The sequence below is a fragment of the Humulus lupulus genome, chromosome 2 (genome assembly GCF_963169125.1).
Source record: "Humulus lupulus chromosome 2, drHumLupu1.1, whole genome shotgun sequence".
NCBI classification, from domain to species: domain Eukaryota; kingdom Viridiplantae; phylum Streptophyta; class Magnoliopsida; order Rosales; family Cannabaceae; genus Humulus; species Humulus lupulus.
The window spans coordinates 49,799,483-49,871,571 of record NC_084794.1 but is presented as its reverse complement, the minus strand read 5'-3'; the positions used below and the strand labels follow the sequence as shown (position 1 = coordinate 49,871,571).

Below are 72,089 nucleotides of genomic sequence, written 5' to 3'. Positions count from 1 at the left end.
CTGTTTCATAGACAGATTCTTATCCCCCCAAACATATACATATTTATGAATATAAATAAATCACCCCCTAAAAATATCTTAACCACACAAAAGAGCTATTATAGTTTGACCCTGAATAATAAGAGAAAGAAGTTCAAGTTAAACCAAAGAACTGCAAGTACCAACAGAATAAAGGGCCCTTAACCCACTAATCATTAAGATCTATTTCGTAATAATGATTGAACAATTAACAAATAAACTAAATGGAACAAGCAATTTCCCTGCCCTTCATTTTCTTAGACTCTTAGTATCAATATTCTGCAATGCATAGACCTCTACCAGCAATAGCTTTTCTCCGGCTATAATGTTACATGTTGTCGAATTAATATTATTAGCATAGAAAAGGGTGAAAATTAACAGATTATTGAAAGTGACAAAGAGAATAACCAGGTTAACAAGACATATATCATATATCAAATTACCTCTCTCCCTTTCTTCTCGACCCTTTCTCCACAAATTAACCAACCCTCAAACTTCAACCTAGCTCTAAGCTTCAAACCCAGCCTTGTTTCCAGCCTCGCATCGTCGACCACACCACATCCCCATCGCCAGCGATGCGTTGTTGAGCATGTCGAGCCTCTGCATCGCCAAGTCCCCAGAAGCCTTCGTCAGTACACCTGTATGAGAAAGGGGTCTGTGAGAGGAAGGAAAAAAGAGACGAGAGTTATGAGAGAGTGCGACTGACGGAATTGGGAGAATGAGGGAATTTTTTTCATCTGATGTGAGAGAAAAAATTGAGAGAGAATGAGAATCTCCTGGTAGATGGAGGTAGTGGGTGAGAAATTAGGCTGTTTCGAGGCCCAGTTGAAGATGCGAAGCACGGAGGACTCATCATTCCGGCGATGAAGGGTGTCAAGAAGCTGCTTGGCGGTGAAGTCAGGAGGGAGGGGTTGATGTTGAGACTGAGAAGAAGAGATTGAATTGGGATTGAAGTTGGAGTTTAAGTTGAAGGAGTCGTGGTTGAGAGAGTGAGGAAGAGACTAAGGACAACACCTGAGAGAGAGGCCAAAAAAAATATAACTTTTAATGATATAGGCGGGCTCCCAAAAAATATTACCGCCTTTTTTTTTTCTTTTACCACATATACATACCATAATACTTTTTCAGAACTATTATATTATTATGTTATGAAAATGGGTATTTGGTGTACTGTGTATGCAAATTTAGTTTTTTTAAATTATTATATATTAACTGTTAAAATTTAAGGAGTGTATCAATGCGTAATGTATTACCTCGTTCACAATCAGCTGAGATATCTGATGGTCCACGTGGAGGATCGCATCCTCCATCATCACCCCCGTGAGATCGAGCAATAACATCAGCCATATCTGTCAAATTAAATCGATATTAAAATTACATTTATACTAAACATAATAACTATAATAATCAATTATTTTTAAAAATAATTACTTCAACATATTATAAAATTACCACTTAATCATCACTATAATAATCTTCACTATCACCATCGGTTTCTATGTGTTCATCTTCCTCTTCATCATCTTCTTCTTTATATTGAACTTCCTCCTCCTCCTCTTCATCTTCCCATTCCTCCCCCTCCTCTTCCTCCTCAATTGCAACATTATCCATCTCAACAAATTATAATGGAGCTCCCGTACGTTAAAAGCTGATTTGTGGCAACGGACCAAGATCAATGAATAATTGGAAATTAGAGGAACTAGAGTCATGCATAACATCTACTTCTACATCCTATGCTTGTTCTTCAACTACTGGGATGTCCCACACATTTCTGTGATGCACTACTTGGACGACTTTCCAGTGAGATTTATTTTTAAGGTCATCAATGTAGAAAACTTGGTTAGCCTGAGTTGCTAAGATATTTTTATCATCTTTGAAGGCCTCCGAAATGGTTTTAATACTCGTTATGTGTTTCTCAAACTTTAATCCTGAAGACCGATTAGTGTCAAATCATTTGCACTTAAATAATACAACAGAACAACCAGAAAGATATGACATCACTGAAACTTCTTCCAACTGGCCGTAATAAGTATTATTTTCAACTCCCGCTACAGAGACTCCATTATTTTGAGTTTTGTGATTCTTGTCCCTATCATAACACAAAAATCTAACTCCATTTACAACACACCCAGGGTACGAAGCAACGCGAGTTGAAGAACCGTTTGCTAAAGAGATTAATTCCTCATGTACTTCCAAGGAACCTGTTTGCTGAAGATGATAAATCTTATTATAAAACCAATTATGAAATTCATCTCTATGTAATTGGTCTAGGTTTTCAACACCCTGAGTCTGAAGAATTTCCATATGCTCTCTACAACAAACAAAAACAATCAATTTAAGAGTTACTAATAAGTGTTATAATAAACATGCAATGAAAGGATGAACTACTTTAATTACTTACTGAAGATATGACAAGATCTCATTGCAGTTATTTAGAATATATCAATCCACTATTTTTTTCAATTCTTCTTCCAAAATTGTCAAGGATTTCTTACCAATTGGACGACTCTGAGATCGAAAGACCAACATCTTTTTAAGCGATGGACCAACATCTACATTTTGGTCTGGACGATTGAACTTTGTTTCAACTAGTTTCAAGTACATGGAGCAAAATGTTAATCCCTCATCAACCACATATCCTTATGCGATTGACCCCTCTGGACGTGCTTTATTACAGACGTAATTCTTCAACTTTTTCATATACCTTTCAAAAGGATACATCCACCTCATGTGAACCGGTCCACCAAGTATTGCTTCTTCCGGTAAATGTATAAGTAGATGGACCATGATATCGAAAAAAGCAGGGGGGAAAATGTTTTCTAATGTTTTATGCTCTTTGAAGTTAATTATGTTGTTTTATGATATCTAACTCCAATATATTTGAGAGTAAATATTATTAAAATTATTTAAATTTGACATATTTTTTTCTAACTTCAAATATTAATTTGAATTTTAATTACAAAAAATAGTGAAAATTATAAATGTAAATTAATTATTTATTAAATTAAATTTTTTGCTTTTACTTTATTGAATAATTTAATTAATTTTCACACAATTTATAGGATTTGGTTAAAAGTTATTTAATTACTTTATCAATTTTTTTACTATACCTATTAAAATTTTTATTGAGTACTTTTACTAATATTCACAAAATCTCTAGAAATTTATAATTCTATGTAAAATTTGACAGCATAACGACTGTATTGTCATCTATCCCAAAATTTAAAAACCTGCAAATAACACATAAAAAATATTCAGTCCCAGAACGTACACAGAGCAATACAAATACATTGTAAACGATTATATAATTTAAAATTATTAGTCTAAATTTGATTAATTATTCAATTTTTTAATCAAAATATCATAATTCTACTAAAAATTAACAGCAACAAATCATCAATATTCATAAAATCTGATTTTTTACTACTAACATAACCAAAAAAAATTAACAACAACAGCATACTAACATTAGCACCCAAAAATTCCAAATTAACACTCAAATATTTAATATGTTTACTAATATGTTTAATATATAATTTTTACCAAAAGAACAAAGAATCTATTTTAATAGAAAAAAAATACTAATTAACCATCTAACAATTTTCTAATTCCTAATACCATTTTTACTAATAAACATTTTTAAAATATAATCATAAAAGCATTCACCCTAATATAATAACATATTTTTATTTAAACTAATATCAATTCATTTATATAAAAAACAAAAAATATGTAAAAAAAAAAAACCTAAGATCTACACTTAAAAACACTTTTATATAGAGATATATATATACACATAAATCATTCAAAAATTGAAAAAAAAAATTAAACAAAACAGAAAAATTAAAAATAAACTACCTTTGAATCTTGAAAGATCAAGACTTCAAATCCCACTGGAGCTCAAGAAAATTCGCACCACCACCTTAAAAAAAACTCAACAAAATACCATTTTATAAATATATATACATATATATAAATGAAGAAATGTATTTTACCTTGAGAAATAGAGAGAAATCCCTTACCTTGTGAGAGTTTTGGACCTAAAAATGGGATTTTTGTGATGGAAATGGGGCTTTTTGCATGAGAGAGGTGGAGCACACCAACTGGGAGAGAAGGGTTTCTGGAAAAAATGAGGGTAAGGGAAGAAGAAGGGAACTGCATATTTTAAGATATGTATTGAACCTATACCGAGAACATGTTCTTGGTATAGAGACTTAACATTTTCCCAACCCGCGAAAAAGAACTGCGTATCTAAAAATACTATACCGAACACTAATTTTTGTAGTGACTCCTTCAATGACCCAACCTTTAACAATTAAGCTTGATGAAAAAACTTCACCATTTAGTCCGAACTCCTAACATTGTAATTGCTAATGGGCTTGAAGACTTCATCAACGACACCCACCCCTATCCACTGAAGTTTCTTGATGTAGAAAGAACTATTCTAAACCGAGATTTCTCAACTTAGAAAATGTATAATAGTCAATCACGAGTTGGATATATACATCTTTGATTGAAGGGCTGATGCACTACTACAAAAAAGGCTTTTTAGGGCTCACTTTGTTAGCCCTAAAAAAGTTTTTAGGACTCCCGGGGTGCGAGTCCACTATTTGAGAGCCTTAAAAACTGAGGTTTTTTAGGACTCGCGTTGTGAGCCCTAAAAGAATTTTTTAGGCTCGCATTGCGAGCCCTAAAAGAATTTTTTAGAGCTAAAAATGAGCCTCGAGCCGCACCACACCATTGTTGGCCGAAGGTCACACTCGAGCTTCGACGAAGACAATGACGGTGCCACCCCAGTGGCGGTGGTTAAGGAATCAACCCCTGGATTTTGAAGTAGAGGTCGAAGGGGACTCGAAAATGGTGGTTGTGAGACTCATCACCAACTGTGGCGGTTGTAATAAGGTTGACAATCCTTAGGTTTCTACGACACCGACAAGAACCTCTGGCGACATTTCAGCCCAATCTTCGTAGGGGTTTTGATCCCCTCGAGCTCACGAACTCGCCCATGCTACCCATCGGCCGAGACGGCATTGAAATCCCTGGAAAATTGCTTGGGAAGCCACGGTGGTAGCGGAGCTTCAGAGATCCCGTCGAGGTAGAGGATGGCGAGTGGGGAGGTGACGTTCTGGGGCTTTGGATTTTTGGGGCTCGGGATCATAGTGGTGCCGTGTGTCGCTGTTTGGTGGCCTGAGGTCGACTGTTTAGGACTGGGAGATGTAACGCCAAGGAGAAGGAGAGAGAGGGTGTTGATGGTGAAATCTCGTCAACTATCTAAGGTTAGAAAACTGAGTCTGTATTACAAAAGATATATTCAAGGAAGATGGAGAGAACTTGGAAGAGTAAATATGCAGAGCTACAATGGAGTACAAATTGTATATTTCCTAATAGCCTCAGCATACAATGAATTTTCCCACCCCTTAGTTTGAGAAGTTGAAGCGTATTTATAGACGAGCTCTAATGGCCCCTGATACAAGGTGGTCCTGGAGGACATGATCGTACATAGGTACACTATCAGGGTAGTGGTGCAGGATGTTGTGGTGTCGACTCTCGTACATGGTCGGGGGTCTTCAAGTAGTGCCTCCACTCTTCGTACGGGTCCGTATCTCCACTACTTGTCAGTCACAGATGTCAGGGTCATGCCTTTGTTCTTTTCAAGGTTTTACATACCGTGCTGGTACATGTGTTTCATGCCTAGTGGTCCCCCTAACCTAAGTATCTTCTCTAGGTTTCTTTATATTTTGGTAAGTGTCAAACCATACTTCTTTTCTCCCAGCCCTATTTCCAGGTATGAGGCCTGGAAATAGGCATGTACAAGGCTTAGGGATAGGTCTCACAAGGCGAGACCCTTGGTGCCTAGGCGAGTACCCATCCGTGGCTTGAGCATTCACGAGGCTCGGGGATGGGTCTCACAAGAAGAGACCCTTGGTGCCTAGGCGATTACCCATGTGGGACTTGGGCATTCACGAGCCTCAGGGATGGGTCTCACAAGGCCAGACCCTTGGTGCCTAGGCGAGTACCCAAGCGTGACTTGGGCATTCACAAGGCTTAGGGATGGGTCTCACAAGGCGAGACTCTGGGTGCCTAGGCGGGTGCTGGCGCGGGATGGCTGCAGGCGCGCGGTGGACAACCTCGCATAGCGAGGCCCTAGGAGGGTGTACGCACACGGTGGACAACCTCGCATGGTGAGGTCCTGGGATCCTCGGTAGGCACACGAGCACCGTGGGCAGCCTCTCATGGCGAGACCCTTTGTGCCTAGGCGCACACGCACGGTGGATAGCCTTGCATGGTGAGGTCCTTGGAGCCTCAGTAGGCGCACACACACGGTGGGCAGCCTCGCATAGTGAGGCCCTAGGAGCCTCGGCTGGCGCATGCGTATGGTGTGCATCCTCGCATAGCGAGGCCCTTGGAGCCTCTGCAGGCAACCGCGCACGGTGGGCAGCCTAACACAGCGAGGCCCTAGGTGCCTTGGTGGGTTGGGCAGCTTCGCATAGCGAGGCCCTCGGGTCTCTCCGGGCACTTTTGCTAAGGCCTCCTATAAGACATGGGTCTCGCATGGGGCAAGACATTGGGTTGCTTGGTTTTCCCGAGGCTAATGATGGTAAACCTCACTTTTTCTCTTGAGTGTTGACTATGGCTCTTGTCAATTTTGGCATTCACACTTGCCCCCCAGTCTATAAGGAGGTCTTTAGGCGTCCTTGTAGACTAATCATAGGGCTACACTTACTATGCTCTGGTGGTATTGCTGTGCGATTTCTTGTAGACCAAGTTTTTGGCAGTAAGAGGTTCCCTTTAAGACCCCTCTACTGAGTGTGATTCGAGTCTGTTGATGTACCTTGATCACTTGAAAGGATATGTTGACCCTTTGGGTTCTCGTTATCCTTTTATATATTTTTGTGCGCGCGTTTTATTTTGTGCGAGAAGCGTCCTTCTCGTCATTATGCATAGTACCATTTTTGCAAGCGTCTTCTTTGAGACCCTTTTTGCAAGTGTCTTCTTTGAGACCTTTTTTGCAATCGTCTTCCTTGGGACCCTTCTTACAAGTGTCTTCTTTGAGACCCTTTTCACAATCACCTTCTTTGAAACCCTTTTTGCAATTTTCAACTTGGTCATCGATTCCCCCATCACGACGTTCTCTTCTACATGGAATCTTTAGACGTATTGGTAGAAGGGTGACTGGAGGAAGGTTCACTTCCCTCAACATATGAGATTTTATGGCCCTCTTCCACACGTATGTACTTCTGTGCTCTTTCGAAGAAGTTATCTAAGTTTGTAACCTCTCTCTTGAGCTTGTTCCACCATAACTTGCTTCCCGAATGAACTCCGGCTGTAATAGCCATCTTGAGCTCCGCTTTAGTTGAACTTCCCGTCTCTGTGGCTTCCATATTGAACCTATGGACATAGCTCTTAAAACTTTCATTCTCGCCCTGTTTTACGTTAGCGAGGCTGGTAATTGGCATAACGTAATCACAGACTGCATGGTGTTGCTGAAGAAATTCATCTGAGAATTACTGCCATGACTTGATTGTTCCTGGCCTTAACCTCCTGAACCACTTGTACGCAACTCCTTTAAGTGTAACGACAGAGCAATGGCACTTTGCTCTGTTGTTGATCCCTCTTAACCTCATCAAGTTATCGAAGGAATCTAAATTATACTTTGGGTCTGTAGTACCCTCGTATGGAGTCATGCGAGGTTCTCTGAAATTGATGGGCATCTGCTCCGCCTGGATCTCCCTTGTGAAGGGTGAATCATGGTCAAATTCTTCGTCATCTCTGTGCCCCCCAAGTGTAGTGATAATCTTGCCTCGAGTGCTTTGCATTTTGATGTCTAGTTCCCTCTTCTTTTTGCTTGAGGAGTCTTGCGGGTTGTCAGACTGAACCCTTGCTTTGGTTGTGTCTCTCGGGGGAGTTGCGAGGGAAGTGGTTTTTACTTCTGACCTCTTCCCATTGGGCTTTTCTCTTAGGCCAGGGGGCACCTCTTTTGAGGTTACTTCGGCCTCGTCCTTACGACCATCGTCGCCCCTCCGCCTTTGCTCCTGGGGGTACTTCGTCGGCTTAGGTCCCTCATGGTACTTTGTCTGGGGAGTGTTGCTGGTGGAAAGTCGGGTTCTCCCATCGTCTAGGGGGACAGTGGTTTCCTTTCATTCACGCTCTTTCTCTTTACGCTTATGAAGGGGCTTGCTTGATTTTACTTGCAGAAGGTCGTTAAAAACCTCTTGCATGCATTTTGGTGTGGTTTCCAGCCTTTGATTCTTGTTGTGTAACTTGCGAATCTCATCCTCGTAGAAGCAGGTCTTTGAGCTGGAACTCACCGAGTGTACTCTGGGACTCTCGCCTGGCCTGTGAGTTGATGGACCTGGGTCTTGGTGGCCAGAGTGTGGTACCACCGGGGGCTGGGGATGTGGGTGCACTGGCGGCTCTGGATGACCTCTGTCGGGCCGGATAGCCGAGGATGTGCTTCCTTCCCCTCCCTTGGGGGAAGAGGTTCCTCTGGTCTTCCTCCATGTTTAGGCATATGAGGGTTTTTCGTGGAAGCCCTTCGTTCATCTCTGTCCCGGTGAACCTCATCATCTTGTAGTTGTTGTAAAAAATTTGAACGCATTAGCATCTTTCTTTGTTGGAAGTGATGAAATAATGTTGGCTTGATGCTTGTCGTTCCCACAGACGGGGCCAAACTGTTGACGGTGAAATCTCGTCAATGATCTAAGGTTAGAAAACTGAGACTGTATTGCAAAAGATATCTTCGAAGAAGATGGAGAGAACTTGGAAGAGTAAATATGCAGAATTACAATGGAGTAAAAATTGTATATTTCTTAATAGCCTCAGCATACAATGAATTTTCCCACCCCTTAGTTTGAGGAGTTAAAGCCTATTTATAGATGAACTCTAATGGCCCTCGATACAAGGTGGTCCTAGGGGACATGATCGTACATAGGTACACTGTCAGGGTAGTGGTGTAGGACGTTGTGGTGTCGACTCTGGTACATGGTTGGGGGCCCTCAGGTAGTGCCTCCACTCTTCGTACGGGTTCATACCTCCACTACTTGTTAGTCACAGATATCAAGGTCATGCCTTTGTTCTTTTCAAGGTTGTACATCCTGTGCTCGTACATGTGTTTCATGCCTAGTAGTCCCCCTTACCTAAGTATCTTCTCTAGGTTTCTTTATATTTTGGTAAGTTTCGAACCATACTTCTTTTCTCCCGGCCCTATTTCCAGGTATGAGGCCTGGAAATAGGGGATGGGTCTCACAAGGTGAGACCCTTAGTGCTTAAGCGAGTACCCATGAGTGGCTTGGGCATTCACGAGGCTCAGGGATGGGTCTCACAAGGAGAGACCCTTGGTACCTAGGGGAGTACCCATGCGTGACTTGGGCATTCACGAGGCTTGGGGATGGGTCTCACAAGGCCAGAACCATGGTACCTAGGCGAGTACCCATGCGTGACTTGGGCATTCATGAGGCTCGGGGATGGACCTCACAAGGTGAGACTCTTGGTGCCTTGGCGAGTACCCATGTGTGACTTGGGCATTCATGAGGCTCGGGGATGGGTCTCACAACGCAAGACCCTGGGTGCCTAGGTGGGTGTTAGCGGGAGATGGCTGCATGCGCGTGGTGGACAGCCTCACATAGCGAGGCCCTAGGAGCCTCGGCAGACGCATGTGCACGGTGGGCAGCCTCGCATGGCGAGGCCCTTGGAGCCTCGTCAGGTGAACACACACTGTAGGCAGCCTCGCATAGCGAGGCCCTAGGAGCCTCAACACGCACACGCGCACGGTGGGCAGCCTCACACAACGAGGCCCTAGGTGAATTGGCAGGCACACGCGCATGGTGGGCAGCCTTGCACAGCAAGGTCCTAGGTGCCTTAGTGGGTCGGGCAGCCTCACATAGCGAGGTCGTCGGGTCTCTCCGGGTACTTTCGCTAAGGTCTCCTATGAGAGATGGGTCTCGCGTGGGGCAAGCTTGGTTTGCCCAAGGCTAATGAGAGTAAACCTCACTTTTTCTCTTGAGTGTTGACTATGGCTCTGGTCAATTTTTTGCATTCACAGAGGGCAGGATGGATCGGGTAGAAAGAGAGGAGAGAGAGACCGTGTGATCCATTAGGGTTTCTAAATTTATTTTATTTATTTATTTATTAAATTATTAATAAAACTTTTGGTAAAAAAACTTATTCAAACTTTTAGGACACACATAAGTCTTTAGGGCTCTCACTGCGTGTCCTAAAATAAATTCATTAAGGACTCTCAATGAGTGTCCTAAAAAGTCCAGGAACTTTTGTTAAAAAAAATAATTCAAACTTTTAGGACACACATCAGCTTTTAGGGCTCACACTGCGTGTCCTGGAAAAAATTTAAGGACTCTCAATGAGTGTCCTAAAAAGTCTAGGAGCTGTTTTTAGGGCTCGCATTTAGGTGAGTGCCCTAAAAAAATGTCCTAAAAATATGTTTTTTTAGTAGTGATGACTCAAATTTTTGGCTATACTATTGCTATGGAAATATGTGTAGCTCTTGATCAAATATACTCCACTGCATCTTTTGCTTGCATCACGAAGCTTTATCCATCAATAAGGATGGTCTCACAACTTTATAGAACATCCAGAAGTTAAAAAGTATCACTAAAATATTCATACTTCTATTGGAAAGCTAGTTTCCTACAATGATCACATTATCTATTTTAATGGTGGCTTGGGAGAAGATTACAATTCTTTTGTCAATTCTATGCGGAACAGAGCCAATCGACCTTCCATTGAAGAGGTACACAACTTGTTTATCATCTATGTATATAGATTGAATAAGCAAAATGATGCAAATCAGTTGAACACACTTCAAGGCAACTTAGTGTGTCTATCCTTGTCCAAACACACATTACAACACTCCCAACCACTCTCTTTCAATCGTTTTAACCTTCAACCTCAACATCCTCACTCAAAGTTTTCTCCTCGTGAATCAAGCTTTATTGGGAAACCACCATCTTCAACTTAACACCCCACTGCCTCTCTCTATTACAATAATGGCATGTATACTAACAAGAAATAAGAATCACATGTGTTGTTATCATTTTCATTAATTTGTTTGCTTTTATTTAATAATAGGAATAGTAATGAGAATCACATGACTTTGGGAGAAAACAATGAGAATACTTCCCCTCTCATTTTCTTAAGTAATGTCATTACTAGTAGTCAATTTTTATTTATTTTGTATTATTAAAAACTAAAAGACATATTTACCCTAAAAAAATATTCTCTATAAAAAATATACATTTCTATAAAGGGAAATTTAGTCAAATTAAAACATTTCGATTACCTTTCCTGATTATGTAAACAAAATAAAATATTTATGATTCCCTTTCCAGCCAGTTTAGTAAAGAACATAATAAAATAATGATTCTAATTCTTCAATATTTTATTTTCATTCATTTCTCCTATTGATTTATTCCAATAACGATTATAGTTTGATAAACGTGCCATAAGTGGAAACATCCCCAAATAACAGTTCCGAATATTCCCAACCTCCCAAGCTTTGATGTTAAATCTACCAAAAGCATGGACACATTGTGAATATATGTTACCATAGAACAAATCTAAACTTTCAACCAGCACCACCACCTCCTCGATCATATACTGTTTTTTATGACTCAACCTTATGCTTCACCTGCTTTTCAAAATGCCTTGGCCTACACTACTACTTCTACCTCTATTGGTGATTCTTCTTGGGTCATGGACTCTGGAGCCATACATCACTTCACTCTTAAGATGGTCATGAAATCCAAATGGGGAATGAGCTTAGATCCATGGTGATGGGCAAGGGCAATGTGAATCTCTTCTTCATATCCAGAAAAAAAGTTCTACTTACAAATGTTTTGTATGTTCTGAATATGAGTAGAAATATTGTTAGTGGAAACTTGTTAAGAAATGTGGACATCAAAGTGTTGTTTGAGTCTGGTAAGATCATTTTGTCCAAGGGAAATTACTTTGTGGGAAGGGATATGTTTGTGATGGTATGATTAATTTGTGTAGCCAAGACTCAAAAATTGACAATAATTTTGCTACCTCTTCATGTTATATGCTTGGCTTAAATTATATTACTTTGTGACATAATAGATTTTCTCATATAAGAATTAGAACAATATTAAGAGTTATCAAATGTGGTGTAATTGTATGTGATAACGCCGAGCATGATAAATGTGAATTATGTGTTAAATGTAAAATGGTTAAGAGAACTTATTTTTGTGTTGAAAGAGAAGCTAAGTTGCTATATTTGATACATGGTAACTAATGTTAGACATATATACTTTATTACTTTTATTGATGATTGTTCTAGGTTCACATATGTTTACTTGGTTAAGAATAAGGATGAAACTTTTACCATGTTATTAAAATATTTAAAGCCTTGGTTGAAAATCAATTATTGGAAAAGAAAATCAAAATAATAAGAAGTGATAGAGGCGGTGAATACTTTTCAATTGAATTGAACTTATTTTGTGAAATGCATAGTATAATACATGATTGTACAACCCTTTATACACCCCAATAAAATGGTATAGTGGAGAGAAAGAATAGAACATTTGTAGAAATAATAAACACTTTGCTTTTACATGAAAGTTTGAGTTTTATATTATGGGGAGAACCCTTGCTATCTGCTTATCATATTCTAAATCGGATTCCTCTAAAGAAGAATCAATTTTCACCATTTGATATATGGAAAGAATAAATGTATAACCTAGGGTATTTCAAAGTGTGGGGGTGTCTTGATTTTTGCAAGAGCGCAAACCCTAAAAGGACCAAGTTGGGTCCTAGGGCGTTAAGGTGTATAGTCTATTAGACTTGGAGTCTAATATATCATAATTGGTGTTATACCCAGATTTCGAGCCACAAGAATTGTGACCTCGAAAGCTGGATTCATAATGAGTGAATTCGTAAAGTCTGGAGTATGTTCGAAGTCTAGACATCGAGCTTGCAAAGCTGAGACGACTTCGAAGATGGTGGCCTCGAAATCCCCACGAGCTCGATAGGTAGGCCCCGAGGTGCATCTGTTCTCAAGGGTGACCTCGGATCATGGGCTCCGAGCCTGATGCGCATAGGATCTCGGAGTCATGTGGCCTCGGGAGATGTTATTAGCTCAAAGTTGATAAGAGACCTGGGAGAATAAGGCCTTGGTGATATAGGATAATAACCCTGAATATCCTAATGAGTCATCTATAAGAGACGCGGTCTACATTTATTACTGTAAATCCCCTACAATTAGGGGATATTATTTGATTAGTTATACGCCCCCTTGTCTTCAGGGGACGTTTCCTTTTATATCGGATTATAGGCATTTAAGGCCATTTAATTTATTTGCATAAAAAGAGTAACTACCCGAAATATGTGGGAGAGTATTCTGCAATCTTCTCTATAAATAAAGAGGTCATGCACAATTGTAAAGGACCGAATTTTTGTAATCTGAAGGAAAAACTCTGGAGAATTCATCCTTGAAGGGTTCTTCAGAGATATTCTTAAATCTCAATAAGAAAGACTCGTGGACTAGGCAGATTTAACTGCTGAACCACGTAAAAAATCGTGTTTGTATTATCATATTTTTATTGGCCATTACTGATTATTGTTTACGTGCTCTTCTTTCATTGTTGGCGAAAAACGGCGTCAACAATTTGGTGGTTTCATTGAGAGCCTTAAGCATTCATTATTGAAAAAGTCATGGCCACTAATAATCAGAATACACCTGAAGAGAATTATCCAAGACGTCCTGGGAAACAACCAATGGAAAATCCAGATGTCGAAGAAAGTAGTGGATCCTCTGATTCTAGGGGACCACCTCCTCCACCAAGAGATGAGGATATGTACTACAATCCTGAGCGATATGTTCCTATAGTGGAACTCGAGAACCGACAACTGAAACAACAATTGGCGGAGGCCAACAAACGGAATGAGGAGTTGGCAAGGATAGCCGCAGAGGCGTAGGTGGCTCAGCCCCTGCCTCTACGTGAAAACCAAGCCCCTCCTCCAAGGGACGTACACGTTCCTCCCCGTAGACCCCGTGGGCATCCACGGAAAGATGCTGCCACGAGGAGGCCAGCTCAACCTCCGGCACCTGCAGAGACATCCGCTCCACCTAGGCCCCAGAGGAGTACTCGGGCTCGGGCCCCGGTTAATCCACCTGAGGAAGCGCCTGGGGGAACTAAGAACAACCGAGCCCCTGCAGAGGCTCGGACTCAAGCCCCTAGGAATGCACCACACGCAACCAACCCATCTCGGGCAAACTCCAGACCATCTAGGCCGCGGAATGGGTGGCAGCCACCATCGCCCATACGGTTCCCGCCATCACCAATGAGATATCCTTCGCCCCCTCGCAGGAATGCTCAACCAGTTCGAGATCAGGGCGAAAGGCGTGCGGGAGGGAGACAAGGAAACGAGGAAGCTTTCTAGGAGCGGAGAGGCGCCCCATCAGAAAGAAGTCAAACATCCCGGTCTCGCACGGTAGAAACGAGGCGGCATGGAAGAAATCCATCTCGAAATAACTATGCGACGAGCTTTACCAGCGATGACTCTGGAGATACCAGGTCGTTCAGCAAGCATGACCGAGGTCGTAAGAATACTAGAAGCCGCAGAAATCGCCCCAACCTGCGAGAACACCTGAATCAGAGTCAGGGTAATGTTAACCCGATAAATCCGGACCTGAGGGATCGCTTGAATAGGTGTAGAGATCCCTTACAGAGGTGCGAGCCTGGAATTGTGATCGATGACAACCGACTCCAGACAGTACCTCTTGCGGACCCAGTCTAGAAAAGAATTGATCAGCTTGAAAAGGCCTTTAGGCTTTTGAAAAACTAGCAAGAGAATGATCAATATGAAGACATTGACGAGGAGCTCGAGCCGTTTGTTCCCCATATTTCCAACACTCCATTTCGTCAAGGGTTTCGGATCCCTCACGTCCCAACGTTCGAAGGAAAGACCGACCCGTATAGTCATCTGAGCACGTTCAACACCATAATGAGAGCCAGTAACGTGGGCTACGAACTCAGATGCATGTTGTTCCCAGCATCATTGACAGGACCAGCCAAAAGCTGGTTCGAAAAATATAAGAGACACTCAATAACTTCTTGGGAGCAGCTGTCCAAAGACTTTAAGAAGCAGTTCAGAGCCATGATGGGGATCAGACCAGAGGCATCAACTCTAACTAACGTTCGACAACAACTAGACGAAACACTAAAAAGTTACCTAACAAGGTTTAATCTGGAAGTCGCCCGAGCTCAGAAGGTAGATGACAGTGGACACCTAATGGCTGTCCAAGCCGGCGTAATGCCAGGGAGTGCCCTCTGGGACGACATGCAAAGAAAACCGGTGAGGTCCATAACCGAGTTTAACAAACGAGCGCAGAGGTTTGTCAATGTAGAGGAAGCGAGGTCAACACTTAATGTGACTTCCCAGCCCGAAACTACAATGATAAACGTCAACTCTGCCTCAACCTCGGCAGACCCGGTAGCTGCAAAGATTGTGGTGGAAAACCCTTCCAAGAGGAAAAAGAACGAAGGGAGTAACCCCGAGGCCGAGGGAGGAAAGAAAAAGAAAGGGGAGAGATATTTCTCCGTGTATAGAGTATACACCGAGCTCAATGAGTCTCGGGAGAACATATACCTGACTAATGAAAACCAAGTCCCCTTTAGGCAGGACCCGATGAGAAATCAAAAGTCCAAGAGGGACTCCAGTAAGTATTGCCGATTTCACAGAGACACCGGGCATACAACCGATGAATGTCGACAACTGAAGGACGAGATCGAAGGATTAATCTCGAGAGGTTACTTTAGGCAATATGTCAAAAACCAGAGTACTAGTCAGGCGGTCGCGAGCCAGAGAGTAGCCGCGCCTCCGACCGCACAAAATAATAATTCCTGAGCTCAAGAAGAAGATAGGCCCCCACCGATAGATGGAGAGGATGTAATAACCATCTCGGGAGGGCCTCATCCCGTAAGAGTGGACAGGAATGCCCAAAAGAGATACGTTAACGAGGTAAAAAATGGGGATGGATCTCCTTATGAACCCGAACCTAGGGCTCCAAAAAGCCAGAGGATTGAAACACAACCAATAACTTTCACTGAGGAAGACGCGTCCCATGTTCAGTTTCCTCACCATGATCCGCTGGTCATCACTCTCCAGCTGGCCAATAAAAGGGTCCACGGAGTTCTCATAGACAATGGGAGCTCAGTTAACATCCTCTATAAAGCAACCCTCGAGAAGATGGGACTCTCCCTTCGTGACCTGAAAGAATGTGCAACTACTTTATACGGCTTTTTAGAAGAAGGAACCGCCTGCATAGGCTCCATCGAGCTCCCTGTAACCTTAGGAGACTATCTAGTCTCGACAACTAAGATGATGGAATTCGTGGTAGTGGATCTACCTTCAGCCTACAATGTTCTGCTCGGGAGACCCGCCCTGGTCGGGCTGGGGGTAGTCTCATCACTAAGGCATCTGGCCCTTAAGTTCCCGATCCCTAGCGGAGTCGGAACATTAAAGGGAGATCAATTAGTAGGGAGGGAATGTTACAGCATCTCCTTGAGAGGAAAGAAACAGATGAGCGCACAAGCGCTCGCCATCATTCAAAACAAAGACAGAACGGTCTTAGAGATTGACGAAGAGATCGATCCAAGGATTGAGGAGAAAGTTGACCTCAAACCCTTAGAGGAGCTCGAAGAAATTCAGCTCGAGGAAGCTGATTCCTCGAAAAAGGTGAACGTTAGAAAACACCTCCAAGATGAGACAAAATAGCAATTAATTTGCTTTTTGAAGAAAAACCAGGATGTCTTCGCGTGGTCGCACTCGGACATGGTGGGAATAAGTCCAAATATAGCAAGTCACGCACTGAATATAGATAAAAGCTTCCCTCCGAAGCAACAAAAGCGAAGACAGCTGGACGAAGACAGAAAAAAGGCACTAAAGGAGGAGGTTGACAGGTTAAAGGCAAACCGATTCATTAGGGATGCCTTTTACCCTGACTGGGTAGCCAATCCGATGTTGGTCCCAAAACCCAATGGGACATGGCGAACCTGTATTGACTACTCATATCTCAATAAAGCTTGCCCGAAAGACTATTTTCCGTTACCAAGGATTGATCAGCTCGTGGATGCCACGGCGGGGCATGGCCTGATGTCGTTCATGGATGCCTATTCTGGATACAACCAGATTCCCATGCATGCCCCCGACCAAGAACATACGAGCTTCATAACGGATAAGGGGCTATACTGCTACAATGTCATGCCATTCGGGCTCAAGAATGTTGGGGCCACATACCAGCGGCTCGTGAACATGATGTTTTCAGAACAAATAGGGAACAACATGGAAGTTTATGTTGATGACATGCTTGTCAAGTCTCAACTCAACAAGAACCATGTTGATGACCTCGAAGAGTGCTTCGACGTGCTCCAAAAGTATAACATGAAGCTAAATCCTCAGAAGTGCACTTTTGGGGTGTCTTCAGAAAAATTCCTGGGCTTTATCGTGAACTCTCATGGAATCGAGGCCAACCTTGACAAGATCCAGGCCCTAATTGACATGCCTTCGCCTCGAAGACACAAAGATGTCCAAAGTTTGACCGGACGGATGGCGGCCCTAAGCAGATTCATCTCGAAATCTACGAACCGTGGTCTTCCATTTTTCAACCTATTGAGGGGAGGCAAGAAATTTGAATGGATGGAGGAGTGCGAGCTGGCCTTTCAGGAGCTCAAAAAGCACCTTGCAGAACCCCCCATCTTGTCAAAACCTGTTACGGGAGAAGTACTGTACCTATACCTTTCCACCACCGAACACGCAATAAGCGCAGTACTCGTTCGAGAAGAAGAGAAGGTGCAAAGACCCGTTTACTACATCAGTAAAAGATTACTAGGGCCAGAGTCAAGATACCCCTTAATGGAGAAGCTGGCGCTTAGTCTAATTCATTTGTCCCGTAAGCTCTGCCCCTACTTTCAGGCGCATCCCATCCATGTGCTGACTGATCAACCACTTAGGCAAGTCTTGTCTAAACCAGAAGCTCCAGGTCGACTTCTTAAATGGGCAGTTGAGCTTGGACAATTTGAGATCACCTACCACACGAGGAAAACAATTAGGGCTCAGGCTTTGGCTGACTTGATAGTGGAATGTACTGGCATGGCCGACTACGAGGTGATAACCCCGGCCCACGAGCTGTGGAAACTTTACGTCGACGGCTCATCAAATGAAAATGGAGCGGGGGCGGGGGTCATTTTGGTTACCCCCGCAGGGAGTAGATTTCATTCTGCCTTAAGATTTGGCTTCAAAGCATCGAATAATGAGGCCGAATACGAGGCTTTACTCGTGGGACTTCGTATAGCAAAAGAGCTCAAGGCTAGAGCTATACATTGCTACAGTGACTCCCAGCTCGTGTTTAATCAAATCTTGGGAGAATACCAGGCTCGCGGTACGAGAATGGCAGCTTATTTGGAGAAGGCAAAATCCGCATTGGAGTGTTTCGAATTTTATGCAATCGACTAGGTTCCCCGAGAGCGGAACTCAAATGCAGATGCTTTAGCTCGGCTCGCCACATCCGCTGAAAATGAAGAACTGAACGTTGTGCCCATAGAACACCTATCGGCACCTAGCGTTAATGAGCCAGAGGAGGAAGATCTATGTATGATCGAAACAGAGCCTACCTGGATGACCCCAATAGTTGAATATCTCAAGAACGGAGTCCTTCCAAGAGATCGGAACCAGGCTCGAAAGTTGATGTATCAACTTCCCCGTTACACCATTTTGGACGGAAAGCTATATAGAAGGCGATATTCCATGCCGTTACTTCGGTGCGTAACCCCACCCGAAGCTAAAAAGATCATTGAAGAAATTCATGAAGGGTTCCGCGGAGATCACACCGGGGGGCATAGCCTATCCAAGAAGATCATACACCAAGGATATTTTTGGCCCACCATTAAGTCAAATTCTTTCGAATATGTAAAGAAATGCGACAAATGCCAGAGATTCGCCACGATTCCTCGAGCTCCACCATCCGAGCTGACCATGTTGACATCCCCATGGCTATTCGCGGTATGGGGAATCGACCTCATTGGCTCTCTCCCAACTGGCAAAGGTGGTGTAAAATATGTTGTGGTCGCAGTGGATTACTTCACAAAGTGGACGAAAGCTGAACCGTTGGCAATAATAACTTCCAAAAAAGTCCTTGACTTCGTGGTAAAGAACATTGTATGCCGATATGGGGTGCCGAGGAAGATTGTGTCCGAAAACGAGACCCAGTTCGATAGCGACTTGTTTACCAACTTTTGTGAAAAGAATGGAATAATAAAGATTTTTTCGTCAGTAGCTCATCCTCAGGCAAATGCCCAGGTCGAGGCTGCCAACAAAACTCTCAAGAGTTCATTAAGGAAAAAGTTGGAGGAAGCAAAGGGACGTTGGCCCGAAGAATTGCCCCAAGTCCTATGGGGTTATAGAACCACAGCTTGAACATCAACAGGGCATACCCCGTTCTCTCTAGCATATAGCTGTGAGGCAATGTTGCCCATCGAGGTCGAAATCCCAACGATCCGAACTCAGATTTACGATCAAAATTCAAACCACACTCAGCTCGAGGAAACCATAGACTTGATTGAAGAAAAGAGAGAAGAGGCTCAGCTGAGAAACGCTGCCTACCAGCAACGAACTACCAGGTATTTCAACAAGAGGGTTCGAGATCGAAAGTTCGGAATGGGAGATCTGGTGTTGAGACGTGTATTTTTGGCAACACGAAATCCGGCAGCTGGAGTGCTTGGGCCGAATTGGGAAGGACCGTACCAGATAGAGTCAATCATCTGGCCCGGTGTGTACAAACTTGCGAGATTGGATGGGAGCCTGGTATCACGAACATGGAATGGCGAACACCTTAGACCTTACTATCAGTAGTGTAGGAAAAGTGTTGCCTGTAACCATGATTTTCTATCTATATTAGTTTGTTTGCTTTTGAATTCCATCAAATAAAGATCTATTTCGTTCAATATGTTATCTCTTTTTATTTTTGCAATCTCTCTTAATTTAATAACCTATGGTTACACACATAGAATATTAAGGGGGCATCATTGGTATATATACCATCAGCTTAAAAAATAAAATAACATACACGAAAAACATAAAAGTATTTGGATATAACCAGATACGTGAGCTTAGATAGTTTGGACATAACCGAATTATCAAAAACAAAAGTGTGTGGATATAACCAGATACGCGAGCTTAGATAGTTTGGACATAACCGAACTATCAAAAACATAAAAGTGTTTGGATGTAACCAGATACACGAGCTTAAATAGTTTGGACAATCAAATTATCAAAAGAATAACGTTTGTATTTAACCAGATGTGCAAACTTAACAGGTTTGGAGCAAACCAGCCAAAACTAATCGACGATAAGTAGGAACCTAAACCTACTTCGAGATAAGCCGAGATCGAGGCTGGAATATCTTAAAGGAAAATAGTTTCAAACTCTTAACCTTGGAGTAAAAACCAAGGACGAGAAAAAATAACTAAGCAAAAAAGATATAACTAAACCATTCACATTACATACCATATAAGTACTTTCGGGTTCATGGTTAAAGTAATATCCGACCTTGATGAATAACGAGATCGGAAGCGAATAATTCGAGCAAGCGATGCATGAATGCATCGAGTCTCGAGCCTAAATCCAAACTATGTTTGTATGAATAAATAAACATAAAACTCATTCATATAAAATATGCAAAATATTTCGAGCCAAGAAGTGTAAAGCATATATAAGTTAATATAAAAAGAAATTGTATCAGCCCTGTGGGCATAAATTAAAGTAATTAAAAAATAAGGGGACGCAGCCCCAAGATAAGATTTCCCTGAGATCAGATTCAAGAAGGAGGAGTCTCCTTATCCGTCTCAGCGTCAGTAGCACCGGACCCCTCAGGACGAATAGCATGACTATCCTTCTGAGCTCCCTCGCAGGCGGCCTCCCGAGCAGCCTCTTCCGCCTCAAGACGAGCATTCCACTTATCAAGAAGCTTCGCCTTGAGATGGCCTAAGAAGCTGGTATCCAGGTCTTCGTTGTTGGCCCACATTCTGTACATGGCCGAATCAACCGCCTGGTCCTTCTTCTCCTTATACTTAGCAAGGAGACGAGCCTTTTCACCTTCAATAATATCAAAGGTGGCGGCCTTATCTTCTTCGAGCTTTTTGTTGGCCTCCTGGAGCCGAGCGATCTCCTTCTCAAGTTCCGCGTGCTTGGAATTCTCCTTCTCAAGCTCCTCGAGCCTAACTTTCAGCTTCCCAAGCTCGGATGCCTTGGCCTCAAGCTCCTTAGCTCCTGCCACAAGCTTTGCATTTGCTGCCTTTAGGTCATCACTTGCTTTGAGGTGGAGATCCTTCGCCTCCTGAGCATAAGACTTGCTTGAATGGATCTCATTGTTCAACTTATAGTTGAGCTGGGCAGTAAAAGCAAGAGACTGACAAAATAAGAAATCGTCATTAGCGTCAGGTCTGTGTGATTAAAACTAAGAAGTAGAAGAAAACTTACCGCGATAGCGAGCTCGATACTCTTCTCATAGAGGGCAGTGCAGTCTCGGGCATTGTTCAAGTATTGCCACTGAGGAGCTTCGAGACTGCTAAAGCTCTGGCCGATTCGAAACATAACATCCGAGCCCAGCGTAGACCCATGGGACCCACCTGCATTGTCAATTACATACTCCTCCATGTGGGTAGAAACTGACAGCTTCTGAGTTCGAGAAGCAGAAGGCTTTCTAGGAAGTGGACCGAGTGTCGGCTGAACCACTACAGGAAGTTGGGGCCCGGTCATGACAGAGGCATCGACCTGCGAAGACAGCGCCGTGATGGAACTGGTAATAGGCAGAGCTGGGGGAGGAGGTGTCTTCTTGGTCCTCTTGGGGACTTTGGCAGGCCAGTCCACCTTTCGCAACCCCGCCCTGGGACGCTTGCTCCTTTTGGCGCCACCACCTCGATGATGTTGTCGAGGTCGGAGTCCATGGCACCTGCACAGTTCCAATCGAAGTTAGACATCATGCTAATAAACTTGGAAAATAAAAAAGAAAAAACCAAGTAAAGAAAGACCTAACTGGAACTCTCCCCCGAACTAGAACTCGTGGACCATGAAATTCCCCCATCTTCAGAAGAGGCGGGGGGAGTACCTTCCCTATAGGTGGACGTCAACCTCGAAAGGTCCCTATAATCGTTTGTCCCATATTGGACGGCTATCCCGTCCCACACTTCATTCAGACTATACATGGAGTCATACTTCTCAAGCCAACTATCAAACCTATGAACTCGGCCATCTACCCAAGTCCAAATATAGAAGTGGTCCCTATCGTCTGGGCACAAGACTAGCCCATTGGGTTTGTATTTTAATAAGGCGGGGGACCATATTCTCGAGCTAAGGATGACTTTACCTTCTTCATCCGAGTCTGAGCTCGAGGCTTCATCATTAGCCTCATTCCCCGATGGCGGACTCCTTCAGCGAACTGGAGGTGGGGGCCTCACCTCTCTCCTCGGAGGGAGGATGCTTGTGGGCAAAGGCACCTGCTCCCAATGTTCATACTTTTTATTGGACCAGTCAAAGGTGGACTGGCCCTCTCCCAAAAGCTCGCAATCTCGGAGCTTATCCTCATGCAAAAGGTACAAGAGAGACCTCCTGCCATGAGGGAGTTGGAGCAGGGTCTCTCTATGCCCCTTCATCGCCTCGTCGGGAGTAGGATGCTGAAAATTGGCTGGAAAGTAAGACACATTTCAACTAAGTACGGATCTTACAGTTAAAATCCCGAGCACAGGGATAAAGAAGGTTGGAATACTTACGAATCCGCCTGAATGAGTAGCATCAAGACGGAGACAAGCCATCTGTCCAGAAGAAGGCTTTCTTGAAATCAGGTGGATGATTAAGGAGATCCTCAAATACCTTTTTCTCCTTGGGATAGCTCGAAAGGTAGTAAAATCCATCTCCTCCCCGAGCTCGGGAGGGATTGCTTTTCAGACAAAAGAGATATAAAATCTCCTGCGGCGAAGGCCTCTTCCACTTTAGCTCGTGGTATAGCGACCTCAGGGCAGATAGAACCCTGTAAGAATTGGTGTTGAGCTGGAACAGAGCCAACCCAACAAAATCCGTGAAGTCCTTGAAGAAAGACTTCAAAGGCAATAGCGCCCCTGCCTTCATGTGTTCCTGACTCCATGCCGCATACCTCAGCCTATTGTCAGGGTTCCCAGGGACGTAGCAGCTTCGTTCGTGAGTGGCCGAAGCTCGACACCTCAAGGAACTTGACAACCTGAGGCCATGGAGGGCCAGAATGTCAGTTATCTGACTTGTCGAGGTAACCGAGCTCCAATAGTGCTCGGCCTCGAAGATTTCTCTCCTCGGTTGCGAGGTAGAAGGCTCTCCCATAATAGCCTCTCGAAGGGTCCTCCTTTTCTTCTCTATGACCTTGTCAATTTGGCGGTGGTGATGAGCTCGAATATCCTCTTGTTCGCGTGCGAGATCGTACTCGCGAATTCGACGTTGATTCCGAGAAAACAGCGATTCCGGGCTCGGAGTTTTGGGCGAATAAGGGATTGCCAGCAACGACCCCCACCGTCTTTCCAGATTCTGTGACATCTAGCGAGAAAGAAAAAATGGTGAGGGCCATGCATGCAAGAATTATGGGCTTGACAGGACAAGCTCGGAGTGTAGGAACAAAATGAGCTCGATACTAAGATCCTTATTAAAGAGTCAGAATGTGTATTCCACGAGAAAAAGGAGGAGAGTGGACATTTTTTTTGAAAATCCCGAAAAGCAGGGGAAAGAGTGGCGGATAACCAGAAAAGGTAATCTTGGGTATCGTGCATTCTTCAAGGCCAAGGTTTTATACCTGATATCTTGGTGTACAAGAAATGTCTTTTAAAATTTTAAAACCCAGAAAAAAGAGATCTTGCTCAAACATCAAAAATGGGTATGGAACTAGTGATGTAAACCCAATATGGAGATGTAAACGTGGAAGCCTATCGGTCAAAAATTCCCTAACGTATCGTACTAAGAAAATAGACTAGTACATTCACAAAAATAACAAGAACAATATGAACAGAAACTGGCATAAGGGAAAGTAAAGATTGGACACTTACACAATAATGGCGATTGCAGAGAAATCGTTGACTGGAGGAGAGGCTGCAGATATGAGCTCACGGTCTCGAACAAACTGAAGGTCCTTTGTTTTTTCAGCTGAGAGAACATGCACAAGAAAGAAGTTCTCTGGGATGGTCTCTGGTTTCGTCCGTCTCTTTTGTTCCTGATGTGTGTAAAATGAGAGGAAGAAGAAGACCTTGTATATATAGAGGGAGAAAAGTGATAAAAAGGATTAATCTGAGCCATCGGCCAGAATCCTCATAAAATCCAACGGTCAGGGATCGATGACATGATGGTACCGTAAAGGTGGAAAACGAATGATCGTGGGCAGATTTCTAAGGTACTCGAGTACCATGAATGAGCAATACCCAACTGACGTGTGTCCATTCTTAAGTATGTGACAGTACGGTTCCCGAAGAAAGTAGTTCAAAAGTTTCTTTCTCTTAGGATTCGAACAAATACTTTTGAGGGGGCAAGATGTTATACCCAGATTTCGAGCCACGAGAATTGTGACCTCGAAAGCTGGATTCATAATGAGTGAATTCGTAAAGTCTGGAGTATGTTCGAAGTCTAGACATCGAGCCTGCAAAGCTGAGACGACTTCGAAGATGGTGGCCTCGAAATCCCCATGAGCTCCATAGGTAGGCCCCGAGGTGCATCTGTTCTCAAGGGTGACCTCGGATCATGGGCTCCGAGCCTGACGCGCGTACGATCTCGGAGTCATGTGGCCTCGGGAGATGTTATTAGCTCAAAATTTGATAAGAGACCTGGGAGAATAAGGCCTTGGTGATATAGGATAATAACCCTGAATATCCTAATGAGTCATCTAGAAGAGACGCAGTCTACATTTATTACTGTAAATCCCCTACAATCAGGGGATATTATTTGATTAGTTATACGCCCCCTGGTCTTCAGGGGACGTTTCCTTTTATATCGGATTATAGGCATTTAAGGCCATTTAATTTATTTGCATAAAAAGAGTAACTATCCAAAATATGTGGGAGAGTATTCTGCAATCTTCTCTATAAATAGAGAGGTCATGCACCATTGTAAAGGACCGAATTTTTGTAATCTGAAGGAAAAACTCTGGAGAATTCATCCTTGAAGGGTTCTTCAGAGATATTCTTAAATCTCAATAAGAAAGACTCGTGGACTAGGCATATTTAACTGCTGAACCACGTAAAAAATCGTGTTTGTATTATTATATTTTTATTGGCCATTACTGATTATTGTTTATGTGCTCTTCTTTCATTGTTGGCGAAAAACGGCGTCAATTGAATTAAGAAAAATTGAGTTTTTTGAGAACTTATTGTATAGTGACAACAAACCTCAAGAACCTATCTCATTGGAAATAACTCAATGAGAGTTACCTTCAAGGGTTGTAGATCAACCATTATTGCCTAGAAGAAGCCAAGGGCTTAAAGAGGTCAGATCACAAGACAAGTTCTCACAACTGGATATACTTTACTTAGTAGAAGATAATCATAAATGAGACACTTGGAAGTATCCAATGATACTTTAAGTAGAGGATGATATCAAAACCTTCCAAGAAGCTATGTCTTGAAGACACTCCGTATTTTGGAAGGAGGCAATAAATAATGAGATGGAATCAATTATATCTAACCACACTTGAGAAATTGTTGATCTACCACAAGGATCAAAACCAATATATTGTAAGTGGGTATTTCGAAGAAAATATCACACCAGGTTTAGACAAGAGGAAGACATGGATTATTTTGATACCTATAATGCATTGGTAGCAATGACAACTTCAATAAGAATTTTGTTTGCATTATCATCAATACACAACCTATATGTTCATCAAATGGGTGTCAAAACAACATTTCTAAATAATAGTTTTAACATTAAGCAAATTACATTAACTTATTTTCTAACTTAACAACCAAAATATAATTTTCTAACATTAATAGCAAAATCATTACATGCCTATATTATTCACCTATTTATCTAAACAAAATTATATTAGAAAAATTGGTGGGAATGAACTCTTTTCTTTTATGTGATTTCGTACTCTAACCTAGTTTTGATAATTTTTTGTAAAATGATCTCTACTTGAAAATTAGATTAGCTCTCTAAAATTTTCGATTGGCTCTCTAATTTTTTTGACCAACTGCGTGAATCAAATATACTAATACAATGGTCTGGTTGGTCACTGTGCTCCTCAGTGGTGGGGGTGATTGTGCCATGAGAGAAAAACAAAGCAACAGTGAGCAAGAGGAAGAAAGAAAAAACAAAGAAAAGAAAATTAAATATAGGGTGTATACTTTTTTGGACCGTGTGTTTTGTCCCATTACCTGTTTGGACCCTGTATTTTGTAAAATAGTTAAAATAGAACCATAAACTCAATTTTGATGAAGAAAAAATTGAATATAACAACACAAGTTTTAAACATAATGATTTTATTTTTGTTCTGAATTGTTAGTTTGTTTAATTATTTGTGATTTTAGTTGAGAAAAACATTAACCGAAATCGGGTTTAGGATTATATTTTAACCATTTTACAAAACATAGGATCCAAAAAGTAATTTATCAAAATAGAGATTCCAAACAGCTAATGAGACAAAACACGGAGTCCAAAAATATATAAGCCCTTAAATATACTAATACATATGAATATATATATATATATATACACTTGTCTAGTTCTCTGTAGTGGCCTTTTTTCTATTCGTCGTCCTTTGTGGTGGTGGGAATGAGGGACGAAAAGGGAAAGACAGAGAGAGATTGGGAGGAGTTGGAGAAGAGAAGAAATAGCCAAATGTATCATTAGCAGCCGCAGTTCAGTTTCGCCGCCAATAAGACCCTTATTATCATTGCCAATAGTGTCCCCTCAAAATGAATTTTTTTTCTGGTAATGTAATGAACATTGAAAAGAAAATTATTAAAATATTTTAAAGTCAATTCAATTATAAATGATTATCATGACATGGAAGAGAGAGACATTTTGTTTAATATTAAATTTTTAATAGTTGGCCCCTTGGTAAGATAGTCCTGGCTCCATGCCTGATTGAATACAAATAATTATCATATTCAGAAAAGAAGAAACAATAACGAACTATTCTATGAAAAATGAAAAAAGTACAGGGGGTGTTGGTTTGAATTTTCATTCAAATCACAAAAAAAAAATGAAACAAAATAAAATTTAATAAAAAAACACAATGTTTTTTATTTATGAAAATGATTTGTAGTATCAGATATCACTATAATAGTAAAGTACAAGGCAACTGGTAGAGTGATCACTCTTTATTTGTTGTAAACGCTCAATACATTTATTACTCTACAAATTTGATGCTTATAATATTATTTCATGAGATGGAAGCGATGCGGTAGTAGTTGTCTCATAACTTAATGGCGTAGCTCCGGAGGGCAGCTGCGTTTATAGGGCGTGCATCGTTTTGGTGGCTGCCGGTAGGCTGGTGGTGATGGTGGTGGTGTTGCTGGTGGTGATGGCGGTCTTCTATTTGGCTTTGGAGTAGTTGGATAACATGATCTTATGTAGCGTGTACAATTTGGAGTTATTAAGTACTTGTGCGGCGAATTCGGCAGCAGTGGCTTGTAAGAAACACCTTATTCACCATAAAATTATTAACTAAAATGTTAGCAAACCAAGTATGTACTTAATGTATCATTTTAACATACATATGTTTGAATAAGAAAACATATCTATATATATAACCTACCCAAAACGATAGAATGTTTATATGAATTTATGAATATGCATGGTCTCACCTTGAGGTAATTGTTGAGCTAGGGTTGAGGAGGGTAAGAAGAGAACGGTAGCCAAGAGAAAGCTAATCAATACAAGAGAAACCTTCTTCATCTTTATTAATTGGAGGTGTACTGGCCTTATTTAATTTTATTATTATATTGCAGTATACCTTCTTATTTTAAAAACTCCTTGCTTATTTATAGTCTTTTCAAGTGTCAAGTGTGTGGACCTGAGGATATACATAAACAATTGGTCTTACAATCTTATCCTCCTGAAATATTTAAAACATTGTTTTTTCTTATCCATATAATCAGTACGGGTTACGAAACTGTTTAATGTTGGATTAAAATCCTATTTTATGGGCATATGTACACTGTATAATGTTATTATAAAATGTGATATATTTTTAAATGACCAATTATGTTATAAATATCATAGAATATTAAAGTGTCATGTATTTAATATATATAAACAGGAAAATGAATTTTTAATTTTATAATGGCAAAATAAGAAATCACTAATTATAAATTAGGGTTTTGATCCCTTATATATATCATTTTTTTCTGTCTGTCATCCCATTAACAGAAAAGAAAAGAAAAACTATTTTCTCATAGAGACACATATTATATAGGAAGATCTAAACCCTCTGTGCAATCTCCAACAATGGCCTCAGGTTAGTGCTTCCGCTCTTGTGTTAATCTTCTTATTTAATTTAGCAAATGATCTATAGAATTATGATTTAGGATTTCTCATATATGCATTTATAGTGACATAATTTTGGATTATGTGTTGGAGATTATTATTTATTCATGTTATTTAAGTGTAATAGAAATTTTAACAAGTGGTACCAGAACAACCTTTGCTGAATTAATTGAAGATTTGATAATTTTTGTTTCAAGATTTTGGGGTTTTTTTAATTTTTTTTTTCTTTTTTATCTTCATCAATATCAATGCCGCTGCGCTGCGAGCTTTACATATTATCTATGTACATATCCATATATTTTGGATTGATATTATTCATGTATATGTGTTCTCGAATTTATTCTGGTTCTTATTTTCTTTTGCTTGATATAAATTGAATCCCGCATATATTTTTAAAGATTTATGCCTTTAGTTGATTTAAAATTGTTTGATTACCTAAGAAATTGAGCCCAGCCCAAATTTTCGTTTATGGCATATTTGTAATATTACAGATTTGTTTATATAGATTTAGTTTTTTTTTTAATAGATATATGATTTCTTTTGTCATTGATAAGTCTGTTCTGTATGAGCCATTAAAATATTAATTATATGATTCAATAGATGAGGTATTCATGTCATGGTATATATGGTACATGTAATAGGTACATGTAAGCTTTCTTATTAATATAGTTGACATGATTTTTTCTTACAAAATTATGAATTATCATATATACGACGGCATCAGGTATTCGTTTGCCTCTTATATACAGTTTATCATAGATAATAATACATTTTGTCATAGATATAATTTGTTTGATTTTTCTACAATTTTATATATTCATTATTATTATAATATATATTTTGGCTTAAACAATTAAAATCAAATTTTGGTGTTGGATTTTCTTAAGGATGTCTAATATTCTGAATAGATTAATTGAAACAATATGTTGCCAAAGTGATATTTTTTGTGTAAATTAATTTATTTAAAATATCAAGATGCTTGTGTGTTTGTAATTTATGCATATAATAACTGACCCAAAGGTAAGTGAATATTTTGTTGAATTTCATACACACCTGTGATAATAAATGTGTGACAATTATAAGGTATTTTGTGTGAACAATATGTGACAATTATAAGATTGACTTATTGTTTGACATAATTTATTGTCAATGTTTGATTGCTACAACAAGAGTATCGTTACAATTAATATTATTGTCCCAAAGACTTTAATATTAATGTTGTGCTTGGTATCTTGAGATGGGATTAACAAAATTTTGAATTTATTGTTTGATATGCATATTGATGTGAGATTGTTTTGTTCTATATTCAGTTAGTTCATCTTCTGCTGCCTCAATATCTGATAATATCAATTCTATTCCTATGGTTAATGGGACCAATTTCAAGGACTCGAAAATTAACTTACTTATAATTTTCGGATGATTTAGACCATGCATTAAGGGATGAACAACCTGCACCTCTCACTAAGGAAAGGACCCGTGATGAGAAAACGGATTTTGAGAGGTGGGATCATTCAAATCGCATGAGTTTAATGATTATGAAACCCAACATCCCAGAAGCCTTTTGGGGCACATAATCCGAAGGGATTACTAAGGCCGAGAATTTCCTTGAACAAATTGAGGAACGTTTTGCTAAAAACGATAAGGTTGAAATAACAACACTTCTAGGTTCTTTGATGACCATGAAGTATAAGGGTCAAGGAAATGTAAGGAATTTCATTATGGAAATGCATCATATTGTCTCAAGGCTTAAGACACTTAAGATTGAGCTTTCTGATGATGTGCTTGTGCTTATGGTTTTGTTAACTCTTCCTGCATAGTTTAACCAATTTAAAATTAGTTACAACTCTCAAAAGGAGAAATGGACTCTTAATGAGCTCATTTCTCATTGTGTGCAAGAGGAAGAAAGGTTAAAAAAGGATAAGATTGAAAGTGCTCACTTGGCCACTGCCTCTAAGGATAAGGGCAAGAAAAGGAAATCTGAGAATGAAGCTGCTAAATTCCAGCCCAAAAGAAACAACAGAAGGATTCAAAAGGTTGTTACTTTTGCAACAAGCCTGGACATGTGAAGAAAGATTGTGCCAAGTATCACGCATGGCATGCAAAGAAAGGTATGATTCTTACTTTGGTCTATTATGAGGTTAATTTAGCTTCAGTACCTAGGAACACTTGGTGGATAGATTCTGGTGCTACTACTCACATAAGTGTTTCTATGCAGGGTTGCCTGAGCTACCGAAAGCTAATTGATGGTGAAAGACACAACTTCATGGGCGATGGAAAATCGGTGGAAGTGGAAGCAATTGGGCATTTTAGGTTGTTGTTAGGAGCTGGTTTTTATCTGGATTTGAAAGAAACTTTTGTTATACCGTCTTTTAGATGGAATTTAGTTTATGTTTCTTTGTTGGACAAATTTGGATATTGTTGTTCTTTTGGAAACAATCAGTTTAGTTTGTCTTTAGATTCAAATGTTGTTGGAGCTGGTTACTTGAATGCATATGACAGCCTTTATTTACTAGAAACAATTGCATTGTATAGTGAAACCTTGCATGTGGAATCACGTGGTACTAAACGCAAATTAAATAAGGAAAATTCAGCGTCATTATGGCATAAGGGCTTAGGTCATATCTCAAAAGGTAGAGTTGAGCGCCTTATGTCTGATGGCATTTTAGAATCTCTTGACTTCATAGACTTTGATGTTTGTGTCGATTGTATCAAGGGAAAATAGACTAAAACTAAGAGATTAGGTGCCACTATATCTTCAGATGTCTTAGAATTGATTCATACAGATATTTGTGGGCCATTCCCTGTAACATCATGGAATGGTTAATAATATTTCATATCATTCATGGATGATTACTCACATTATGGGTACCTATATCTCATTCATGATAAGTCCCAGTCTCTGGATGTGTTCAAAGCTTATAAAGCTGAAGTTGAGATTCAACTCAACAAAATGATTAAAAATGTCAGATCTTATCGTGGTGGTGAGTACTACGGTAGATATGGTGGCTCAGGTGAACAACGCCTAGGACCATTTGTTAAATTCCTAAAGGAATGCAGTATTGTCCCACAGTACACAATACCAGGATCACTTAGCATGAATGGCGTTGCTGAAAGATGCAATAGGACTCTTAAGGGTATGGTAAGAAGTTTGATTGCTCATTCTACCGTACCTGAGTCTGTCTGGGGAGAAGCATTAAAGACAGCAGCTTCCATTCTGAATAGAGTACCAACTAAAGCAGTTGCAAAAACACCTTATGAGCTTTAGACAGGTCAAAAGCCTAGTCTAAAACACTTTCACATTTGGGGATGTCCAATTGAGGCAAGGCCTTATAAGCCACACGAAAAGAAATTGGACTCCAAAACAGTGAGCAGCTACTTTATTGGTTATTCTGAGTGATCTAGGGGCTATAAGTTTTATGATCCCACAACTAAAAATATTTTTGAGATGGGAACTGCAACATTTTTTGAGGATGTTGAGTTTGGGGGGAGAAATAAGGTTAGAAACATTGCTTTTGAGGAGGAATTGAGTTTAAACTGAGTTCCTACTATCGTTTTTGACAATGTTCAGGCTTCTACACCTATCATTGTTCAAGAAATGAATCCAGAACCTCAACAAGACAATGTTGAACAACCCCCAATTCAAGATAAAGTAATTTTTCCAGAAGAACAAACTCAATAACCTCAAGAACTAGAGCCATTACGAAGGTCCACAAGAGAAAGAAGAAATGCTATTTCGAATGATTATGTTCTATTTCTTCAAGAACATGAGGATGACAAGGGAATGATGGAAGATGATCCAATCAATTTTCATCTGGTCATTAAAAGTTATAACTCTCAAAAATTGATTGATGCCATGAAAGAAGAGTATAAGTCTATGCAAGAAAATAAAGTTTTGGAACTTATCCCATTACAAGATGATGCAAAACCAATTGGTTGTAAATGGATATTTAAAACCAAGAGTGATGCAAATGGTAATGTGGAGAGGTATAAAGCTCGTCTTGTAGATAGAGGCTATACTAAAGACTCTTTTAGAACAACAATGGCACTTATTGCTCACCTTTATCTTGAGCTACATCAGATGGATGTTAAAACTGCATTTCTCAAGGAAGACATTGACGAGACAATTTATATGGTGCAACCAGAAAACTTTGTGTCAGGAGACCCAAAGAATATGGTTTGCAAATTGACAAACTCCATCTATGGACTCAAGCAAGCTTCTCATCAGTGGTATCACAAATTTCACCAAGTAATTATCTCATTCGGTTTTGAGATGAATGTTGTTGATGATTATGTATATCACAAGTTCAGTGGGAGTAAGTATATATTCCTGATTCTATATGTCGATGACATATTTCTTGCCACTAATGATATAGGCTTATTGCATGAAACCAAGAGATTTCTATCTAAGCATTTTGAGATGAAAGATCTTGGGGATGCCTCTTTTGTATTAGGAATTCAGATACATCGAGATCGTTCTCGAGGTATTCTTGGATTATCACAAAAGAGCTATACTAATAAATTACTCAAAATATTTGGCATGCAAGATTGTAGACCAGGTGATACCCCTATTGCTAAAGGAGACAAATTCAGTATTAGTCAGTGCCCTAAAAGTAATCTTGAAATTCAGGAAATGCAAAAGATTCCCTATGGATCAGCTGTTGGGAGTCTGATGTATGCTCAAGTTTGTACGCATTCGAATATTGCCTACATTGTTGGAATGTTAGGAAGATATTTAAGCAACCCTGATATGGACCATTGGATAGCAACCAAGAGGGATATGAGGTATCTTTAGTGAACAAAATGTTACATGTTCACATATAAGAAATCAGATCATTTTGAGGTTGTAGGGTATTCTGAATCTGATTCTGATTTCACTGGGTGCCAAGATAGCAGAAAGTCTACATCAGGCTATATTTACATGTTGGCTGGGTCTGAGTCTGTTGGCGTTGTTGTTGCAAAATTTCCTCGACTTGCTGTCGTAGTCTGGCGATCTCCATAGTGTTGTCAGCTGACGGTACAAGCGCGTTGCGGCTAGCAGTAGCACGCACTCCCCTTCTGCGAACTGGAGGGGCGTCATTGGTCGCTGGAACAGCGTTGGAGGCGTTTCCGTTGGTGCGTGCAGATCTTCGGAGCGACATCGTAGCAGAGTTCTAACAGTTGAAAGAAGCATGTTAGAACTTTACCTAATAGGCTCTAAGGCAAAAACTTATTCTAAAACAAACATATCTCGGACCTATTTATTATGACTTCTTATGAAAAAAATTGTATAAGTCTTTATTTATTATTTAGAATGGGTTTCTATACTTAGAAAAACAAGCCATCTTTATTTTCTAAGTTTGTTTCTAATTATCCTATATGACTTAATTCTCAGGCTCGAAACTCATCTTAGTTCCAAAGTTAACCATATTGAGGGAGGGCTGGGATCAGTAAAATCGTTCCCACTACTATGGCCCCCTAACTCTCAATATAGAAACTTGGTTCATTGATTTGTATCCACCCTCACCGAACTTAGTCATTATTTATTTTATTTATTAATTATTATGATTGCGAAATAAAATCAGACCAAACTCATACATGATAACAAAATAACATGATATTCATTTGGGAAAAAAAAATAAGTTTTTTTTCACTTATTACAACCATAAAACAAAGAAATAAATAAAACAAACAGTGAAAAACTAACTATTCTAAAAATCAGGATCTTCTACATCCGATCCTTCATCTAGCATATCATCATCCAATTCTTCATAATCTACATTATCATGTGCCTCAAAATGTCCTCTAGGAAGGTTCGTAAAAATCCTATGTTTTTGCTCATTTATAAACTGAAATTCAGATTTTGAAGTGAACCGAATTAGAAGAAAGTAATATCGCATTGCTGCTGGCAGTTCATCCTCATCATCCATTGTTCATTACTAGAAATATAGGCTTTTACTTTGGTTTTTACACATAGAATATAAAAAAACTGAAGTAAAAGCCTTTCAATGGGTTTTTACTTCGCTTTTGAGAATTTTAGTACATAAAAAAAGGCTATTACTTCGGTTTCTTAAAAAAAATGAAGTTAAAATAGAAAATAGACAAGGGCCATGTTTGGTTTGCACACTATATTGGGGCTTTTCACTTCAGTTTTTATGAAAAAACCGAAATGAAAAGTGGAGCAAACCAAACATGGCCCTGAAGGCTTTTACTTCGGTTCTTATACAAGAACCGAAGTAGAAAGTACCCTTTCTACTTCGATTTTTATATAAGAACAGAAGTAAAAGAGTTTTAATACCCTTAATATATTGCTCCCGCCCCTCATTCGTCTCTCTGAAGCAAAAATCCCAAACGCCAAACCCAGAAAACCTCCATTGTTGTCGTACGCCCATGAGGGTTTCACCAAATATACCCTTTTTTATGTTTTTTTTACCATTTGAAACCATTTTTCTTACTTAAAAATAGAAATATTAGTTCTATTTTTATTTTTGGAGGAGAAAATAAAGACTTTGGGTGTGGGTATTTTTAGTGTTCGAAAATGGATATTGTTATTGGACTTTGACTGGTTTTCTTACATTAAAATAAGTTCTTGAGCTTCAAAAAAGGTATGAATCACTAAATCTTTGTTTGTATGATTTTTTTTATTTTCTATATTATTTTTAGATTTTATTTCTTATGGATATAATGTGTTTATTATATATAGGTTTTAGAGTTGCTAATATTTGATTTAGAGGTTATTTTGAGCATCAAAGAAGGTTTGTTACCTTAAAACTTTGTTTGTGTTAATTTTTTTTTATATTATTCTGAATTTAATACTTATTTTTCAGTATATTTGTGTTATATTTTTTTTTATTTATTTTGCTATTTTATATAATGTTATTAATTATATATATATTAGTAAAATTTAAAAATTGTTGTGACTTGCTATTTAAATTTCTAAACATATCTTCAATAGGTAATGTTGTTGCCAATGTTAGAACTTGAAATGTTTGGATTATTAGTGACATTTGTTTTTTATTTTCTATAACTAGCTAGCTTGATATGTTGTTTGATGATTATGTAACTAGTTTAATTAATTATGTAATTGATTTTTATTTGTTTTTGTTTAAGCTTTTTAGTAGGGTTGTTGATTTAGTTGCCAATTTGGTATTGATTTTGGGTGGCTTCAAGAGTAATATTGGAGGTGAGTACTCTTTAAATTTTATTTATTACTATTGCAATATTTATTTATAAAATTAGAGTTAAATCATGCATGTTTTACTTTAGTGAAGTAGGTTCTGGGAAATTTTTTGTTGGCGGTGATATAAGGATGGAATTATGTATGTTGATTTTGTGTTTGTTTGTGTTGAATTTATATATAACTATAAAATTGGTATATGCTACAAAAACAAAGGAAACTCTGCCAATTTTTTTATAGATTTTATTAATTGTTTTCCTTTTTCAATTCGCACACTATGTCGAGATATTTTCTGTGTTATTTACAGGTTTTTAAATTTTTGGAGATGTTAAAATACAGTTGTTATGCTGCCAAAATTTTGTTAGACTTAGGAAAATTTAATAATTAAACTTCAATTATGTTTGATGTCCTAGAAAAAAGAACTAGGAGTGGAAGATGTAGATGGAAATGAAATTTGGATAAGAGCGCGAGAAATGAAGAAGACTCTTGTCGAAGATAATTTGGACAACAAAATTGAACAAAGAGTTGTACGTGTTTTAAAGCAAAGTAGGAAATTTTTTTAAGTGTTGTTACAAGTTACTAATTTAAACTATCATTGGTTTGTTTCGTAGAATGATCTAAATGACAAAGTTACTAGTAGTCAAATTGTCGCCAAGGGTCGGGAGGACATCTTGCCAATCCAACAAGAATAGTTAAGTCGATTAATGACTTAAATTTATTAGTAAGACTATTTTGTTTATACATACCTTTAGTTTTATGTGAATGTATATATAAATGTTTAGGCTATTTTACTTAATTACAATTATGTGAATGTATATATGAATGTATAAATATTTAATTTTATAAGAATTTTAATTCTAAGTGTATAAATTTTGTGATTTTTATTTCTGTTATAAATTAAATGAAAATAAACCAATTCTAATTGTAAAAATATATATAACTATAAATTCACATAATTAGACTATTTAAAAAAAATTAGGGCAAAAAAATAAAAATAAAAATAGAATGGGCCATTTAAAAATAATTAGAAATAATTATTAAAAAAGGGGGGGAGGGCTTTCTACTTCGGTTATTATGTAAAAACCGAAGTAGAAAGTGGGGATTCTACTTCGGTTTTTATATAATAACCGAAGTAGAAAGTGGGGATTCTACTTCGGTTATTATGTAAAAACCGAAGTACAATCCCTACTTTCTACTTCGGTTTTTTCATAATAACCAAAGTAGAAAGCCTATTTTTCACTTCGGTTTTTAACTACTTTTTACTTCGCTCCGAACTACTGCGGTTGCGAATTTTAGCGAAAACCGAAGTAAATCCAGCTTAAAAACCGAAGTAAAAGCCCTTTTTTCTTGTTGTGGTTTCCCATATTTCCTCTAAGGCTTCAATTACGGGATGGAAATCTCTAACTAGTCTAATTAATAAAACATATTGCTCTGTTGCTCTCATCATGATTTGCTTAGATTCTTGAAGGTGACCTATCTCTCGGTGGAACAAAAGCAATCTCCGAGTGATTCTCTCTAGTGTTCCTATGGTGTTTCTTGGTTCTCTTATTCTCTTTAAAGCCTTAATGGCTCGGATATCCTCAAAGTTAATGCTCCGTTCATACTTAACTAAAAACATAAATACTAAAAATCATTAGCTATACACATAAGCAAAGTAACTATAACTTAAATACTTACTTGGTGGTCAGATTCGGAGCTTTGAGTGTGTGTATCGCAGAGAACTTCATGCGAAGGAACCGTTGCTCTGACACCAACTGTAATGACCCAACTACTCTAGACTTTGGACCATTAACAAAAACTATACATAGACACTAATCCTTAATAACACTTACAAGTGAAATGATCATAACTTTATTAAAAACTTGTAAAAACAAATGTTAAACTTACATAAAACTCAAAGTAGGATATGGGATCCCATTGTTTTAAAATCAAAACATAACATAATTGTAATTAAAAAGGGATTACATAATAAAGTGCGGAAAAAATACACATAAAACCATAAATAAAGAAACGTCATCCACGAATCGAACTCTCGGCCCTTCGATTCCATTCCGCCTCAACACACATCCCCAAGCTTCCAAGAACCTTTCCCGCCACTAAAGCTATTTTCCTGCACATATAAACAAAAAGGATTGAGCCTAATACCCAGCAAGGAAAATCTAACATATAAACCATATACATAAAATTCATAATGTAACATAAAACATATCATAACACATATGTCACATACATACTATAATGGCCATTATTACTTGGGGTCCCATAAACTAAACAAGTCACATGCCCATTAGATTAGTGGAGCTTGCTAGCTAAGCAAGTCATATGCCCATAATTTATTGGGGCTTGTTAGTTGTATAGGTCATATGCCCAAGTCTACAAACATACTTAACATAGCATATTACATAATACAAAATCATAAGATAACATATAAAATCATATAACACATAAATCCTATCCTATTTTCCTTACCAAAAATTATCGGGATATGAGAACAGATTTGGGACTTTGGAACACTCCTAAAAACCATAAATGGAAGGGTGAGTATACTAAAGAGAATGAGATGAAAAGAATGGAAGAACTATACCATTGAGAATATACTTACCAAAAACTTATGTGCAAGTTCTTAGATTTCCTAACCAAGAATAAAGAATAAGGTTAGAATGCTGAGTAGAAGACTATAAGAACTTAAAGAAAATAATACCAAATGACCTTGAATGCTTATATAGCCAATCTAAACCTTGAACCGAAATGCTATAAACCTTACTTCCCAAGTGTTTTGTAAGCTTATAATGATCAAGCTAATAATCCCCAACCCAAGTGTTTACACTCTCACAATAACCTAGCAACTTGCAGTCTCTGAAATTAGCTTAATAGATGAATAAATGGCTGGGTACTAGGTCCTATTTATAGAGTTTAGGAATGAAAAGATCTTCATTTAACTTGAATAAACATAATGGATTTTTAAATGAAAAATATTTGAGTTATTGTTCAGCAGAGGCTGAATACTCGTTCAGAAAGATGCTGGACTTATCAAGAGGTTGAAGATTTGAATGGAGAACATTTTCAAAATGCCCTGAAGGGGGCGATATATCGCCTAGGCCAGTATGCCTGAGGCAATCGTGCGACGTTTCGTGTTTTTCGTATCCCCGTACTGCGATATATCGCCCCCTATAGCTGCGATATATCGGCATACGGTGAATATTTAAACATGAAATTATACATTTTTCGCTTAATTTGAATTGAGTAAACAACCTTGACTAAGCCCTATAACGTTTTCAAAGCTGCTGACTGACCCTAGGATATTCAAATTTTAACCTTAATAAATTTATTCCTTAAAATACTTAATCATTATTAAACATACACATGACATGTGCTATTATCTTATTGAGTCTTATCTAAACCTTATAATATAATAAATATTACCCTCAATATCAGTCATATTAATCAAACCTTAGGTTAAAATTAATATTCTTAAACTATAGGTTAAACTTAGAAAGTTTACAAGTGTTACTATGAGTGTCCAAATAAATCCCGGTCTGAACCAAAAATCCACAGTCATAACAATGATACTATTATTACTATTATACTACTATCTAACTAACTAAGTGAAGTTCTTTGGACTCTACAATTCTCCCCTACTAAAAAGAATTTCGTCATCAAAATTTACTTACCAAATAACTCCGGATACCAGCCTTGCATGTCCTCCTCCAACTCCCACGTTGCCTCTCGTTCAGAACTATTACTCCATAGGACTTTGACTATCGGAAAGCTCTTGGACCGTAACTACTTCATCCCCCTATCCAGGATGCTAACCGGTCTTTCCTCGTAACTCAAGTCTTTCTGGAGTGCTATCGTATCGTACTTAAGGACGTGAGATGGGTCTGACACATACATGCGTAGCATCGAGATGTGGAACACCTTGTGACTATCTGCTAGAACTGGCGGTAGGGCTAGTATATACGCAACTGCTCGCACTTTGTCCAATATCTCAAAAGGACCTATAAACCGGGGACTAAGCTTGCCTTTCTTCCCAAACCGCTTGACACCTTTCATATGAGATATCTTCAGGAAGACTTCTCCAACTTGGAATTCCACATCGCGTCGCTTGGCATCTGCATAGCTTTTCTGATGGCTTTGAGCAGCAAGCATATGCTATCTAATAAGCGCTACCGCTTCTTGAGCTTGTCTAACAACTTCGGGATCTAGAAGCTGCCTTTCTCCTACCTCGTCCCACTACAATGGTGATCGGCACCTTCTTCCATATAGAAACTCATAAGGTGCCATCCTGATCGTTGACTGGTAGCTATTGTTGTAGGAGAACTCTATCAACGGCAAGTACTTATTCCACGATCCTCCGAAATCAAGTACACACGCGCGTAGCATATCCTCTAAAATCTGAATCATAGGCTCGGACTGCCCGTCTGTCTGAGGATGAAAAGCTGTATTAAGACTTAACTTAGTACCCATAGCTTGCTGTAAACTTCCCCAAAATCTCAATGTAAACATCGATCCTCTATCTGACACTATTGTCTTGGGAATTCCATGCAACCGTACTATCTCTTGGATATAGATGACTGCATATTGGTCTGCCGTGTATGAAGTCTTAACAGGCAGGAAATGAGCTGACTTAGTTAGTCTATCTATTACTATCCAAGCAAAATCATGCTACTTATTCATCCTTGGCAAACCCGTCACGAAGTCCATAGCTAGATCGTCCCACTTCCATTCTGGTACGCTAAGCGGTTGCAATAAGCCTGCAGGTCGCTGATGCTCTGCTTTCACTTGTTGGCATATAAGACATTTAGATACAAACTCCGCTATGTCCTTCTTCATTCCTGGCCACCAATATACTGCCTTAACATCATGAGTCATCTTGGTTGACCCTGGGTGAACTGAGTATGGGGTACTGTGCGCTTCTTCCAGAATCGTCTTCTTAATACTTTGATCATTCGGCACGCATACCCGATTCCTATATCTCAATAAACCTTGGCTAGATATTGAGAAATCTGTAGCCTTGCCTTCTCTGACTGCATCCATATGTACTGCTAGTGTGTCGTCATGTCACTGACCAATTCGTATATCCTCTAGCAGATTCGATTGGATAGACAAGTTAGCCAGCTTGCCTACAACTGTTTCTATTCTGGCACTGATAAGTTCCTGCTGAAGCGGCTTTTCTATTCCGGATAAAGCTACTAAATTCCCATAAATTTTCCTACTAAGCGCATCGGCAACTACATTCGCCTTCCCCGGGTGGTATAGGATTTCACAGTCGTAATCCTTCACTAATTCTAACCACCTACGCTGCCTCATGTTGAGTTCTTTCTGAGTAAAGAAGTATGTTAAAATCTTGTGGTCCGTATAAATCTCGCACCATTCTCCGTAAAGATAATGGCGCCAGATTTTTAATGCAAAGACCACCGTTGCAAACTCCATATCATGAGTTTGATAGCGCTGCTTGTACTCCTTCAATTGTCGTGAGGCGTAGGCTATCACCTTGTCATTTTGCATCCGTATGCAACCCAATCCTTGCTTTGATGCATCGTAGTAGACTACGAACTTATCGTTGGGTGTCGGTACACAGAGTACTGGAGCTGAGCAAAGCTTATTCTTAAGCAATTGGAAGCTTTCTTCACACTTATCATTCCAGTTAAATCTTTTTTGTTTCCGGGTTAGTTTGGTGAGTGGAGTGGATATCTTTGAAAAGCCCTCTACAAACTTCCTATAATAACCTGCTAACCGTAGAAAGCTTCTTACTTCAGATGTGTTCTTTGGTCTGGGCCAATCCTTCACGTTCTCTACCTTTGATGGGTCTACTGCAACTCCGTCTTTCGATATAATGTGCCCGAGGAACGCCACTTGCGAAAGCCAAAATTCGCATTTCTTGAACTTGGCGTAGAGTTGATGCTCCTTCAATCGCGTCCAGATCAACCTCAAATGTTCCTTGTGCTCTACTTCATCCTTGGAGTATACTAAAATGTCGTCGATGAACACAACGACGAATTTATCTAAGTAGTCTTTGAAGACCCTATTCATCAAGTCCATAAACGCGGCTGCTGTATTGGTAAGACCAAAGGACATAACCAAGAACTCGTTATGTCCATAACGAATCCTAAAGGCTATCTTAGGAATATCTTCTCCCTTTACCTTCAGCTGATGATACTCGGACCGTAAATCAATCTTTGAAAATACAGTCGCTCCTCGGAGTTGATCAAACAAGTCGTCGATCCGAGGTAGCGGGTACTTGTTCTTAATCATTACCTTGTTTAGCTCGCGATAGTCTATACACATCCGCATACTTCCGTCCTTATTCTTCACAAATAGCACCGAAGCTCCCCATGGCGAATGACTCGGCCTAATAAAACCCAAGTCTAGGAGTTCTTGTAGCTGCGTCTTTAACTCCTTGAGTTCCGTAGGTGCCATCCGGTATGGTTCCTTAGAGATAGGCTCGGTGCCCGGTACTAATTCTATCATGAAGTCAATCTCCCGAGTTGGCAGTAATCCTAGCAAGTCATCGGGAAATATCTCTGGAAATTCTCGTATAACGCGGACGTCTCCAACCTTAAGTAGTGTCTCCTTTTCCACATTTGTGATGTTGGCTAAGAACGCTTGACATCCTTTCTCCATCATTCTCTGAGCTTTGAGAGATGATACTAACGGGGTGCGTAATCCTGAAGTTTGTCCCATGAAGCATAGTCTCTGGCCGTCAGGAGTCTCAAACATCACCTTCTTGCGTTTACAGTCGATGGTTGCGCCATGCCGTGCTAGCCAATCCATGCCTAGTATTACGTCAAAGTTCTTGATCACTAGTTCTATCAGGTCTCCTTCTAGTTCTATGTCCTCAATCTTGATCGGTACGCCTCGGACTATCCGTGATGATAGAACTACTTTGCCTGAAGGCAAGTCGGTTACAAACCTAGTTCTAAATCTTTCACAAGGTTTGTCTAGTTTTTCTATCATTCCTAACGAGATGTATGAATGAGTGGCTCCCAAATCAAATAATACAGAACATAAGTTATTGAGGATAGAAACCTGACCTGTGACCACCTTATTGCTAACATCAGCCTCTCCTTGGGTTAAGGTAAAAACCCTAGCAAGAACCATCTTGTCGTCCTTCTTTCCTTCTGACTTGCGCTGAGGACAATCTCTCTTCCGGTGCTTTTCCTGACCATAGTTAAAACATTCCTTGGTGTTTGCGCGGCATTCTCCAAGATGTTTCTTCTGGCACTTAGCACATGGCGGGTATTCCACGTAGCCCGGCCTATTTCCCCCATTATTTGTTCGTGCCCTTTTATCGCTGTCAGATTGCTTATTGTCAGGATGCCTTCTCTTCTGACCGTTACCGTTGTTGCCTGACTAATTGTTGCCATTATAGTTGTTGTTCCGACTGGTCTGAGGTTGATTCTATTGTCTAGGTTCAGGCTTACTGGCTTCCTCTTTACTTACATTAGCCTGCAACCTCTCTACTTCTATTGTCGTCTCAAGAACGTCGGCATATGTAGTATTTCCCAGGTTTGCTAAAGTAATGTTCTAGACATAAAGGATCTTCAGCCCTTATGCTGAATAGATTAGAAGATTTTTTAAAAGGACAGTAGTATGATTTAAGACTTGGGTTTGGCCGAACATTATTCAACACCTTTTAAGGGTTGTGAAAATGCTTTGGTTCTTATTCTTCCTTAGACTTTGACATTTGACATCAGATTGGAATAACCCTCTCAATCATTAAAAAAAATTATGCATTCAGCAACATTGTTTTCAGCCAGTTCATTCTTTTTCTGTGACAAATTAAACATTTTAGAGAATGGCTGTGCTCTCATTTCGATATGTCTCTATGCTTTTGGCATGCCATTTTGCTTCATGATCTGATGCTTTTAGAAAAGTAGTTTTTTTTATATGATAAAAAATATATAATCATAAAGACTTGGATCGGTCAACACAATAGAATCTTTTAGGGTGCCTCCAAGGATTATGATTTTTTTTTTGACCAAATTATGTAATCAGCACATTTTTAGTTCCCTGCTCACAAAATTTAATTAGATTGGTTGTCTTTGTTTAAGCTCTTTTTGCCTCTTCCACTCTTTTCATGTTGTGAGTTGAGAACACTCTGCCCTTATCCTCTTGCGCATTATATTAACTTAATGTTTTATTTTAAACTAAATTTGCCATTTATTATACTCTAACTACTTGTTTATATTTTACTAAATGATTACGAATCATTGTACCAAAAGATATGAGCACAAAATTTTGAAATTGAATTGCTATGAAAATGGAGAATATTGGGAGTTTTTGTTTATGTCAGTCCATTAAATCTACCAGATAAGCAACATAAATTACTTAAGGTGCAAGTTAATTAGTCGACTTCAGCAAGTCTTTTACTGCCTAGATATGTGATAATAAATACACTGAATTTGCATCTTGATCATAAAATGTTGTGTGCTTTACAGTTTGTCATGCCAACACTGGGTTGGAGATGGCTTCTTGCCCTGTCTTCGATACCTTCATCCCTTCTCCTTCTATTCTATTGGGTTGCACCTGAGTCACCACGATTTTTATGCTCGAAAGGAAAAATAGATGAAGCACTCAATGTTTTAGAAAAAATAGCAAGAATGAACAAAACCAAGCTCCCTCCTGGTATTCTTGTTTCAGATCACCAAATTGAGCTACAAGAAAAGAATACCCCATCAGAAGAAGAAGATTCACATTTACTGCCGCCCGCAGGTGATGAAACCACAACTTCTAAGAAAGCAGATTCTAAGACGGGCATTTTCATCACTATTAATTCTTCTTTCCCCAAAATTAGTTAGGTCTACCTTGCTTTTATGGTTTGTATTTTTTGGAAATGCTTTTTCATATTATGGCCTCGTGTTGCTGACATCTGAGTTAAATAATGGACATAGTAAATGTTATCCAAACAATTTGCAATCACCAAAGTCAAGGGATGTCAGCTACAGAGATATTTTCATCACTATTTTTGCAGGTACTGCCACTTAACTACCATTGTTTTCTTTCTTCCTATTAGTCATGATCGTTAAATTATGCAAAAGAAAATGTTTATCAACTGCTACAAATTGCTGAGTAACATTTGCATTTAATTCCATGTAGAATTGCCTGGACTTCAAATAGCTGCCTTCAGAGTAGATTTTTTCTTCTATTACAAGGATAGTATTCAAATTTAGATATATGTGGACTCCTAAAACAGTGTTTTTATCAGTGGAGTGACTATTGCAATTTGGCACTTATTAATGTTTTTCCTTAATTTCAGTTGTTGACTAGATGACCATCACTACAAAAAATGAGAGGCCTAAGAGATTTTAGGTATGATCTATCATATAGTTTTGGGACACTAAAATAATATAGTGCATATCACCACGTCTAATACTATACAAATATCACACTTGCATACAAATTTAATACACTAAGCCCATTTGTATTATCATATTGTTTTGGGACACAACAATAATATAGTGCATATCACCACATCTAATACTTACAAACATCACACTTGCATACAAATTTAATACACTAAGCCCATTTGTATTAGTATCTAATAGTGCATAGCACTGCAACAAATACAAATGTCGATATGCTTTGTCTTTTCATGATGAACCAGATTCTTACAGAGGCGAATAGAAGACTGGTTGTCCAAGAAGATTGTTGCCTTTTTCTTTAACATTTTTAGTTACTGCAGTAGTCCTCGGAGGACCATCCCCAGGAGCAACTTGCTCCTCTCTTCTCCACAAACTAACCACCTTTCGAATCTCTCCAATCAGTTTCATTCCCTTGTCAACGAATCCTCCATCAAGGTACCTAAAAAGCTCATTAATTTTACTATTTTCTCTGTAGGGTTTTGCTAGGATTTTAGGTTTGCAGTGGATTTGTCAATCAGAATGTAATTTTTATTTTCTTTTTTCCTATTCAATTTTAATTATTTAAAATATTGTTGTATGCTATTTCAAGATTAAAAAAGTTTAACTTCTCATGAATCAGAGCCTTTATTTGATTAATGTCAATAACAAATTCTGAGGGGAATACTTGATTGGCTTTCTGGGCTTCTTTCAGATTGTTACATTATATGTATATGTGCAGGCTTCATGATTACTACAATGTCTGAAGTACAGTTTTTTAGTTTCTAATTTTTTGTTTTAATGTGTTCGCTTAATTAAATATAGTTTTATGGTTATATTTACAACTTTAGCTTATATAGCTGAGGTTCTTATTAACTTTCATCTTACTTATGTATCTAACCGTTGTATTAGCTTATGTATCTAACCAGTGTGTTTGCTGAAGTTTAAAGGGTTCTGCTTTCAAAATTTAAGTTGTGTTCCGAAATTTTTAAAGCTATCTAATTTATTGAATTTGGGTTTTTTCTTCTTCTTTAGTTGGCTCCTGGCCAGGTGTCTCTATTCCATCTGAGTTCTTCTCCCTTTCAAAGATTTGGTTTTGCTTCTTCTGCGTCCCCCGAGACTTCTGAAAAAGAACATGGGAGTAATTCAGAGAATAATGGAGATGCTAAAGTCTCCAGTTAAGCCGCCTCTGAGCAGAGTGATGTTGCTGATCAGACAAAAGAATCAGGTTCTATATCAGATTCTCAGTCTACTATGTCTAATAATGTGAAAACAAGGAGAAGAACTAAACGGGCAACATTTTCTGATTCAAATTTCGACGAGGATTTGAGTGTAGATGATCTGGTGAAACTTGTGGCTGAGAAGGAAGAGCTTTTGAAGCAGAAGCATAAAGAGATTGAGAAAATGCAAGATAAAGTCCTCAGAAGCTATGCGGAAATGGAGAATGTCATGGACAGGACACGACGTGAAGCAGAGAACTCGAAAAACTTTGCCATTCAGGTTTGGTACCAAAGCTTATTTGCATATATATCTTATTTTCACATTAAAGTTTCCTTGTTCAAAATAGTAGGTTTGGTACGCTTGTTGAAGTCTTAGCTTGACAAATGGCTTGAAATCTTGTTGCAGAATTTCGCAAAGAGTCTACTTGATGTTGCAGACAATTTGGGACGAGCTTCTTCAGTTGTCAAAGAAAGTTTTTCAAAGATTGACACATCTAAGGATTCATCTGGGGCTGCTCCACTTTTAAAAACACTTCTAGAGGGTGTTGAAATGACAGAAAAACAACTTGTAGAGGTAAATGATATCATCTTCACCACAAGACACCTCTCAATATCAAATGATTCATAGATGAAGTTTCTTGTTTTTTACTTTTTATAAGTTCAGGGGACATACTGTTAGATGTTCGAATATTTTGCTTTTCATTTAATTTAAGTCAAACATTGTCAGTAGAGTGCAGCTTTTATATCATAAGGATGGTGAATGAATATTTCTTGAATGAGACACCCATGTTATGGCTAACTAGTAATGTAACTGTATTTATTATTATTGAACTACAATTATATTGAATTTAATTTCTGACTTAGTTTTTTATTTTGTGTTTTGTAGTGTGGTGGGAAAAAAACATATACACTTGGCGAAATTAATGAAATTCGAAATGAATAGGAAACCAAGCTTCTTGAACGGATGAGTCATAGCTAGAGTAACTTTTGAAATCATAATTAAAAAATATACTAATTGTAGTTTTTAGTTAGCACTTACATAGTTATTCCAAGTCTATATTTTGATCTTGCAATTTTTAGATTTTGAACATACTGAGTTATATTGATTTTGTTTGCCTGTTGATTCTATTTGAACTATGTTGTAATTACACAGGAAATTATGAATGAATATAGTATTGAAAATAGAGAAATGAAAAAATTATCATATTTTACATGGGACGTCGGTCTCCACAAAACTGTCGTCTTATGTATTGCAGGGGACGATGTTTACACATAAATTGTCATCTCATGTACTGCAGGAGGATGACACTTGAGTAGGAACTGTCATCTCATTTACTGCAGTGGATGACGTTTACACATAAACTGTCGTCTCATGTACTACAAGAGAGAACGTTTGTATAGGAACTATTGTCTCATGTATGACGGGAGATGACGCTTTTATTTAAACTGTTGTTTCATGCTTTACATGGCATGACATTGCATGGGACGACGGTATTAGAACCGACGTATGAGAGTCCATACAACGGTTTAAAACCATCGTCCCATGTCAATTTTGTAGTAGTGCTAGGTCGAAATTCCCATGGGCTTTAGGCCCGTGAAATTTCTCATTTAATTATAAGCCTGCTGTACTTAAAATCAAGGCTTGTATTATTTTTTATTAATTAATTAATTAAATAATTATTTAAATCATTTATCAAATTAATATTTATAATTTTAATATTGATTTAAACTTATTTATTAATTTAGACACCAATTTGTCTTAATTAATAAATCTGTCATAAAATCTCTTTTCTTCTCTAAAATACATAACTATGTGAAACTATCAAAAATTGACCTAGTCAACTTTGACAATTCTAATTGATGATTAAATAAATTAATTGAGACTATCTAGGTGATTTTATCCAAGGTACAGTGGGGACCATGGGCCTATGAAATCAAGCTCCAATAAGTTATCATAAATGTAACAAATAAATTTACTAACTTATTAATTCCTCGTGACTCTACAAAAGACTCAGAATTGCACTCTTCAATTCATAGAACGCTCTATAGCAATTATAGATACGTTATTAATTATCCATTTTTACAACCATGATTTTCACTCAATCCTCTATAGACGGTCTACAATGAGATGGGACTAAAATACTATTTTATCCCTCATTGTATTTTATCCTTAAAACACATAGTTCCTTGTAAATGACATTTCAGTAACCTAATATTAATTACTTAAACGAGATCTCTATCATTTAGCACATTGAACCAAACTAAAAGGAAACCATCGTTTCACTTCTTCATCAGAAGCTATAGATGTTCATATCTATGATTAACACTCCCACTCAATTATAATACTGAGTTCCGAAGATGTAAGTATGGGCTAGTCCGTATGGTAAGCTGGTAATGAACAAATCAAAGAACTCATATAATAAAAGCAGTTAGAATACTAACCACTCATAATTGAGATTGAGTTGACCTATGGTCAATGTAATACCCCGAATTTCCTAATAGGGTTTAGGACCTTGATTAGGAGGCCGGGAGGGCCATAATTGATTTATCATGGTATTAAATGATCATATGCATGTTAATGTGAATTATATTATTATATGATGATAAATGCATGCATATGGGTGTATTTATAATCATAGGGGAATTTTGGCTCGTGAATGAGATTTTATTATTATGGAGATATATTCGAGCTATTCGGCATGAGACGGTCATATTTAGTGGATTAGTGGTTTTGTCATAACGCGGCCAATTTTGGGGTAATAGAAATGTTTATTTGATGATAAATTGGGAATATTTGAGATGAGGGTGAAATTTCGGAGGTTTTGGCTATAATGTCCCTGGGGGTATTTTTGGGACCCTGAGCATTAGGTTTTATTTGAGGTTACTTAAGCTTGAAGTAGTTGTCAGATAGAACGTACGATTAGAAAACCTCTCGTTCTCTCTTTCGACAGTCCGTTTTACCGTTTGAGCATTTTTGAAGAAATCTCGAGTTCTAGGAGTTGGAATCAAGCGAGGATCGAGGCATAGCGATACTAGGAAAGATTAGAAGCTTCTTAACCAAAGGATTTGACGGAAAACAACCCAATCGAAGGTAATCGAAGTTTAAGATTTGAGTTTTTCCGAGTTTCTAAGCTTTGAATTGATTTTGTGAATCGTTGAGTTTTCAGTTCGTTTGAACCTTGGGTTTTGGAGTATTGGGAAGCTTGGGAACTTTGTTTTGATGATTGGGGAATGTTTAGGTATGATTTTGGAGGCTTTGGAATGTTAAAAATACGTTTGGGAGTGGCCTAGAGTTGAGGGCCGCATCCCTGTTCTTGGGGTGTCGCGGCCCTACTTTGAAGAAGCAGGTGTAGGTGTTGTTCCTGCTGGGCGCTGCGACCCTTGCTTCAGGGAACTCTGGGGGCCACGGCCCAAGGTGCTAGTGCTGCTGCCCTTGCCCAGTTTTTGCCCCGTTTGCTCGTTTTGACCCCGGGAAGTTAGCTATGGGCCTCGGGAGTGTCCCTACTACTTGGATTAGTTTGGATTGATCTCTTGGAGGCTAGATATTGGTTTGGAAACCTATGATGATCATTATTATTAATGATTTCCCATGTTTGGTTATGATTAGGTGACTGCTAAAGGACTAAAGGTTGATCGTTCTCACGGGTCGTTCTTTTAATCTTTCTAGCTCGAATCCGAGGTAAGAAAACTGCACCCTGTGTATATGTGACATGCATGGCTATTATCGGTGCATGTTGGATTGTTAAATATAATGCATATGATGCACGAGAAACATGTGATTAGGACATGCTTTGTATATCGGGCACGTTATTGTTCAGAGCTTGAGCCTCTGTGTTTATGCATGATCCTAATTGTACTAGTACTTGTTAAGTAAGCATGTTGAATACCTTGTATATGGATATTGGACATGTGATATATGTTTGGTTGCATGGCTTACTTGTGTATGGCACTGACTTATTAGTCAGAATTGGCAACAGTGTTAGATCCATCTGTGAAGCTATGATTTATTAGTCAAGTTCACAATGAGTTGAACATTGGTCATGTTTTACTAACCTAAGAGTAAGAAATGGCATAGCGTCATGAACGCAAGGCCAAATGAAGATTAGATCTAATCGATATCAGTGTTGAATGACTCATATGGGGTATTAATGCTGGACCGACCCTAAGGTCGATGAACTTATAAGCGCTTGGCTAGTCTGAGTCTAGTTATTCAGAGCCAGGGCATACAGCCCCGGTGACTGCTTGTCACATGGCTAGGGAATGCTGTTCCATAGTTATGAGGAAGGTTATGTTGGTGACTAATCACCATGCACCTATCCTGCTAAAGTCAGTGAGATGCTCACTTATCAGTTAAGCCCTGGTGATCCTATCGTCACATGGCTAAAGGGTGTTGTCCCCATATTAGTGACTTTTGCGACTGTCACCTATTTGTTTGGACTAAAAGTCCTAGATGATTATTACGGTCATCGGTTGATGTGCTATACTCAACATTATAAGAACTCATTTGCCTGCTGGAATAGGGCTATATCTGCTAGGCGTGTGCCTTATGATTTGATGACATGTTATTGCTGTTCATGAGCATATTAAGTTTTCTTGCTGGGCTTCGACTCACGGGTGCTATGTGATGCAGGTAAAGGCAAAAGAAAGTTGGACCATCCTTGAGTTGGAGAGCTTAGGTGATGAGGTGTACATATGCAGCTGCTCGTCCACCACGACCGAGGTTTGAAGGGGAACAAGGGTTAAACCCTATTTTGCCGCCTAGAATGGCCTGTTGTAAATATTTTCTTGTAATAGACTCTGAAATTATATTTTTGGGATCCCAATGTATATATATTAAACGTTTTAATGAAACGTTATATCTTATCAAAAAAATTTAATCCCTAAGCCGCTAATCATACTTAGTTACACAATTTTGGCCAAATGACTCGATTAGCGAGTTTAGCACTGTTTACAAGGCGCACCGTAACGGTCCCTGGAGCTAGGGCATTACAATCAATTATATGATATGACTAGAATAGATAATAATGGTAAGTTAACTTATCTCATCTACTGTCAATATCGGTCCAATCCGATGTAACAAATACATCCAATCTTATATCTACTATGCTAATGTTCTGGCAATTCAGTGTAAATCCTATGCACTGACTAATCTTAGGAGTAATTTCTTTGAACATATAATCGTATTTATATTCCACTTTAATTACATCACTATAAATATTATTACCTATATGCTTGGGATTTAATAGAAGTTTATATTAAACAAATAATCATGAAAATAAAACATGTGAGCAAAGTGATTGACCAAGTCAAAAATTGATTTCTATTCTTTTATTGATAATAAAATGATATTACAAAGAAAATTGATTTTAATTAGGGAATAAAACCCCAACAAACTCCCACTTGCACTAATTGAAACTAATGTCTTATTTCTACTAATCCCTATTCCTTAATATTCTTATCAAACATAACTTCTGGCAGTATCTTCGTAAACGGATCCACAAGATTGTCTTCAGATGCAATTTTCATAACCTTCACTTCTCCATATTCTAGAATTATGTGATACTTCCTTTCTATATGCTTACTCCTCTTATGACTTCGAGGTTCTTTCGAGTTGGCTATCGCTCCTGTGTTGTCACAAAACAACACAAGCGGTTTATCTATTTCTGGAATAACACCAAGATCTGAGTAACACTTCTTTAGCCAGACTATTTCCTTAGTTGCTTCAGACGCAACTATGTACTCAGCCTCCATGGTAGAATATGAGACTGCAGACTGGTTTACACTTCTCCATATCACAGCTCCACCCTCAAGAGTAAACACCATTCCAGAAGTAGACTTCCAATCATCGACATCAGTTTGAAAATCTGAATCAACGTAGCCTACAAGGTTCAGAACACCACCCTTGTAGACAAACATATAATCCCTAATTGGCCTTAAATACTTTAGCATATGCTTAACTGCTATCTAATATTCTGGTCCTGGGTTTGACTGATACCTACTCACTTCTCTCACTGAATAACATATATCTGGTCTAGTACACAACATGACATACATCAGACTTCCAACTTCAGATGCGTAAGGAACTTTTCTCATTGCATCTTCCTCTTCATGATTCTTGGGAGACTGCTTCTTTGAATGATGAATTCAACGGCGAGATGGTAGACATTCTTTCATGGAATTTGTCATTGAGAAACTTTCAAGTACTTTATCAATGTAAGCTGCTTGAGATAGAGCTAAGAGTTTGTTCTTTCTATCCCTAATGATCTAGATAACTGGAACATAACTTGCTTCACCCAAATCCTTCATCTGGAATTAAGTGCTCAGCCAATTCTTCACATCTTATAATTTCTTAACATTGTTTCCAATGAGTAAGATATCATCTACATAAAGAACCAGGAATACCACTATTTGATTTGCCTTCAGTTGGTAAACACAAGGCTCATCAATATTTTGTTCAAAGCCATAGGTTTTGATTATTTCATCAAACCTAAGGTTCCAAGAACGAGAAGCTTGCTTAAATCGATAAATGGACCTATTCAACTTGCAAACTTTTCCTTCTTGTCTAGCTACTTTTGGGTTGATCCATATAAATGACTTCGTCCAGCTTCAAATTAAGAAAAGTTTTTTTGATGTCCATTTTCCAGACCTCATAGTTGAGAGCGGCTGCTATGAATAGGAGGATGCGAATGGACTTGAGCATGGCTATCAGACTAAAATCTTCCTCATAGTCCATGCCTTCTCTTTGGGTATAACCCTTCACCACTAATCAAGCTTTATAAGTTTTGATCTTTCCATCAACACCTCATTTCATCTTGTAGATCCACTTGCACCTAATGGCCTTAAAGTCTCTAGGTGCTTTCACAAGATCCCAGACGAAATTTGAGTACATGGACTCAATTTCTTGTTTGATGGCTTAGAGCCATAGTTCCTTTTCAGGGCTAGTCATTTCCTGTTTGAAAGACAGCGGATCATCGTCACCAGTGTCATCAACAACCATATTGGTTTCACTTTCCAAACCATAAAGAACTAGGTTCCTAGAAACCCTCCCACTATGACAAGGTTATGTGACTGTTTGCTCAGGAATAATGGAATCTCTTCATTTAAATCGACTTGCGTCGGTTGGAAATGAAGAGTAGGAATTTTATCATCAACTTGCGTTGATGGTGATGGAATGTTGGTTGGAGTCAATTCTTAAACTATCTCCTCTAAAACTACTTTGCTATGTGGTTTGATATTTTGGACATAGTCATTTTCCAAAAAAGTAGCATTTGTAGAAGTAAACACTTTCTTTTTTGAATGACTATAGAAAAGTCCACCCCGAGTACCTTTAGGATAGCCAACAATCATGCAAATTTAGTTCACGATTCTATCTTTCCTTCCTTTTTCCTTAGGACGTGGGTGGGACACCCCCAGATTCTATAATGGCGTAAACTAGGTTCAGGACCATTCCAGCATTCTAAATGTTTTTGGTGATTTATTTGGACGGCACTATTGGGAAAACTTATACATGATCTTGTTTATTTTCATGTAAATTATATATTAAACATATTAATATAAGATAACCTAGAACATGTTTCTAAAATTGAATTCATATAGAGATAATAATAAGAACGCTTACATTATTGTGTAGCGGAATGATTGAGTCATTCTTTCAGTTTCTATAACCCTTGTATCCTTTCTGTCGCAGCGTATCACCAAGAAAATGAACCATTCTTCAATTTTCATCACAGCCTTCCAAAGTATCATTGGATTCACCTAGACTAGAGTGGGCAATTCTCAACACATGAGATAGATACAGAGAGAAGAAAAGAAAAGAATATTGAGGCTTAGAAAAGGACTTATATTTTAGAGAGAATCTAAAATCTACTTGATCGTCTGATCTTCTCAGAAACAAGTGTGTCTGTCGTCTATTTTCAACTCTCACTTAGCAATCCTTTTATAGACTCAATTAGGCCATTTATTTTAATTAAAAAAATCAATAAAATAACAGCCAATTATGATCCCTAGGTCAAAATTCTCTTGTGTTTTAGGCCCGTGAAATTTCCATTTTAATTATAGGCCCATTGGACTTAAAATCAAGGCCTGTATTTATTTTCTATTGATTGATTAATTAATTAAACATTTATTTATATCCTTTATCAAAATAATTATTTATAATTTGAACATTAATTTAAATTTATTTATTAATTTAGACACCAATTTATCTTAATTAATAAACTTGCCCTATGTTAACGCCGTTTTTCGTCAACTTAAAATGTAGAGCAAATAAACAATAAGAACTATGGTGCAGCTGAATAATATGGTAGAACAACTGAGTTTTATGTGGTTCAGCAGTTAAATCTGCCTAGTCCACGAGTCTATTTTATTTAGACTTGGAGTTTTATGGAAATCCCTCAAAGATGAATTCTCCAGAGTTTCTCTCAAGATATTAGAAGATCCATCCTTTACAAATGTTCATGGCCTCTCTATTTATAGAGAGTTCTCAGAGTTTATTCCCACATATTTCAAGAAGATACTTCTGCTTATTAATTAAAATAAAGATATTAAATACTGTAACTCCTATATACAAGGAAACGTCCCCTGAAGACCACGAAACGGGTAACAGAATTGTTAATATTCTTTTAATGTTGGGATGTTACAACAATAAATATCTTTAAATGGTGGGACTTAACGCGAAGTGGGTTATGCTCCAACTTACTGTCGATTAGTTTTAGCTGGTTTGTTCCAAACCTATTAAGGTCATGTTTGGTTTGTAATCCATACACTTATATTTCTATCTCTTGATAATTTGATTATGTTCAAACTTTCTTATCTTGCACATTTGGTTACGTCCAAACACTTGTATGTTTTCGATAGTTTGGTTATGTCCAAACTATCTTAGCCCGTGCATTTGGTTATATCCAAACACTTGTATATTTTTCGTATATGCTTTTATTTTTTCAAGCTACTGGTATATGTACCACTAATGCCCCCTTAGTGTCCTATGACTGTGACCATAGGTTATTCAATTAAGAGAGGTTGCAAAAAATACAGCATCTTAAAACGAACTCAAACTTTATTTGAAAAATCCAAAAATAGAAAAACAGTACGGATAAACAAGCATGGTTATAGGCGACATCCTTCCTACACTATTGATAGTAAGGTCGTAGGTGTTCACCATTCCATGCTCGTGGTACCAGACTTCCATCCAATCTTGCCAACTTGTACACACCGGGTCGGATGACTGATTCTATCTGATAAGCTCCTTCCCAATTTGGCCCGAGCACGCCAGTTGCTGGATCCCGTGTTGCCAAGAATACACGCCTCAGCACCAAATCTCCTACGCCGAATTTTCTATCTCGAATTCTTTTGTTGAAGTACTGGGTAGCTCATTGTTGGTATGCAACATTTTTTAATTGAGCTTCGTTCCTTCTTTCTTCGATCAGGTCCAGAGTTTCTTCGAGCTGAGAGTGGTTCAAGGTTTGGTCATAAGTGAGTGTTTGAATTGTGGGAATTTCAACCTCGATTGGCAACATAGCCTCGCAACCATATGCCAGAGAAAATGGGGTATGTCCTGTTGATGTACGGGTCGTGGTTCTATATGCCCATAGAACTTGGGGCAATTCTTCGGGCCATCTTCCTTTAGCTTCTTCCAACTTTTTCTTTAGCGAACTCTCTAGGGTCTTATTTACAGCTTCGACCTGGCCATTCACCTGGGGATGGGCCGCCGATGAAAAGCTCTTTATTATCCCATTTTTTCACAAAAGTTGGTAAATAGATCGCTGTCGAATTGAGTACCGTTATCGGACACAATCTTCCTTGGCATCCCATATCGGCATATTATGTTTTTCACTACGAAGTCAAGGACTTTCTTCGAGGTTATTGTTGCCAAAGGTTCGGCTTCAGTCCACTTCATGAAGTAATCTACGGCGACAACTACGTATTTTACTCTGCCATTGCCAGTCAGCAATGAGCCTATGAGGTCGATTCCCTAGACCGCAAATGGCCACGTGGATGTCATCATAGTTAGCTCGGAGGGTGGAGCTCGAGGAATTGTGGCGAACCGCTGGCACTTATCACACTTCTTGACGTAGTCGAACGAATTTGTTTTGATGGTAGGCTAGAAGTATCCCTGGCGTATAATCTTCTTGGATAGGCTATGCCCCCTAGTATGGTCTCCATAGAACCCTTCATGAATTTCCTCTAGGATTTTCTTAGCCTCGGGTGGGGTCACACATCGGAGTAGCGGCATGGAATATCCTTTTCTATATAGCTTTCCATCTATAATGGTATACCTGGGGACCTGATACATCAGTTTTCGAGCCTTGGTCTATTCTTCCGGGAGAACGCAGGTCTCAAGGTATTCAACTATCAGAGTCATCCAGGTAGGCTCGGAATTGATCATGCACACATCCTCCTGATCAGGCTCATTAATACTAGGCATTGCGAGATGCTCGACTGGCATGACATTTAGTTCGTCAGTCTCAGTAGAGGTAGCAGGCCTGGCTAAGGTGTCCGCATTCGAGTTCTGTTCTCGGTGGACCTGTTCTAGTGCATAGAACTTAAAATGCTCTGGTGCTGATTTTGCCTTTTCTAAATATGCTGCCATTCTCGTACCACGATCCTGGTACTCTCCTAAAATTTGATTAACCACCAGCTGGGAGTCACTGTAGCAATGTATCGCTTCTTGCTGGGGTGATCAAAATTACTCCTGCTCCCGATCCATTTTCATTAGATGACCTGTCAACATAAAGTTTCCACAGCTCGCGGGCTGGGGTTATAACTTTGTCGTTGGCCACGCCAGTGCACTCCACTATGAAGTCTGCCAAGGCCTGTCCTCTTATGGTCGTCCTTGGATGATAAGTGATCTCAAATTGTCTGAGTTCAATGACCCATTTGAGCAGTTGACCTGGGGCTTCTGGCTTGGACAAGACTTGTCTTAGTGGTTGATCGCTAAGTACATGGATGGGGTGCGCCTAAAAATAGGGTCGGAGCTTTCGAGATGAGTGAATTAGGCTGAGAGCTAACTTCTCCATCAAGGGATATGTTGATTCTGCCCCCAGTAACCTTTTACTGACATAATACACGGGCCTTTGCACCTTTTCTTCTTCCTACATGAGTACTGCACTTATGACGTGCTTGGTCATAGCAAGGTACAGGTACAGAACTTTTCCTGTAATGGGTTTTGACAATGTGGGGGGTTCTGCAAGGTGTTTCTTGAGCTCTTGAAAAGCCAACTCGCATTCCTCCGTCCATTTGAATTTCTTGCCTCCCCTCAAAAGGTTGAAAAATGGAAGACAACGGTCCGTAGATTTCGAGATAAACCTACTTAGCACCGCCATCCTGCCAATCAAACTTTGGACATCCTTATGATTTCGAGGTGAGGGCATATCAATCAGAGCCTGGATTTTTTCTGGATGAGCTTCTATTCCCCGAGCATTTACAATGAATCCCAAGAATTTTCCTGAAGACACACCGAAAGAGCACTTCTGAGAGTTAAGTTTCATGTTATATCTCTATAACACAGCGAAGAATTCTTCGAGGTCATCCACATGGTTATTGTTAAGTTGAGATTTAACTAACATATCGTCAACATAAACTTCCATGTTATTACCTATTTGTTTGGAGAACATCATGTTCATGAGTCGCTGGTAAATGGCTCCAACATTTTTAAGCCCGAATGGCATGACGTTATAACAATACAACCCTTTGTTTGTTATGAAACTCGTATACTCTTGGTCAGGGGCATGCATGGCAATCTAGTTATATCCAGAATAGGCATCCATGAACAACATGAGTCCATGCCCTGCCGTGGCATCCATGACCTGGTCGATCCGAGGTAAAGGGAAGCAGTCCTTAGGATAGGCCTTGTTGAGGTCCGAGTAGTCAATATAGGTACGCCATGTCCCTTTAGGCTTCGGGACTAGTACCAGGTTGGCTACCCAATCAGGGTAAAAAGTATCCTTGATGAATCAGTTTGCTTTTAATCCGTTGACTTCCTCTTGAAGGGCCTTCTTCCTATCGTCATCCAGTAGTCTTCGCTTTTGCTGCTTCGGTGGGAAGCTTTTGTCGATATTTAACGCGTGACTTACCACATTTGGACTTATCCCTATCATGTCCGAATGTGACCATGGGAAGACATCCTGGTTCTTCTTCAAAAAACAAATTAATTGCCATTTGGTTTCTTCTGGGAGGATTTTCCCGACGCTTACTGTTTTGGGGGGTCTACTTCTTCAAGCCTGATTTCTTCGAGCTCTTCCAATGGTTCGAGATCAGCTCTTTCCTCTATTCTTGGATCGATTTATTCATCTATCTCAAAGTCTGTCCTGTCTTTATTCTGAATAACGACGAGCGCTTGTGCGCTCGTCTGCTACTTTCATCTTATGGAAATGCTATAGCATTCCCTTCTGGCTAATTGGTCTCCCTTCAATGTCCTGATGCCACTAGAAGTCGGGAACTTGATGGCCAAGTGCCTTACAGACAAGACTGCCCCTAGCCCTACTAGGGCGGGTCTCCCGAGCATCACGTTGTAGGCCAATGGCAGGTCCACTACTACAAACGCCATCATCTTGGTTGTTGAGACTGGGTAGTCTCCCAAGGTCACATGGAGTTCAATGGACCCCATACAGGCAATCCCTTCTCCTGAAAAACCGTATAGTGTCGTTGCACAAGCTCTTAGGTCACGAAGCGTGAGTCCCATCTTTTTCTAAGGTGGCCTTATAGAGAATGTTCACTGAGCTCCCATTATCAATAAGAACTCGGTGAACCCTCTTGTTCACGAGCTAAAGAGTGATGACCAGTGGGTCATTGTGAGGAAACTGAACATGGGACGCATCGTCCTCAGTAAAGGTTATAGGCTGAGATTCAACTTTTTGGTACTTTAGAGCTCTGGGTTTTTGTTCATAAAGGGACCCATCCCCAGTTTTCAGCTCATTCACATATCACTTTTGGGCGTTCTTGCCCGATCCTGCAAGGTGAGGCCCGCTCGAGATGGTTACCACATCTTCTCCATCAATCAAAGGGGGTTTCTCTTCTTCCCTAGCCCGGGAATTGTTGTTTTGGGTAGGCAGCAGTGCAGCTGTCCTCTGGCTGGTAGAAGCCTGATTATTGTTATGGTTCTTGACATACTGCCTGAAGTATCCTCTCGAGATCAGACCTTCGATCCCATCCTTCAGTTGCCTGCACTCATCAGTAGTGTGCCCAGTATCTCTGTGAAATCAACAGTATTTACTAGAGCCTCTCTTGGACTTTTAGTTTCTCATGGGGTCGGGACGCATGCATGCTGAACAGTAAGCATGCCGAACAGTAATAACCCAACTCATGCATGCATACATTCATATATATGACTGCAATATTATACAAAGTCGGTTTCCATATTTAACTGACCCATAAGTCAAGCTGAGGCCCATTGCCTAGGATTTGGGACTAATAAGTCACCTCAGGTCCAACCTATCCTTTGTATAACCAGCCTTAGAGTTGGTCCAGCATACCTGGCACTGTATTTCCCATGACCATTGGGTCGGACAAGAGTATTATGCGCTACTGATTAGGCCTAACCAGTACGACCAACACTTAGTGCTATTGTCGATCTTGACTAATAGGTCAATGATTTTCTCAATTATATAATGCTAACATGCATTTATCATATAATAAATATTCAGTTACAGAGCATTCAACATGCTTAATCAATCATTTATAGGCATAATCATAATCATGCGTATTATAGGGGCCAACACCCAATAAAGAATATATTCGATATTTGGGTCAAGCCCTAATCTTTTACATCACATAATGGGTGCAATTTTCTTACCTCAGGTCCGAGTGTAATGTAAAATAAAAACAACCCTCGAGCATGATCCTGATCTTGAGCCCCTAGCGATAAACTAATCACAGCCAAGTATGGAATCCTGTAAAAAAACGAGTAAATAAAGGCTTCCGGACCAAGTCCTAGCCTCTGGGACATCGAATCCTACTAAATCGGGTAGTAAGATTGATCACGAGACTTTAGGTTTGAGTTCCCACACTCAAAAACTCCTCAAGGCTTGAAATCCCTTAAACAACGTTCCCAAACAACTCAACAACCCAAAACCATCAAAACCCAAGTTACAACACAATCAAAAACTCATCAAAACTATAAAATCCAATCAAAGCTTAAAAACTCGAAAACTCAAAACTTAAAGCTTGGATTACCTTTCATTGAGTCATTTTCTAGTTAAATCCGCTAGCTATCAAGCTTCTAATCTTCCATAGAATCATTACGACTCTAACGTTGCTTGAATCCGAGCCCTAAAACTCGAGTTTCCTTAGAAAATGCAACGAGTGGTAAAAAGGAGAATGAGAGAGAGAGAGAGAGAGAGAGAGAGGGAGAGAGAGAGTGTGTGTTTGAACGTACTTTTCTGTTTCTGAAAGGTTACTTCGAAATCAAGTAACCTTAAGTAAAACCTAAGGCTTGGGATCCCAAAACGCCCCTGAGGGTAAAATAGTCCAAATTCCCATAATTCCCTCCTGATCTCACTAACTCCAAATATATCCTCAATTATTCATTCCCATTACCCAATATCTTTGTAATGTACTAAATACCCAAAATACTTCTTGATTCACACCGAGTCAAGTATTAATCCCGTTGTAACTTTCCCACTAGCTTGCTCCCTAGGATCGCCTCGTGCTGAGTAACCCAAATATATCAACATAATAATGTGGTCCCACACATATATGCCAAATATATCCATAACGAGCCAAATTACAAAAATTTCCATTCTGATATGAAACAGGCCCACATGCATATTTAATACACTTAACCATGCATATCAAGTCATATCATAATATAACTCACATAATCATGCAATGATACACATAAATATCATATAAACACATAATTTTCCATAGTTTGCCATCCTGGCCCCTTAATCAAGTCCCTAAGCCTATTTAGGTAATTTGGGACGTTACAACTATCCCCCTTTTACAGGAATTTTGTCCTCAAAATTTTACCTGAACACCTCGGGATACTGATTCTGCATATCTAACTCCAGCTCCGAGGTCGCTTCCTCGACCTTTTTGTTTCTCCATAATAGCTTAACCAAAGGTATAGTTTTATTTCTCAGGACCTTGTCCTTCCTGTCTAGTATCTGGACTGGTTGCTCTTGATAGGAGAGATCAGCCTCGAGCTCCAAATCCTCATAGTCAACACATGAGTCACATCTGACACATATTTCTTAAGGGCCGAAATATGAAATACATTATGTACGGCTGACAGTGCCGGAGGTAAGGCCAATATATAAGTCACCTAACAAATCTTCTCTAGGTTCACAAATGGTCCCACAAATCTAGGGCTCAGTTTGCCCTTCTTCCTAAATCTCCTCACCCATTTCCGTGGTGAGACTCTAAGGAAGACATAGTCTTCCACTTGGAACTCTATGTTCCTGCGTCTGGGATCAGCATAACTTTTCTGTCTGCTTTGAGAAGCGAGCATCCGAGCTCTGATCTTCACAATAGCCTCATTGGTCCTTTGAATTGCCTCAGGACCCAAGTATTTCCTTTCTCCTGCCTCATCCCAATTAACGGGAGATCTGCATTTCCTACCATACAACATCTCATAAGAAGCCACCCCAATGGTCGACTGATAGCTGTTGTTGTAGGAAAACTTTATCAAAGGCAAATATTTACTTTAGGACCCATTAAAGTCCAGAACACATGCTCACAGCATGTCCACTAGTATATGAATTTTCATCTCAGATTGTCCATCTGTTTGAGGATGATAAGTGGTACTAAACTTTAGTTACATACCCATAGCCTTCTCCAAACTTCCCCAAAACTTGGAAGTAAATGTGGGGTCCCGATCTGAAACGATCAACCTCGGAGCCCCATGAAGGCGCACTATCTCTTTCACATAGAGATTTGCGTACTGGTCAACTGTATAAGTTGTCCTCAATAGTAAAAAGTGAGTTGATTTGGTGTATCGAGCCATGATAACCCACACCGAATCATGTTGACCACGGTCCGGGGTAACCCCACCATGAAATCGATTGTGATGTCCTCTCATTTCCACTCTGGGATGTCTAGAGGTTGTAATAGTCCTGCTGGTCTCTAATGCTCAGCCTTGACCTGTTGACTTGTCAAGCACTTAGCCACATATTCTGTCACATCCCTCTTCATCCCAGGCCACCAATATAGTGATCTCACATCCTGATACATCTTCGTGGTGCCTGGATGCAAAGAATAAGGGGCAGTATGAGATTCATCCAGAATCTCTCGTCTAATAACAGTGTCCATCGAAACACAAATGCGACCATTGTATGTCAACAAGTCCATATATGACACTCTTTAATCCCTAAACACTCCAACTAGGACGTCCTCTCTAATCTTTGTCAGTTGTAGATCACCCAACTAACCTTCCTTTATGCTTTCCAACATCGTAGATTGTAGCGTGATATTAGCCAACTGGCCCACCAGCAACTCTATACTAGCTCTTGTCATATCCTCTTCCAACTCTCTAGATATCTGTCTCACATTATATATCTATCTTGGATCCTTCCGGCTTAAGGCATCTGCCACCACGTTGGCCTTTCCTGGGTGATACAGGATTTCACAATCATAATCCTTCACCAACTCCAGTCAACACCTCTGTCTCAATCTTGGCTGGGTCGACCTTGATCCCATCGCAACTAACAATATGACCAAGGAAAGTTACCCGAGGTAACCAAAAATCAAATTTCTTGAACTTTGCAAACAATCTATGTTCCCTCAGCCTCTGTAGAACCAACTTGAGATGTTGCTCATGTTCTGACTCTGACTAAGAATAAACCAGAATATCGTTGATGAAGACGAACACAAATCGGTCTAGGTAATATTTGAACATCATGTTCATCAGATCTATAAAAGCAGTTGGGGCATTAGACAAACCAAAGGACATGACTAAGAACTCATAATGCCCAAACTTGGTATGAAAGGCAGTCTTCGATATATCTCCCTCCTTGATCCTCAGTTGGTGATAACCATGTCGAATATCTATCTTTTAGAATATTGTCTTACCCTACAACTGATCAAACAGATCATCTATCATTGGCAGAGGATACTTGTTCTTAATTGTCAACTTGTTCAGTTCCCTGTAGTCAATACACATCCTCAGATAACCATCTTTCTTCTTTAATAGCAGGATAGGTGCACCCCATGGTGAAAAACTGGGTCTAATAAAAACCAAGTCTAACACCTCCTGCACCTGTACCTTTAATTCTTTTAACTTTGGGGGGGGGAGGGGGGGGGCATCCCATATGGCGCCCTAGACACTGGCTTTGTCCCTGGTGCTAGGTCAACCCTATGAAATCCTTTGGAAACACATCTAGAAATTCATAGACTAATCTAGTCTCTACTAGTCCCACTGGCACGACCTGAGTGGTATCTACCACACCAGCTAAGAATCCTATGAAACAACCTTGCAATAGATCTATTGCCCTCAATATAGATATCATAGGTACACGGGGTCCAAGCAGAGTAACAAAAAATAGAAAAAGGATCCTCACCTTCAGGCTCAAGGGTTAGCATTTTCCTTTTGTAATCTATGGTTGCCCCACACTTCACTAATTAGCCTATACACAGAATCATATCAAAGTCGGTCATAACCAACTCTATCAAATCAGCTGACAACTATCTACCTTCCACTGTCACTAGCAATGATCTGACCCATCTCCTGGATGCTACTAACTCCCCATTAGGTAATACGGTCCCAAACCCCACAACATAATAATCACATGGTCTACACAATCGATCAATAATTCTTCTAGCAACAAAGGAATGTGTAGCACCAGAATCAATCAAAATAATATAAGGGTTTTAACACTAAAAAGCTGACTTGTGACTACTAAGGGACAAATCTCTGCTTCTTCCTATGTTAATGCGAACACTCGAGTTGTCCGCCTTTCTTGGTTCTTCCTTTCTTGTCTTCAGGCAATCTTGGTTTAAGTGTCCCACTATCCCGCATAAAAAGTAGGCCCTTGCCCAACACTCCCTTATATAGCGCTTCCCACATTTGGCGCATTATTGAAAAATCCACCAGCCTTCACTGCCCCTGTGGCAGCCTATCTAAATGCCACGTGGTCTCCTGTCTGGGCCTGGAGTTGTAAATGCATCAAGAGCCTTCCTTTTCTGATCACTGGGGCCCCTACCCCTTCCTAAACTCATAAATGGAGCTCCCACCCTCCTAATGACTCTTTTGGCTACATTCTTGCGCCAGATTTAGTTCTCTGCGCCCTCAGCAGTAAGGGCCTTCTCTACCATCTGTGTGAAAGTTATCACCCCTAGCACGGTATTAATGTGAACATCCTGAGCTATCATAGGCTGTAGCCCTTGGTGAAATCTCTCTCTCCTGGTACCATCATTGGGCAGCAAGTCTGATGCAAACTTGTCTAATCTATCAAATCTCAATGCTTATTCCCCTGACACTGACATATTCCCCTGAAGCAGTTTATTGAACTCTTCAGCTTTTGTAGCCCTGATGGCATCATTGTAATACTTTTCATTAAACAGAGTTCTAAACTTTTCCCAATCCAGGGTATTAACATTTCCGGCTTGGGATATCACCTCCCACCAAATTCGAGAATCCTCCTGAAACATATATGTGGTACACACCATCTTCTCATTACCAACTACCCTTACGAAGTCTAGGATGGTGGTAACCATACTCATCCACTGTTTGACCTTAGTTGGATCTGCACTGCCCTCAAAGACTGGAGGGTGTTGTTTCCTAAACATTTCATAAAGAGGTTCCCATATATTCTTAGCCTCTAGCAGCTGCTCAAATGTTGGCACTAGCACAAGTGGTGCCTCTGGCAAAACGTTCCCTATAGGAACTTGTTGTTGTCTCAAGAGGCAGATTTCTTCGTCCTGCCTCCATACCCTGGCTTGAAAATCAGCAAGCATCTGCTGCCAGTTCTCAGGAGTTGGTGGTGGGGTCTGACCTTGGTAATTATCTTGACCATGTCTATCATTCTGGCCTTGATCTTCCTGGTCAACTGATGATTCTATCTGCCTTGGAAGCATACTTCCAAGCTTATACCTTGCTGTAATAATTAATTCGACCAGTTAGGTAGTAATAACTAAACCTCTTGCTGCCTCACGGTCCAAGACCAAGCAAATAGTCATTCACATTCAACAGTCATGCTAATAAGCATGTCGATTAATATTCATATCCAAGTCTGGTGCGAATAAGAACTTCCTAATATTCATAATAATTAACAATGCTAATAAGCATTTTCTGACATACATGTATCTATGTCAATGCTAATGAGCGTGTCCTCACCTACATGTCCATATAACAATGCTAATGAGCGTTTCCTTGGCATTCACAAGCATTATCAGTGCTAATAAGCACTACCTTTTAAATCATGAAACAGTCAAGGGTCAGCCCCTATCAGAATATCTCATGCGGCCTAATAAGGCATGCAGATAAGGCATTTATATCCTGTTAAAGCAGTTAAACACATAACCACATAAATAGTTACCAAACCTTAAGTCGAGCTTGTCTTTAGTGGTGAGTGTACATCCCCAGCCTGTCTTCAGAAACCCTTAACCTTGGCACGCTCTGATACCATGTTGTAACGCCTGGTTATCTAAGACTGTTACACTATATATTTTAAATTGTGCTTAACTCGCTAAACGAGCCATCATGTAATGACCCAACTAATGCTAAGACTTTGGACCATTAAAACTACTATACATAGACACTTTAAGAAAACATACATACAAAACATTCATAACTTTATTAAAAACTATAATGTTAAAATTCATAAATTCAGGGTATGGGATCCCATTGTTTGAAAAGTAAAACATAACTTTAACTTAATTAAAATTGTTTACAAAAACAAGTGCGGAAAATACATAGAAACATAATTAAAAAGACTGAAAATAACTTCATCCTCGAATCATTCACGCAGTCCCCCGAATCCATTCTTCCTTAATCACAACCCCAAGCTGCCAAGAATCCTTCCGCCGCCATAAATATTTTCCTGCATACATAAAAATAAAGGAATGAGCCTAATGCCTCGCAAGGAAAATCTACTAAAAAACATAAAACATACACATAAACTATATCATAAACATATAATATAAACATATGTCATAAACTACTACAATGGCCATTATACTACTTGGGGCTTGTAAACAAAACAAGTCATATGCCCAATAGATTGGTGGGGCTTACTAGCTAAGCAAGCCATATGCCCATAATTTATTGGGGATTGTTAGCTATACAAGTCATATGCCCAAGGTCTATAAACATACTATACATAATGTAACATAAGATATCATAACATAACATCAGATAGCATAACATATCATATAAACATATAAATTCTATCTTATTTTCCTTACCAATACCAGGATTTGAGAACAAGGACGGGATTTGGAACACTCCTAAAACCAATAATAATAAGAAGGTGAGTATTTCTAAAAGAAAGAGATGATCAAGAAATAAACTAAACCACCAAGATAAAGCTTACCGAAAGGAGACCTTAAGTTCAAAAAACTTAGATACCTAACCAATAATGGAAAATAATGAGTTAGGATTTGAGTGAAGAAAACTAAGAGAAACTAATGAAATATACAGAAATGAACTTAAGATTAGGAATACCTTTGGATGTACTAGAACCGAACTACACCTCGATATTGGAAACACACTATTTATCTTACTTCCCAAGTGTTTATAAAGCTTACGATGATAAAGCTTATACCCCAACCCAAGTGTTTAACACTCTATAGTAATCCTAGCAGCTTGAAGGCTCTGAACACAGCTTGAAGAATGAGAGAAATGGTTGGTACTAGGTCCTATTTATAGAGTTCAAGGTGTGGAAAGATCTTTATTTAGCTTGAATAAAAATAATGAATATTAATTGAAAAATCTTTGAATATTCGTTCAACAGAGGCTTAAGACTTGGTCAAAACGTTCAGAGGCTTGCTAAGAAGTTAAGGAATAAAATGAGCTTGGTTTAAAAAACATTTGAAAAACTTGCCCTAGGGCTGATGTATCACCCATTGTAGGCTATATATCGCCTAGGCTTATATCCTGAGGGTTCGTCAATGCCTTTGTGCGAAGTTCATGTGTTTTTCGTATTCCCCGTGTGGCAATATATCGGCTGCTAGGCTACGATATATCAGCATTCGTGTATATATTAAACACGTAATTGCACATTATCAACTTAATTTGAAATGTTAAAATGGGTTTGACTAAGTAAAACGAGATTCCTGCAGGTTCTGGAAGGGTGTAGAGCTTGTAGAAACCTCTATCTTTGAATTATCCACTTAAATTCTCAAATAAACAAGGTTGTGTCATGCTTTTATTGGTCATGGAAGATTCTAGAGCTTTCGTGAACTTTCTTTTACTTAAACTATAATTAAATCCTTAAAGAAACATGCACACGACAAGTGTCATGATCTTATTAATTCTATTTAAACCTTATACTATAATAAATAACATATTTAATCAACTATATTAATTAAACCTTATGTTATAATTAATATTCTTAAACTATTGGTTAAACTTATAAAATCTATAAGTGTTGCTACGAGTGTTCAACTAAGTCCCGGCTTGAACTAAAATCCACAATAATAAACATACTATAACTACTACTAGCTATTACTACTACTACTACTACTAGCTAAGTAAAAATCTAGGACTCTACACATTAAGCCATACATGTGCATCTAGATGTGATTAATGGATCAGGGTTAAAAATTTAAGTACAAAGGAATGTATATTTCTTTATAACATTAAACTGTACATGGGATCCCATAATAAATGTTTAGAAAGTTGTTTATAGTTTTGAAAGGGTCATTACAACTCAAAAGTTACAACCCGTCGACCAAAGCAGAAAAAATAGGGTTTAACCCTACTTCCTCTAAGAAACCTTGGCCATGGTGGTCAAGCGACTATATATGTACACATGGCCACCTAAGCTCTCCAACTCATGGCTGGTCTAGCTTTCCTTTCCCTTTACCTGCACCACATAGCACTCGTGAGCCAGGGCCCAGCAAGAAAACTTAAACATGCTCATAAGCAGTTATCAATACATTACCCAAACAAAATAAACATGCCCAACATTAATAACCCTATTTATGTTTGCAAACATTCATATAAATGACTACAGTATCATACAAAGTCAGTTGCCATAATTAACTGACTCATAAGTCAGACTGAAGCCTAGTGCCTAGGATATGGGACTAATTAGTCACCCCGGGGCCCATTGCCCTATCCTTTGTATAACCATCCTTAGAGTTTGTCCAGCGTACCTGGCCCTGTATTTTCTACGACCATTGGGTCGGACAACGCTATTGTCTACCTTGATTAATAAGTCAATGCTTTTCTAAATTATATAATGCTAACAGGAATTTATCATATAATAAATATTCGGTTACAGAGCATTCAACATGCTTAATCAATCATTTACATGCATAATCATAATCATGCGTATTGCTGGGGCCAACGCCCAATCAAGAACTATGATGGATTAAACCTAAGGATAAGGATACCTTGGATGGACTAGAACTTTGATCTACACCTCGATACCGAAATGTCACTCTATCTTACTTCCCAAGTGTTTAGAAAAGCTTAGATGTGAAAAGCTTTTAACCCAAAATCGTAGTGTTTTCTCTCTTAGATTAACGTAGCAACTTGGAGGCTCTGAAGAATGCTTGAATGATGAATGAAATGGCTAAGTACTATGTCCTATTGATAGAGTTCAAGGAGTGAAACTAACCCCTTTTAAAAAGAATAAATAGATGAATATAATTTGAATAAATTTGAATTTTCGGTTCAACGAATGCCCAAAACTCGGTCAAAAACATTCAGGAGTAAATCTAGGTTGTTGAGGGCTGTTTCTAATTTACATCCATAAAGTTTCAAAAATGGCTCCAAGAGCCGATACATCGCCTACTCTAGGCGATATATCGCCTATACCTATGACCCAAGCATTTGTAGTTTCATTCGTGCCAAGTCGATGTATTTTCCGTATCATCCGTAGGCGATATATCAGCTCATATAGCTGCGATATATCGACATACGTCGATATATCAAACACGTTTTTGCACTTTTTCAACATATTTTGAATTTTTTTAAATAGCTATAACTGAGTAAAACGTGGTCCTAACAGCTGATGAAATATTTTAGAGCTTCTAGATCTATCATTTATTAATTTATTCATCCAAAATGCTTAAATTCTTAATAAACATGCTTGTGACAAGTGTCACGTTCTCATTAATTCTATCTAAACCGTAGGTTATAATAAATAATATTTCTAGGACCAGCTATATTAATCAAACCTTATGTTATAATTAATATTTCTAAACTATAGTTAAACTTGAAAAATCCTTAACTATTTCTATGAGTTTTCAACTAAATCCCAACTTGAACCAATATCCACAAAAACTAATTTACTAAGGTACTACTACTACTACTACTACTACTACTACTACTACTACTACTACTACTACTACTACTACTATCTAGTTAAGTAAAATTCTATGACACTGCATTCAGCTTCTCAGCCTTCACCAGGCCATCCCAACATGCTTGCACCAACATTGGCATCTTAACCTTCGGCCTAACCATATATGTATCAATGGCCGATGCCTCTATACCCTCTGGCTTCCCCCGCCTCCTCATATGAGTGGACCATTGTTTCGACCTCCGCCCTATCCTTATCCATACATGTATGGACCTGGGGACCATCGTTACCTCCATAGTATCCATGGTCATTGCCTCTGCACACACCACAGGCACAAAAAGAAGGGGACAATATAGAGCACGCCGAGGGTTGAGATGCTTTATACATTATTTTATTAAATAATAACTTTTAATTAATATATTATTGTATGCATGTTTAATTTGGATAATATTGTATTAGTTGTGTAATTTGAATAAATTATTAATTTTATGCATATTTAATTTTAATATTATTATTTTTATGCATATTTAATTTTGATATTATGAATTAATAAATATTATTTAAATATTTTATTTTGATAATTTTTTTATTTTCTTAATTATATAAAAATATTTGGTGCAACATTTGTCGCCATTAATAATATATAAGTCGCCACTAATATTATATTTGTAATGACTCAACTAACTCTAAGACCTTGGACCATTAAAACTACTAAACTTAGCTACTATTTTTTATAAAACATACATAAGAAATATTCACCACTTTATTAAAAACTCCAATGTAAATATTGAAATACATAAATGCGAGGTATGGGATCCCACTGTTTTAAAATAAAACATAACTTTAAACTAAAGGAAATTGTTTACAAAACTCAATGTGGAAAATACATAAAAACATAATTTAAAGAGACTAAAATGACGTCGCCCTCGAATCGGTCACGTAGACCATCGAATCCCTTCATCCTTAATACACAAACCAAGCTGCCAAGAATCCTTTTGCCGCCATAACTATTTTCCTGCATACATAAAAATAAAGGAATGAGCCTAATGCCCAGCAAGGAAAATCTACTAGCACATATATCATAAAGCATAAACATAAGACTACAAAACATATGACTATAAAACATGCATTATAATGGCCATCATACTTCTTGGGGCTTGCTAGATAAGCAATCATATGCCCATAAATTTACGGGGCTTAGTTATCTAAACAAGTCATATAAATTTATTGCGCTCGTTATCTAAACAATCATATGCCCAATGAATAAATTGTTGGGACTTGTTATCAAAACAAGTTATATATTGTTATCTAAACCAATTATGTGATTGTTATCTAAACAATTCATATACTAAAACAACTAAAAACATATCATACATATAGCATAAACATATCAAAACATAAAAGCATACAAGATCTATCCTATTTTCCTTACCAATACCGCGATTTATGAGAACAAGGACGGGATTTGGAACACTCCCAAAACCAACAATAAGAATGTGAGTATTTCTAAAGAAATAGATGATAAAGAAATGAACTAAACCACCAAGAGGAGACTTACCGAAAAGAATGCTTAAGTTCAAAGAACTTGATTACCTAACCAAGAATGGAAACAGCGAGTTAGGATTTGAGTAAAGAAAACTAAAGGAAACTAAGGAACCATACAAAAATGAACTTAAGATTAGGAATACCTTTGAATGTAATAGAACCGAACTACACCTTGATATTGAAAACACACTATAAATCTCACTTCCCAAGTGTTTATAAAGCTTAAGATGATAAAGCTTTTATCCCAACCCAAGTGTTTATCACTCTACGGTAACCCTAGCAGCTTGAAGGCTCTTAACACAACTTGAAGAATGAGAAAAATGGTTGGTACTAGGTCCTATTTATAGAGTTCAAGGAGTGAACTATCTTCTTTTAGCTTGAATAAAAATAATGAGTATTAATTGACAAATATTTGAATATTTGTTCAGCAGGTGCTGAAGACTCTATCAAAATGTTCGGAGGCTAGTCAAGATGTTAAAGCAATTTTTAAAATTGAAAAATTGAGCTTTAAAAAATACATAGATGGGCTGATATATCGCCCCCTATAGGCGATATATTGCCTCTCCCTGTATTCCCGAGGCTGGTTTGATTGTTCGTGCAACGTCAACGTGTTTTTCGTATCTCCCGTGTGGCGATATATCAGCCTCTATGTTGTGATATATCGGCATACGTGAATATATTAAACACGTAATTGAACTTTTTCAGCATAATTTGAATTAATTAATCAGGTTTGACTGCGTAATATGAGATTCCAGCAAGTTCTGGAAGAGTCTAGAGCTTCTAGAAACTTCTATTTTTGAATTATCTACTTAAAATGCATAAATCGTCAAATAAAAAAAATTGTGACAAATGTCATGCTCCTAATGGTTTTGGAAGATTC

The 72,089-nt window shown here is 38.8% G+C and overlaps 1 long non-coding RNA gene and 1 pseudogene across 1 annotated transcript; one reads left to right on the top strand and one right to left on the bottom strand.

The window, feature by feature from the left end:
* Positions 1-27,272: 27,272 nt before the first annotated feature.
* LOC133816018 (uncharacterized) lies at positions 27,273-28,022 on the bottom strand. The gene is made up of 2 exons (XR_009884962.1): positions 27,861-28,022; positions 27,273-27,697 (listed from the first exon to the last, which is right to left on the bottom strand). It is a non-coding gene; the product is annotated as an uncharacterized LOC133816018 (long non-coding RNA).
* Positions 28,023-44,922: 16,900 nt separating this feature from the next.
* Positions 44,923-47,208, top strand: LOC133817770 (grpE protein homolog 2, mitochondrial-like; annotated as a pseudogene).
* The last annotated feature ends 24,881 nt before the right edge of the window (positions 47,209-72,089 follow it).